The sequence below is a fragment of the Scleropages formosus genome, chromosome 11 (assembly GCF_900964775.1).
Source record: "Scleropages formosus chromosome 11, fSclFor1.1, whole genome shotgun sequence".
In the NCBI taxonomy this organism is placed as follows: Eukaryota; Metazoa; Chordata; class Actinopteri; order Osteoglossiformes; family Osteoglossidae; genus Scleropages; species Scleropages formosus.
Window position 1 is genome coordinate 25,972,234 of NC_041816.1, and position 62,763 is coordinate 26,034,996.

The 62,763-nt window shown below is 42.8% G+C and overlaps 5 protein-coding genes across 6 annotated transcripts; 3 read left to right on the forward strand and 2 right to left on the reverse strand.

The window, feature by feature from the left end:
• The first annotated feature begins 277 nt into the window (after positions 1–277).
• On the forward strand, positions 278–6,286 carry LOC108940941 (E3 ubiquitin-protein ligase TRIM39). 2 transcript variants are annotated; one of them, XM_029256124.1, is made up of 7 exons: positions 278–479; positions 1,689–2,296; positions 2,447–2,542; positions 4,206–4,439; positions 4,546–4,693; positions 5,091–5,117; positions 5,235–6,286. In XM_029256124.1, exons 1-7 carry the CDS (start codon positions 296–298, stop codon positions 5,786–5,788), a joined length of 1,851 nt encoding a protein of 616 aa, XP_029111957.1. In that variant the 5' UTR covers positions 278–295; the 3' UTR covers positions 5,789–6,286. The 2 variants fall into 2 exon arrangements, with proteins under 2 accessions (XP_029111957.1, XP_029111958.1); XM_029256125.1 differs by having other exon boundaries at positions 1,704–2,296.
• A 1,743-nt stretch (positions 6,287–8,029) lies between these two features.
• Positions 8,030–12,141, forward strand: LOC108940942 (zinc finger protein RFP-like). Its single transcript, XM_029256127.1, has 6 exons — positions 8,030–8,611; positions 9,030–9,125; positions 9,335–9,568; positions 9,648–9,795; positions 11,090–11,116; positions 11,329–12,141. Exons 1-6 carry the CDS (start codon positions 8,030–8,032, stop codon positions 11,913–11,915), a joined length of 1,674 nt encoding a protein of 557 aa, XP_029111960.1. The 3' UTR covers positions 11,916–12,141.
• Positions 12,142–14,031: 1,890 nt separating this feature from the next.
• On the forward strand, positions 14,032–26,781 carry LOC108940943 (zinc finger protein RFP-like). The gene is made up of 12 exons (XM_029256379.1): positions 14,032–14,694; positions 16,071–16,166; positions 17,561–17,788; positions 17,885–17,967; positions 20,181–20,231; positions 20,867–21,054; positions 23,633–24,213; positions 24,569–24,664; positions 25,081–25,314; positions 25,539–25,686; positions 26,118–26,144; positions 26,231–26,781. The coding sequence occupies exons 1-12, from the start codon at positions 14,131–14,133 to the stop codon at positions 26,776–26,778; spliced, it is 2,844 nt and encodes a 947-aa protein (XP_029112212.1). The 5' UTR covers positions 14,032–14,130; the 3' UTR covers positions 26,779–26,781.
• An 8,729-nt stretch (positions 26,782–35,510) lies between these two features.
• LOC108941078 (keratin, type I cytoskeletal 13-like) lies at positions 35,511–39,642 on the reverse strand. The gene is made up of 8 exons (XM_018763535.2): positions 39,564–39,642; positions 38,848–39,302; positions 38,313–38,395; positions 37,778–37,934; positions 37,224–37,385; positions 36,726–36,851; positions 36,164–36,387; positions 35,511–35,645 (listed from the first exon to the last, which is right to left on the reverse strand). The coding sequence occupies exons 1-8, from the start codon at positions 39,568–39,570 to the stop codon at positions 35,531–35,533; spliced, it is 1,329 nt and encodes a 442-aa protein (XP_018619051.1). The 5' UTR covers positions 39,571–39,642; the 3' UTR covers positions 35,511–35,530.
• Positions 39,643–49,287: 9,645 nt separating this feature from the next.
• LOC108941076 (keratin, type I cytoskeletal 13-like) lies at positions 49,288–52,091 on the reverse strand. The gene is made up of 7 exons (XM_018763532.2): positions 51,512–52,091; positions 51,083–51,165; positions 50,770–50,926; positions 50,518–50,679; positions 49,985–50,110; positions 49,645–49,868; positions 49,288–49,486 (listed from the first exon to the last, which is right to left on the reverse strand). The coding sequence occupies exons 1-7, from the start codon at positions 52,001–52,003 to the stop codon at positions 49,396–49,398; spliced, it is 1,335 nt and encodes a 444-aa protein (XP_018619048.2). The 5' UTR covers positions 52,004–52,091; the 3' UTR covers positions 49,288–49,395.
• Positions 52,092–62,763: the final 10,672 nt, after the last annotated feature.

The window sequence follows — 62,763 nt, forward strand, 5'->3', positions numbered from 1 at the left end:
CTTGTATTTCACGAGAAACAAGTCAACCTCGTTGGAATTAGGGGGTTAACAGATCATTTAAGAGGAGATAGGCAGCTATATGGTGTGTGAAGAGTTAAAAATGTAACTTTGGAGTAACTTAAGAGTGAGTGAGAGAGGGAGCTCACAGTTGAATATAAAGGGTTAACATTGTCCCTTGATGAAGCGATAAAATACCCTTAGGGTACATCATGGTACACCCAAGGATATTGGTGTTCTTCTAACTGGACTCACAGTCCAGTATGGCGTAAGGAGTTAAGGCTGTACTTTTAAGGGGATGTGGAGTAGAGCGTTTAAAGGACTAACGCTGTCCATTTACCATGGGATAGAGTCCTCCGTGGAGTGTAAAGGGTTAACAGCAGGCAGGTTTAAATTAGACTCCTGTGATGGTCAGAGAGTCAGCTGTGGAGCGTCACTCAGACGCAGACTGCTCAGTATCTCACCGCTGAAGCTGCTGACTGGTAAGGCTCTCCGGAAACTTCTCCATGCAGCATTACACAATTATTCTTATTATTTCTTCGCCTCTGCTCTCCTAAACGCTTAAAAAGAATGAACGGTCCTGCCTGTGCATGGATCAGCATAATGAAATCATAATTCGGGCTTGGCTGTCACTCACTGGGAAACTCGACATTTTTGCTACTATAGTAAATTCTATTATTTCTCTTACTGGGACATGAAACTGACAACTGGAAATTAGTAACAATATAAAATGCCATTTTCTTTATGTTGTTCCTGTCTGTGGGGCAACTGGGGCAGTAGAAGGTGGCAAGTCTGGTATTTTTGGAAACATGTTAATCTTTGATGCTATGTATAGCCAAGCTTCTATATTCCTGACTCTTCTACTCAAATTATAACTCACTTGCACATATCTGAGAAACTTTGCTGACAGCAGGTCTGCTTACAAACTAATATTTGCTCAGTGTGTTTTATGAAAAAGTTTGCCTTGGGTTTTGGGTATAGATTTTTATAATCAAAAATGCCACATGCCCCTTTTTGATTTTTATACAAAGCATCTCTGCTGAAATGCAACTGTCTCATGTTCGCATTTGTTGTATTTTTGTAAAAATTTTGTTAAGCTTTTAAGGCTGTGCTATTACTGCCATCTAAAATTACAACCAAACAACGAAAAGACATTTTGCATAGATATATAAGTGTAAAATGAAAGGTTGAGAAAATAACAATGGATACAGATGTTTACTTTTACATATTTTTTTTTAACCAAAATTTCTGCTACACGCAAGTTATATCCATGTAAAAATTAATAAAAGATGATAAGAATATCTATTGTGTTCTTAATATTTTTTAACTCATATTTTTGAAAAACTGCACAGGTGATACCTCGGGGGAAGGGGTTAGATGATCCCAAGGATTGATTGTGTGTGTGTGTGTGTGTGTGTGTGTGTGTGTGTGTGAGAGAGGGAACTCCTTAGGTTATATATACTGTACATCACTTCTTCAAAAAACCTGAACAAGCCTACATACAAAATCTGAATTACAACAGAAAAGTCAAAATGAGTTTGACACCTAAGAAAGAAGTGGTAATGACAGAAGCACAGTGATTTAATATTATTTTTTTCCACTTTGCAATGAATACAATGATCAGGTTTACCTATAATAATACATCTGACTTGCCAGTTCTACCCCATCTGATTTAAATCATATCCATTAAGTTTCTCTTCCCTCAGGAATGGCTTCCCCCACTAGCCTCCTGTCTGAGGAGCAGTGCCACTGCTCCATCTGCCTAGATGTGTTCACCAACCCCGTCTCCCTTCCATGTGGCCACAACTTCTGCATGGCCTGCATTGTGGGCTACTGGCAGACCAGTGCTCTCTACCAGTGCCCCATGTGCAAGAAGACCTTCTACAAACAGCCAGACATCAGCATCAACACTGTTCTCAGGGAGATAGCCGAGCAGTTCAAGGAGATGCGAGCTGGAGCCAGCGGTCATCACCAGCTCGAGTTGTCTGAGCAGGAGGGCTGGCTGGAGGAGGTGCCCTGTGATGTCTGCACCGGGGAGAAGGTGAAGGCTGTCAAGTCCTGTCTGGTGTGCCTGACCTCCTACTGTGATGAGCACATGAGAACTCACAACGCCAGGTTCACCAAACACAAGCTGGTTGAGCCTGTGAAGAACTTGGAGGACAGAATGTGCAAGAGACACGAAAGACTCCTGGAACTGTTCTGCAAAAGAGACCAGACTTGTGTGTGTGTGTTGTGTACTGAAACCGACCACCGGGCCCACTACACTGTGCCTGTGGAGAGAGAGTGGACCGAGAAACGGGTGAGAGCAGCAAGATGTTTCAGGCTGTCGACAGTCTGGCCAGAGCGCTAACAGAAAAGAGTCCAAATCTAAGTCTAGGCTACAAAGCAACCAAATCATAGTCTAGGCTACAAAATAACCAAACCCCCTGTACTATATGTTTACCTACAGGCTCAGCTGAGGAAGACTGAGGCAGAAGTTCAGCAGATGATCCAGGATAGACTGAAGAAAGTAGAAGAGATCCAACAGTCGGTCAAGCTGAGCAAGGTGAAACTGGGCTGGTATAAATGCAACAAAGGAAGAAATTAATTGAAATCTTGACTTATTAAAACATTTATGTACAGGTGGTCCCCGACTTATGATGGTTTGACTTACGATTTTTTTCGACTTTACGATGGTGAGCTGGTGATAGACATTCAGTAGAAACCGTATTTTGAATTGAGATTTTTTTCCCGGGCAAGTGATATGCGGTGCCATATTCTCTCACGATGCTGGGCAGCAAAAGAGATCCACATCTCCCAGTCTGTCAGGCTGAGGTATGTATTTGGTGAATTACATGCATTTTGAACTTATGATATTTTTGTCTTACGATGAGTTTTGCGGAACGTAACCCCATTGTAAGTCGGGGACCACCTGTAGTCATGTGTCATAAATTACAGAAAATTACATCCAAACACTATTTTAATGTCAACTGTAGGTCATCGCAACCTAATTCTATAAAATTACATTAACCCTTTTGCAGGACTCCATTTACTAGAGTGAAAATGTTGAAAGTATTGAAAAGTCAAGTGAGAACACGTTATAACTACTATATTTATTAAATTAAAACTGTTGCGCAAATTAAATTTGATTTATTCAGTTAGACTAATCAGATTATTGCAGGACGAAGTCCACAATCTGCTAGGTGTAATAATTAAGCACAATATAGCTTTTGTCCAAGGTGACTTACAATTTTAGGTTTGCATACATACATTTCACTTCATGAGTTCACATCCTTGAACAGATAAATTAGGTTGTCGGCAAAGGCGGGATTAAACTCAACTCTGACTCTCATTGGTCAATATTAAAATCTGATTGGTCTGACTGCTAGCAAACGTGGCCAATGAAATCAACAGAAGAAGTCAGCTGACAGAGAAGTAATATTTTTAATGGTTCAAAATAAACATGACTGACTGACAGCCACAACTATAACCGGTGAAATCCAGAAGAAACATCACAATTCACAATAATACTAACTTGATTAGTTTTAAGGAGAGGAAGTAAGAAGATTAAATGTGAGAAATTCAAAAGTAACGAAAAGATGGTGACAGTAATGGAGTGAAAGTACATAAAAGTATTGACTGAATTTACTATGAAAAGTACAAATTCTGCACGAATTTACTTAGTAATAAACCAGCAAAATTTACTTTTCAACACGGTAAAAAATATTTGTTCTTTAATACTGACTGTAACACCTGTGATTAAGGACACAACAAAACTGGCCATTAGGATGGAATTTATTTATCAGACAATCAAGTGCAAGATTCCTCAGCATCTGGTCACTTTCAGTTTACAATCAAAGAAAGTGTACAAATAGACACAATACCTCTATTTATTTGCCAGCTTATTTCTGTGAAAGTCTAGGATATAGTTACAATAAATTTCATATATTTTCCTAAATTTGGTCCTGTACAGCTCCATTTCTATTCTATTTCAGTGAATATTGCTAGTGGTGTCACCCAGGAATGTAGGCTGTTTTCACTGTACAACAGTGAAAATGAAAAATAAATAAAGTAGGAAATCTATCTTTGAACACTAGTAAAGCAAATGCAATGTGAGATATGAATGTACTCAGTGTAAGAGTGGTAAACTGAGAAACATGATGTCAAACCTGTTTTTTTTGTAGCATAAAGGAATGAGTTTGACTGAGATGAGTATTTTGTATAACCAGAATAGTGCCCAGAAGGAGACTGAGGACAGCGTCCAGGTCTTCACCAATCTAATACGAGCCATTCAACAAACTCAAGCAGAGCTCATTGCCGTGATGGAGGAGAAACAAAGAGTGGCTGAGACAAGGGCTGAAGACCTCATTAAGGAGTTGGAGCAGGAAATTGCTGAGCTTCAGAGGAGAAATGTTGAGCTGGTACAGCTCTCTAACACTGAGGACCATATTCACTTCCTGCAGGTCAGTGAACTCTCCTTCTTGGAAAATAAGAACATCTCCACAGGTGATTATGCAAGACTTTCTGATCTTTCTGCACTGATGGATGTGTCCTTTCCTCCTGCTATAGAGTTTCCCATCCTTGTGCACCCCTCCACACACCAAAGACTGGTCCGATGTCACTGTCTACACCGACCTTCCTGTTGGGACAGTAAGAAGAGCTGTTGCACAGCTGGAGGAGAAGCTCAATGAAGAAATGGAGAAACTGACAGATATGGGTAAGGACTCAAGTGACTCCCGATCAGCATATGTCCATTTACATTTACATTTATTCATTTAGCAGACGCTTTTGTCCAAAGCGACGTACATCTCAGCAAAAGTACAATTTATGCATTACATTGAGAGAAGGTCAGCATATGTCACTCTTCTAAACTATCAAACTGTTAAGACACAGTAATTGGGCAAATTATTTGCTAATAGAATAAGCGATTTTAAAGAATTTAAACTTTTTAAAAGAATTTTCTTTACACTACAAATTAAACTTCTACTTTGAAATGCCGTTTGAATTATATTCTTCATTCAGGGTCACATGAAACATTCTTGTCTAAATGTGTCAAAACCTAAACTACTATGTGTTTTGTATAAAATTGCCCTTCATGTGATTTCTTTAAACAGAACTAAAGAAAATACAGAAGTACACAGGTGAGATATTCTTCTATATTCTTATTCGTATTCTGACAGGTGGCCTGAACTAATTTTTAGCTGGAGCTTTTTGTCTAGAAGTTACGGAGAAATGTGTAGATCTGACCTTCCCCATAGTCGACGTGACCTACGACCCCAGAACTGCAAACCCCTGGCTGTTGTTGTCCGAAGACGGAAAGCAAGTGAAGCATGCGGGAACATGGCAGGACCTCCCAGATGACCAGGAGCGCTTTGACACCGTGGTCATCGTCCTGGGGAAAGAGGCCATCTCTTCAGGACGCCACTACTGGGAGGTGCAGGTGGGCGAGAAGGACGACTGGTACCTGGGAGCGGCCAGGGCATCTGTCAACAGGAAGGGGCGGATCGCCGTCAGCATAGCCAATGGTTACTGGGCCCTGGCGATGAAGAAAGGGCAGGAGTACAAGGTGTCATCCACACCCCCCGTCATGCTCACCTTGGACTCCAGGCCCAGGAAGGTGGGTGTGTACGTGGACTTTGAAGAAGGACAGGTCTCCTTCTATAATGTCAAAGCCAGATCCCACATCTACACATTCATGGACAGCTTCACCGAGAAGCTGTATCCCTTCTTCTATCTGTACTGCTGCGACAAAGCATCTGACACCATGGTCATCTGCTCAGGAAGGGACAGAACGTTCATCAAGCAGTGTTAACTCCTGGGCCTAAACACATCAGTTTTGCCGGATTGTTGTTTTGCACTAAATCACATACATTATTATTAATTAACAGCTTTATTTGATGTTCCGTACATGTTCCAGTGTTGGCGAAATGAGGGATCTGTAAACAACAGAACAAATCCATCTTCTCGATTTCACACATACTTTACCACATTCGCTGCGAAAACAGGTGAACGAAGGATAAAAACAGAGTGATAGAGTATTTTACTATAGATATTAATAAAGTCTATTTTTCTGCCTGTCTGCTGTTTACGTTCATCATAATGGAAAAAGATACCAACAAACTGCAACGAAAACCTCAATCTGAAGATAGGGGCACACACACTTACACACACTTTGTATGTCATTGTCATACAGATACTGTATATGACTCCTTCAATAGAAAACACGTTTAAAATTCACACACACAGGAACACACATGGGCACACACACACGTGAGGTCACATAAGGTGGACCAAGGAAGTCTTTTTATAACAAAACATTTATATTTATTTAGCAGATGCTTTTCTCCAGAGCAACTTTCAATAAACTCTATGTAGTGTTATCAGTCCACACACCTTATTCACTGCAGTGACTTACACTGCGTCACTCATCCATAGCTCAGTGAAACAGACACACACTCTCTCTGACATCCACACACTTTTGGGGAACCTAAACAGCATGTCTTTGGACTGTGCGAGGAAACCAGAGCACCCAGAGGAAACCCACACAGACATGGGGAGAACATGCAAACTACACACAGACTGAACAGGGATTGAACCCCTGCCTTCTCACACCACCCAGGTGCTGTGAGACAGCAGCACTATTCATTGTGCCACCATACAACCGCTGGGCCACTTAGCTGACATTTCTCTGAAAAGCAAGTAAGAACAGGTCAACTAGTAATGTGGTGGTCAGAGCTGCTGCCTTTGGACCCAAAGGTTGCTGATTTGAATCCCACCTCCAGCACCCTTGAGAACGGTACTTACCTTAAATTGCTCACAGGGAGAACATGACATGGGGAGAACATGCAAACTCCACACAGACTGAGTGGGGATTGAACACATGTCCTCTCGCACCACCCAGGCTTTACAAAAACAAAACTGGCTTCACAGAAAGATGAAGTTAAGCCACAAAGAATTGCACTGTCCACTCCACAAATTCTATTAGGTAGGCTGGGGCTGCAGTAGCTGCACCTTGGATTTGTTTCCTCCTTAAGGTATAGCACATAACCCAGGAGATTGGGGGGGTGTGGACTCAACTTCTGTATATATTGCACACATACAGGCACTGTTCTCTGCTTATTTATTTCTGCAGAAATACACACACACACACACCCACCCACCCACCCACCCACACATACCGAGGAACGACATCTGAACTGTCTGTGGTAAAACCACCCCCATGTTACTGGGAACAGGTCCAGTAGAACCAGTCTGGGAGTGAGTGAATGCTGAATGGCTGGAGGGGTGGGATGGGGTGGCTTCTCTCTACTAACTCTTTAGAAGACTCTGCCACCACACCCTTGGTGGAAACCTCCAAAACACAGGAAGTTCTGCGTGACGTTAAATCCTTCCGACTGGGACTCTAGAAATGGAAACTTTCCTGGTATAAGAAAACTGGGCCAACACAATAAAACAGGTAAATCAAATGCAGCATTTGCTTTCATTTACTTTGGTCGGCTTCTTTCCTCTGTCTTTCACTCTTGCGTGACTGATCCTCTAGCATCGGTAACACTCTTTTCGTACCAGTTTCCTCAATCTCACAGTTTCACTTTTCAACTCAAGTATAAAAAATGCGTAATCATAAATCTGAGCAAAACATGCGTGAACTCACGTCACTGACTGATGTCAGGAATTCCCATCAGATTTGTTTTGGCGTCGGTTAGGTTTGCGCTCCAGGTTCGTTTAGACTTGCTTTTCTGGAAAAAAAAAATCAACAGCTGTTCTTAAGAAGCAAATACGTTGAAATCGGTGCTAAATTTGGAAATGCTTTATTTTAAATGTTGTGTTTTTCCAGTGACGGTATCCTTAGTCATGCAAGCGCACCATAACTTACTTTGCTGCTATGACTCACCATGTGGTGTGAGAAATTCTTCTCTCCTGAGGCTAAGGAGAGGAATTATTGTCAGAAACGCTGAAAAGAAGCAGTTTTATAGTTTCAGTAATGGCAAACAAACTATTTATGCATTTTAATTTCACTTGATTTTGTAAAGCTGCCACTCCTGTTTCATGACCGATGGATTCTCCAAGTTTGCCTGATGACCTTCTGTCTGAAGAACCACTCAAGTGTTCACTTTGTCTAGAGGTGTTCACCAACCCTGTTTCCACTCCATGTGGGCACAGTTTCTGCATGGCTTGTATAGATAGCTACTGGGGTAGCTGTGACATTTGTCAGTGTCCATCGTGCAGTAAAAGATTCCACATGAGACCCGAGGTGAACACAAACACAGTCCTCGAAGAGCTTGCTGTACAGGTGAAGAGGAGGAAGGTGGAAATAACAGAGCATGCTGCTAAAGCTTGGGAAGTGCCCTGTGATGTCTGCCCTGGGACGAAACTCAAGGCCCTGAAGTCCTGCCTGGTGTGTCTCATCTCCTACTGCGAGATCCACCTGGAGCCTCATCGAAGAGTTGAATCCTTGACACGGCACAAGCTTATTGACCCCATCGATGACCTCGAAAGGAGGATATGTAAAAAGCACCAGAAGCTGCTGGAACAGTTCTGTAGAAGTGACCAGACTTGTGTTTGTATGCTGTGCACTGAAACGGATCACAAGACACATGATATCGTCCATATTGAAGAACAGTATGTTGAGAAGAAGGTGAGAGTCTTTCAGAAATACAACCACCCAAACACAGCATGTAAAATGAATTTAGTCTACAATACTCTGTTTGAACAAATGTTATTGATCATTAGTGCAATTAAAATGAAATTGTTTTTATTTGTCAAATATTCTTGGTTTTTAAATATTATTTAGGGATGCTTAAATATTCTTTGCGGGTGTCGATAATTTTGAAACCTGTGGAAAAAATTACACTGCTTAGGCAACTTGTTAAAACATGTTAAAAATACATGGCTTTACCACATTTAAGTGAAAAAACACCCATTATACTGTATGTGTTGTTCATGTATAAATTGATTTTTGCTCATTTTCGTGAAGGGTGCCAATAATTATGGAGTTGACTGCACAGTTAGTCAACATAAATGATAGGAATTTGTGTTTTTGGTTTTGTCCACAGTCTCAACTAGATGGGACTAAAGCAAATATCCAGCAGATGATCCAGGACAGACTTAAGAAGGTGGAAGAAATAAAGCACACAATGGTGCTCACCAAGGTGCATACTAAAGAAAGTCTCACTTCCCTTTTTAGTGACTTTTTCATATTTCCTTCCATCGCTATACAACTTACTTCCAATTTCATATGTTTTGAACATAATTAATGACTGCTCTACAATCCACCTGTAAAATCTGATGCAATCTAAACTGCCGGATTCTTTCAGCCCAATGAGCCCAATTTGACCAAATTATAATATGGTTTCAACAGGAAAAAATGGAAAGACAGGGTAAATATTGTGCACACATCTTCACTGAGGTGGTGCACTCTCTTGAGGAGAGGAAGGCAAAACTCCTTGAAGTGACTGAGAACAAACAGAGGGCAGAAGAGGCTAGAGCCGAAGAGCTCATAATGGAGCTGGAGCAGGAAATCGGAGAACTCCAGAAGAGAGATACTTTGCTGGAGCGGCTTTGTCACACTGAGGATCACCTCCACTTCTTACAGGTCAGTCACTTTATAAATGCATCTGCATGCAACGATATGTTGTTCTTGATGCTGATGGATGTCTCCTGTCCTATGGCAGGACTATCTATACTTGTCCACCTTTCCAGAAATGAAGAAGTGGTGTGACCTCACTATCTACACTGACCTCTTCATAGGGACTATAAGAAGAGCTGTGTCTGGAGTCTTGGAAGACGTACAGAAAAAAGTCAAACTGCTAACAGAAGCTGGTAAGTTTTCAAAAGTTTTAAGATGGTTTAAAGCAGAATAAAAGCTATGAAAGTCAGGGGATATCTAAACTTTGCAGCAATAAAGCATTCAGACAAGTGTAAGTCCACACTCCACAATACTCATCCAGATCCAACGTTTGTTTCGCAACTGACATTCAAAAAGTCATTTCAAAACACTAAGAAATGTTTATTGTTTAAAGAATTATATTACTAAATTTAAAAAAAAAAAGATCTGAACCTATAAGTATTTGAAGAAGTGCATTGTTTTACTTTAGGGAAGATCCAGGTTCGTTTGATCTCAATCTCTAGAGTTGGAAAAAAATGTGTTTACATTAAAACCAGTTTTATAATGCAATCATTTATCTTCTTGCATGGCTACCATACTGTGCTGCCTTTTTACAACAATTCACATGGGTCTGGGTAATTCTGATGTGTCACTGTAATGAAATTAAATAAACTTTCTAGAAGTTGTTAGTACTGCTACACTTTTCCACATCTGCCCACTTAGTGATGCTACGCGCAAAAAGCAAAGCACAAAAGTTCCTGGTTCTTGCTCCATTGTGGTGGAACAACCTCCCCTCTCACTCAGAACTGCTGAATCTTTGTCCACATTTAAGAAGGGTCTTAAAACTCACCTCTTCCAGACTCACTTTGCCCATGATCTCTTAGGTTCTCACACACACACACACAGTATCTGAACCGCTTGGCCCATACGGGGTCACAGAGAACCAGAGCCTACCTGGCAACACAGGGCTAGAGGGGGAGGGGACACACGCAGGATGGGACGCCAGTCCCTCACAAGGCACCCCAAGCGGGACTTGAACCCTAGACCCACTAAAGAGCAGGACCTGGTCCAACCCACTGCACCACCACGCCCCCTTTGCTTAGGTTCATGTAAGACATAAATGTTCATGCACTACAACTTTAAGATCATGCTCCAATAAACCTTTTGCACAGCTACTTCTGTAATGTAACATAAATGTTTATAAGTATCTCCAAAAAAATAAAAAAAGAAAATTACCAGGAAGGTGATCAGGAATCAAGTTTTATACACTTGATCAGAATATACACTTTTATACACATCCCTTGTGTGATGAACTTTGGATCATATGGTGGAAAGAAACAAACTAACTGCACTTAAGGATCACACATCTGCATCTAAGTGTCTCTTTCTGCTAATATGATGAACGCATTATATTTTCTATGAGATGAACGTCACTTTGGAGAAAAGCATCTGCTAAATAAACACATATAAATGTACTGGATAGTTAACAGTCTTGCTGTTTCATTACAGAGCTTAAGCAACTGCAGAAGTACAAAGGTAATTCCTTATCCTTTTTTGGTAGTAATTTGGTAGCTGCCCTCATTGTACTCTAAGTACTCTTTATGAGGGCTGAGACTTTGGCCTTATGACGATTGCTTTTATTTTGCTCAGTTATAATCACTGTCATGATTGTGGCTGTTAGACTTCACTGGTGGCAATGATTTTAAGCAAAATTCTGTTCCCTTGTTTATTTGTCTTCTGCTGCTCAGCTAAAATTACGATGGACCCTAAAACGGCAAGCTCTTGGGTCATGATAACGGAGGGTGGGAAGCGCATGAAGAACAGCAAGACAGAGCAGGTGGTTCCAGACAATCCAGAGCGGTTTGAGACTTCCCCCATGGTCCTTGGGGAACAGGCCTTCAGCTCCGGCCGTCACTACTGGGAGGTGCAGGTGGGAATGAGACACAACTGGAAAATAGGGGTTGCCATGGAGACGGTCAAGCGGAAGGGTAGCATAGAGGTGTCCACCAAACACGGCTTCTTCGTGTTGTCAATGGAGGGTTTTGGAACGAAGTACAGTGCTGAAACCTCCCCTTCTACTGTGCTGTACCTCAACCCAAAACCACGGAAAGTGGGGATTTACCTGGACTATGAGGGCGGTCAGGTCTCTTTTTATGATGTGGAGGCCTGTTCTCTTATTTATACCTTTGCTGGTTATACCTTCACTGGAAATCTCTATCCGTACTTTTATCTGTACAGCAAAGCGAAGAAGTCCGAGGCACTGACCATTTGCGATGTTTATGAGTACAACTTGGCATTTTTCAGCTATTTGGGCTCTTCTTCGGCAAAATCCTGACATGTTAACGTCGATGCCGCAAGAAGGCACCTTTTAGGAGGAGGAGATCTGGGGGACATTTTTTTTTCTGTCTGCTTTTAATCTCAAGGGGGTGTGGTGGTGTAGCTGGTTTGCCTGGGTCCTGCTATCCGGTGGGTCTGGGGTTGAGTCACGCTTGGAGTGCCATGCAACGTACTGATAGCCTGTCCTGGGTGTCTTCCCTCACTCTCCAGCCTTGCACCCTGTGTTGCCCCGACCCCGCTTGGGACAAGCGGTTTCAGACTGTGTGTGCGTGTGCTTTTAATCTCTAAATCATTCACGCTCTTGAATAAGACTGGAAATGTGAAACTACGAAGTGCAAAGACTGACATAAAGTAAAGTCTATCTGATGTAAAGCAAAGTGTATCAGATGTAAAGTGAAGTCTGTCTGTACATGAAATGTATCAGTATGTCTTTTGCTGCATGGTTGCACAGCGAGTAGTGCTGCTATCATGCAGTGCTTGGGCGGTGTGAGAAGATGTGAGTTTAAATCCCACTCGGTATGTGTGGAATTTAAATGTTCTCTCCATGTCTGCATAGGTTTCCTCCAGGTGCTCTGGTTTCCACCCACAGTCCAAAACCATGCTGTTCAGGTTCACCCATAAAAGAACAGTTCTTCCCAAATGTCTTGCTCATAATAGTAATTCCAAGTGCATAAAATTATCTTTTTGCTGTTACTTAGCTCTACTTTAACACTCACATTTCATTTACCACTCTTGAGTATTCCATATCACCTGTAAAATGAGTTACCATTACAAAACCCCAGGCAATATAATTATTTGAAGATGAGATGTTTCATTTGTTCTGTCAGGGAACTTTACAGAAATAAAGTGATTTAGTTAATTATGTATGTGGTGCTTTTCATTATAACAGGTAATGTCTTTCAATATATCCATTCATACTATTCTATTCTCATAACATATTAATAAAACATATTAATATGTACCTCTGGTCTTGGTCAAACAGAAGGGTATTCATTTGGTACATTGTTATAATTTGAGCGGTGCCGTGTTGCGGTGGGTAGTGCCGGCAGCTCAGAGCTCCAAACCGAAAGAGCAGCTGCTGGAAAAGGATGTTATTAAAGTGCAAACATTTTATTCATTTCAAACGTTCGCACAAGAGCGACTTCGAAATTTTAGTTCAGTGCTGGCGAGTAACACGGTCCTTTGCGAGCGTGGAACTTGTGATTGAATGTGTTTCGTATGAATTCACTGAAAGACAACTTCGAATTTCCACGACTTCCATTCTATAGGTGTACGGTAAAGGGGCAGCAAGAAATTGGATGAGTCAGCTACGTACTTCCGAGTAAATTATATCGGTGCAGAATTGTGTCCCATTGGTCTGATAGCCACTCTTACGACGCCCTCCCCATTGATTAATAAATGACTGTGTTCTTTCAATTTATTTCCTGTTTGCACTAAATGGCTTGTTATGAAAGGAAGGAGATCACAGGACTATGTAGAATATATCTATATTTGGACTTCTATAAAGGACCATGGTAGGTGGAGAGGAGGCAAGGTACAAAGTCTGGGACTCCACCCCTTTATATGCCACGGCACCGCACGTTTCCGATTCGCACAGGGAAAGGGACCGATGTGGTCGTAATGCTGCATTGAATCATTAAACTCCGGTAAATAAAGAGAACCGCAGAAGTGAGTCACGGTGAGTTTTCTTTGTCCTCCACGGCCCACAGAGTCACCCTCTGATCCGATCTCTGAAACAGCTGATTTACACACACACACACACACACACACACACACACACACACATTTTCAGAACCGCTCATCCCTTACGGGGTCACGGGGAACCGGAGCCTACCCGGCAACACAGGGCGTAAGGCCGGAGGGGGAAGGGGACACACCCAGGACAGGACGCCAGTCCGTCACAAGGCACCCCAAGCGGGACTCGAACCCCAGACCCACCGGAGAGTAGGACTGCGGTCCAACCCACTGCGCCACCGCACCCCCCTGTCAGCTGATTTACATTTCCTGGAATTCCCGTGGTGGACACATGCCTCAGATGACGTAACGAGAAGTGACAGGTATTTGAAACCTGTCGCAACACTTGTGGGAGTATTTTCTTTTTACTGGAAGTGTAGACAAGTAACATCTTGTTTTGATGTGTACGCTTTTCTTTAAATAGACGAACGGGGTGAAGAGTGTATTTAGAGTCCGTGCCTTTGCCTTCCTCGTAAAACATGTGTGACAGACAGCGCCAGTGTTCCATTTGCCTGGACGCATACACCCGTCCCGCATCCATCCCCTGCGGACACACGTTCTGCCTGGCCTGCATCGGGGAGTGCTGGAGGCGTGCGGAGTCCTGCCTCTGTCCGCTGTGCTTCACCGTGTTCCCGCCAGAGTCAGAACTCCAGCCGCACCAGGACCCGGAAGACTCGTGCTTTGGTGGTGAGGAGTCTGTGAATGATCGCACACCCGAACCACATATGCTTCTAGAAACTGGAGACGTGCCCTGTGACGCGTGCCCCAAAGGTAGGGCATACAAGGCCCAGTGGTCCTGCCTGGAGTGTCTGTCCTCATACTGCTCTGGACACCTTGAACCTCACTACCAGAAGGCAGAGCTGAGGAGACACCACCTGGTTGCCGTGTGGAAGAACCGGGGCGACTCCTTCTGCCAGCAACACGGCCAACTGCTCGATCGCTTCTGCCGGACCGACCGGTCCTGCATCTGTGCCTCTTGTGCCCGCGATGAACACTGGGGCCATCGGATCATCCCAGCCGTCACAGAATGTAGGAAGAAGAAGGTATCGAAAACCGAACTATTCTCGATAAAAGCAGGAGAAAATTGGTTCTATCAAATAAAAAGAGAGACAAATGACGGTGGATGAAACATTTCTAGATAACAAAGGAAAAGTTGTCAAAATAAGGATTAGCATTTTATAGGATCTTAATTAGAGCTGATTAGTATAGTAGTATGAGTAGTAGCAATATACATCTTAAATCATTTTTAGCAAGGTAATTTACAGAATCTGTTAGTATTGAAGTATAGTAATGATCTCTAACAATGTGACACGGACAGCAAATTGTATCGTGAAAATCTGTAAATGTTTCAAATTGCGATAAACCAAGACCCTCATTACCTAGCAAATTTAAATTCACTCAGTAAGTGAACCATAGTCTGGCCAGCAACAGCTGACCAAAAGGTGTGGGTAATTGTTTTTATTTCGTTGTCTTAACACGGTTGAAAAATTCTACATCTGCTGCAATCTCTGGTTTCAGCGCAGCAGCAGAACAAGTCTTTATCCAAAAAAAACATTAAATAAGTGTAAAATAATGTCATCGCGCGGGGGTGCGGTGGCGCAGTGGGTTGGACCACAATCCTGCTCTCTAGTGGGTCTGGGGTTCGAGTCCCGCTTGGGGTGCCTTGCGACGGACTGGCGTCCCGTCCTGGGTGTGTCCCCTCCCCCTCCGGCCTTACGCCCTGTGTTACCGGGTGGGCTCCGGTTCCCCGCGACCCCATATGGGACAAGCGGTTCTGAAAATGGATGGATGGATAATGTCATCGCTTTATGCTACATTGGATAAAAGTTATCAGCTAAATACTACATATTATTCATTTTAAGCTGCTTTGGAAAATAGACTTTTACTCACAAAAGGTGTGAGTAATTGTTATAATTTCATTGTTTTAACACTTTTAAAAAATTCTACATCTGCTGCAATCTATGGCTATGGTTTCAGTGCTGCAGCAGAACAAGTCTTCATAAAAAAAAAAAATTAAATAAATCTAAAATATTGTTATCACTTTATTCTACATTGGGTAAATCAGCTAAATACTACATAATATTCATTTTAAGTTGCTTTGGAGCATACACTTAAAATAAATGTAAATACTAAGAATTAAAAAACTAAATTATCTATTAATTAGTTCTACGGTAAATGATGGACTCAAAACCCGAACGTCATTTCTACGTCATTCCTTTGTACTGATCTGTGATCTGTGATATGTCACAGCAGCTTGCGTTGGAATGTTGAACGTTAATTATAGTGAACTGAAAACCGCCCCGAAGTCTTAGTCTGCAATATATATGACATTGTAGGAACAGCTGAACATATTGTTTAAAAAATATATGCATTAACTATCAAAAATGACATACATTAAAAGAACATATTTGATCTTTAGATACAGCTGAGGAAAAGTATGCAGAAGTTGCAGAGGATGATCCAAGACAAACTTACGATGCTGGAGGAGGTGAAACTACCATCAGCACGCGGCAAGGTATGAGTGGCCAATCTTCACACAGGGATACGATTCGCCTTTACGTTCACAGGGAGCCTTGAAACTTAGTGCTGAAGTGAAATTAACAAAAGGGAGGCACTGGACTATGGAAGTTGTGTGTTCAGTGCAATTTTTCTTACGTTTTTTATACATAATTCCAAAACAGAAGCCAATGAATTATGCATGAGACATAACTGCAAGAATCAACAGTCATAAACAGGCAGATAATTTTGCAAGCGGATCAGTTATTTGGTTTTATAAATGCTCTTCAAAATTGATTTTTATACACCTGTACTTAAATTTACAAAAGAATTTCTTTTCACACTTGCACCGCAAATAGAACTGGGATCGGAGGTCTGTTCGTAACTCAAATTATGTTTAAATCCTATGACTCCATCTTAAATAATAAAATATTAGTAATCTGTCTTAATCCCTTAAGTGGTACACATGTTAAGTTCTGTAAGACTATTCTGTTTTCATAAGCAGTTCATAAGATGCAGAACCTATGAGCCTCTCTCCTGGAAACACGGAGCATGAGGTGGTTGATTTTATTATATTTTCCTAAGATAAAACAATTTTTTTTTTTTTTTTAAATGGCTGGAAAAAAATTAATGCCCACAACCTTGAATGAATCAGTGGAGTACAGACAGCAGTAAAATGCAGTGTAATGGAACATGTAATGGAACATTGCGCATTAAAAAGCGTTTCACCGTGAACGCTGATTATGTGTCTCATTTGTGTTTGAGGACATGACAGAACTGGCCATGAGGACGTGCCAAGTTCATTACATAAACGCGTTTTCAATATCTGGCCACTTGACGACAAAATTTAGTAATAGATAAGCGCCTTTATTCACTGGGTACTTTTTGTAAAAGTCTGGGATGTACCTATAATAGAAAATATCCAGAATGAAATTGTTTCCCTCCCACCCCACCCCACTCCACTAAGTCCAAGTGTGTTTTTCTGCCATCTAACAGCGGGAGGTGGGAACACAAGACATTTTGTTCTGCAACAAGAAATTTTAGAAAAATACAATGAAGAAAATGCAATTAAAAATACACAGCTAAACTGGGAAATGTCTGTATCCGTGAAAATTCTGTACTGCAGTGTACAAGTGTACATTCTTTTGCTGTTGTACGAAAACTTGGGGGTCTCAAAAAAAAAAAATCCAGGGGCAGCCAGTAGCGTAGTGGTTGCGATTAGTGCCTTTAGATCTAAACGTCAGGGGTTTGATCTACACCTTGAACAAGGTGCTTATCCTCAATTGCTCTGAAGATGTTACCCAGCTGTGCAAATAACTGTACCTTTATCACTGTTAAGAGGCTTTGGAGAAAAAGTCAGCTAAAGGATGACATGTAAATCCAATAATCCTTTTTTTTGTTCCTCTGAAACAGCAGGGTAATGTAGGATGCGGTGTGCAAGGCTCCTCCAGTGAGCTGGAGAGGTCTGTTGAGAGAAGCCAAGCAGAACTTATTGACGTGACGGTGGAGGAGCAGAAAGCAGCTGAAAAGAGGGCTGAAGAGCACATTAGGGAGCTGGAGGAGGACATTGCAGACCTTCAGAGAAGAAATGCTGAGTTGGAGCGACTCTCTCATTCTGAGGACCACATACACTTCTTACAGGTGTGTAACTTTTGCTGCTCCTCCTTGGTCAGAAATAAATGCAAGAAAATTTTGAGAGGCACCCATGTAAATAATGTCTCCTGTTCCTTGCTGTAGAACTTCCCTTTCCTGCGCTTTCCTCCACATACCAAACTGTACTCTGAGTTCTTCAAGGGTGAGAAGAGAGACGCAGAGAAGTAGTGGACACTGAAATCGACTGAATCCGAAAGCCCATGGAGGACAGAGGCCATGTTCAGTTCATGCTTGGCCTTTGACTACTTGCCAAAAAATAAGGTCATTGAACAACCATGCGCACCTTGAAAGTTAAACTGTGAATATAGAATATAATATAAATTATTAATTCGTTATCGTTTCATATTTACTAATACACAGGTGGTTCCCGATTTACAATGGTTCGACTTACGTTATTTTCGATTTACGATGTGTTTCGTGAAACATAACCCCGTCGTAAATTGGGGATCACCTGTATTAATTAGAGGACTACTATGAATGGCAAAATTAATGAATTTAAATCTCTTCCTTGTTCAGTACTTCCTTTCACTGGCATCACTGGGGGGTGCTGACCGCATTGGGTGACACCATCAGAGGGGGTGACACCAAAATGACTGTCGAAGAAATTTTTGTGCAGTGTTTCAGCAGAAATGTGGAATTTGTTATAAAAACTACTCTGTGGTTAGTTAAAAGAACGAAAAACATTTTTCGTAATAAAGCCCAGCTTACATGTATTAATATACCTACAGGCATACAACTCTGTGCTCATTTACTTTATGAACCTTCCAATGTGCTCAGAGCACTCAGTGTTACCCAATTACAATTACCAATTACAACTACAATTACATTGGTGCTTTGGATCACGTGGTTTCGTCTGCAAGCGCTCTTGTTTTCGTCACCACTGCTGTTTTTACAGTCGCTGTTTTGTCACTTTTTCTGGTGTTTTAGCTACAATATTGTGGCAATTAGTGTTTGTGAACCTATATGGATAGCATAAAAATAAACATAAATTTTATGTAGTTCTTAAACATTTTTACTTTCAATTCTGTTTTCTTACCGAATTTTCAGTTTAACCACATGAAATGATGTAAATGTAAATACATTTAAGCTGTGCGTATGATATTGTAATTTAAAGGTGTACTTTTAGTTCTGCTCGTTGGTTATGTCACTACTATTGCCATTACATTCAGTGACATACGGGAATTAGGATTTACGAGTAACATTAGTACAAAAAACATTAATACGGAGTTTGTATGGTCTGGTACAGGAGGAGGTCCATGGGGAAGTGACACCATGAGTTACCGCACTGGGAGACACAAACCCTAGTGACGCCACTGATTCCTTTACCTTTTTTTCCATATTTTGTTTCTAATTTGCATTGCAAAATATTGTTCAGACTCTTCTCCAAAATCACTTACAGGTTAAGGGTCTGAAGGAACATGAGTGCATTACAAAAAAAAAAAGACAAGAAAACGGTTATAAATGTAAAAAGAAATGGCAAGTGCAATAAAATAATTACATTCTGCCTAAAAACGACCAAAAGTATCACAGCAAAACCTCAGGGTCATTTTTCTCCTACCTTCTCTCAGGAAGGATTTAGCAAACTATTAGCACTCGCACCAAAAGATTCAGAGACACCTTCAACCTACAAGCTCTCAGGTTTCTCAGCATACACTCAAACATTTTTTGACAACTCCACATTGTCTTGACTATTGTGCATAATGTATCAATGCTATGTAGTTATTGCTTGTTCTATTATCTGTATTTTTCTACTATCTGCATCTATTGTATGAGTTTGTATTTACACTACTCTATTTATTTTCTGAATTTATTCTTGTATTTATTGCTGGGGGCTGTCTGTGTTTACTAAGTACGTGTTGTGGAGGAACCTCATTGTGCTGTGCACAGGTGCTGAATACATGATAATACATGACTCTGTAAACAATAAATTAAATTAAACATATTGTGTGCCGCTGCACCTGGATTTCTTCAGCATGGATGAGCCCTCTGTGCCTCTGTGATATTGTGAATGAGCAGGAACACTTTACTGCTTAAGAACAAGCATCAAGAAAGAGACTTGATCTACACGACTATCTGCAAAACTTGATCATCTGCTACACTTCAACCAGACTGCTACGCTCTTCCACATCTTCCCGCTTGGTGGTCCCACGCACAAAAGGTAAAGCACGAAGGTTCTCGGTTCTGGCTCCGTTGTGGTGGAACGACCTCCCCCTCTCACTCTGAATCTCTGTCCACATTTAAAAAGAGTCTTAGAACTCACCTCTTCCAGATTCACTTTGCTCATCATCTCTTAAGTTCATGTAAGGTGTAAATGTTCATGCACCATAACATCATAAACTTTTATGCAGCTACTCCTGTAATGTAAATGTTTACCAACCAGCATCAACAGCTGCTTGTTCCTGCAAGCCAGAGTCTTGGCTCGCAACAGAGAGTGCAGGGGACACACCCAGGACAGAATGCCAGTCCATCGCAAGGCACCCCAAGCAGGGCTTGAATCCCAACCCCACCACCAGTAGGCACCAGCGAAGCCTACTGCAGCACCACACTCCCCCAAAGGTATATGTATATTTTTAAAAAAATTATTTCTAGGAAGGTAATTAGAAATCGTCGACATTCTGATAAAGTTTTATGCAGCTACTCATGTGATGAACGTTGATTCATATAGTGGAAAGAAAAACTAACTGTACTTAAGAATCACACGTCTGCATCTAAGTGTCTCTTCCTGCTAATATAATGGACACATTGTGTTTTCTATGAGATGTGTGTCGCTTTACAGAAAAGCATCTGGGGCGAATCATGGAGTGTGGCAACATGTGCTGCTGGAAATTTTATCTCAGGACTCAAAAGTTTCACTGCAGACGTCATTGGGATATTAAGCTACCTCACCCAGTGTTTGTCTTCTACCTGGTCTTGGAAGCAGTACAGAGCTGTGGAACACTGGAGATCCCAGGAAACTCTCTGCAGACCATTAGAAACTCCCCATAAAAAGAAAAAAAAGAAAAAAAAAAAAAAACTGCCAAACCAGTTAAGTTTGCGCAAGTTTCCAGAGGGTGGATGATAACAAAGACGAAGAGGATCAGCACAGAACACCACAGTCACAACAGAAGGAAGTTACCTCCCACAAACCATCCGAGAATCGAAACTTAGAAACACTGAAATTTACTGGAAAGTAGGGGGAGATGGAGACAAGAGACAGAAACACAGAGAGAGACACGCAGCAAAGCATAGATTTAAAAGCAGGGCAACGGCAGAAGGTAATAGCTGATTATAAATTTCTTTTGAAAAATCCAGACTTTTATTATAATATATAACATATATAATGTATATATGTATAACTGTAATGCTCTCATTGAATGTTAATGTAACAGTATTTAATTTATTCTCCACTTACAGAATGACATTAAGCAGTCAGTGTCAAGATACCACTGTAGTTTTTAGACCTAACTCAAGCTTTTAGAGCATGTTTTTTTTTTTTTTTCTTTTTTTTCTCGTGGTACACGAAGATAAAATGCAAGACAACGGATAGTTTTTGTATAAATGCTTAAAAGAGTTTAAGCTGATTAAAAGTTGATTAATGCTTTACAGGTACTGTTGAATTCTACAGCAACTATACATATCCTTTCACAGCTACGCACATAAAAAGGGCTATTTAAAATGTTTCCTTCTTTACCTTTCGGATACTTTAGTATGATTGTCACATGGAAGATGTGTTTGGTTTCAGGTGTATTCAGTGATGTTTATTTCAGATTGCTGGAGGGTGCATGTGGTGTCTCTTGTAATGATTGCTTTCAGAATATTAGATTCCTCTTAGATTGTATTTTCCTGTTAGTGTGATGGATATATTTCTGAAATTTCAATTCCTTTGTAGCTACGAAGGAGAGCTGGTAGTGTAGGGGTTAAAGCTATTGCCTTTGGATCCAAAGGATATATGTTCCATCCCCATCTTTGGCTGCAGTATGCTTGAGCAAGATACTTGCCCCAAACTGTACCAGTAAAATTACTCAGCTACCTAAATGGGCAAATAATTAACCTTAATTTTGTAAGTTGCCTTGGAGAAAAGCATCAGCTGAACGTAATACTGACATTTTCATTAAGCAGACACTTTTCGCCAAAGCAACATGCATTTCAAAGAACAATGCAATGCTATTATTGTTTGCTGACATTATTGCAATTTCCAGGAAGTCTGAGAAACTACCTTTATTTCAAATGGAACAAATAATTAGATAGATGAAGAGGTCTATTTCGAAAAAAATAGATTGTAATTAGTACATACAGTATGTGAAACCTTTCTATTGACCAGTGACTAAGACCCCATAGATAAAATAGGACAGAAAACAAATCAGAATATCAAAGTGTTGTTGGTTATTGACCAAAGAGATTCTTGGCACTCATTGCTCTCCGAAGGCAAAAAAAAGCATATAACAATGTGCCAACACAGAAAGAAAAATAATTAAAAGATGAAGTATTATTATGAGGGGGGCGCGGTGGTGCAGTGGGTTGGACCAGGTCCTGCTCTCCAGTGGATCTGGGGTTCGAATCCTGCTTGGGGTGCCTTACGACGGGCTGGCGTCCCGTCCTGGGTGTGTCCCCTCCAGCCTTACACCCTGAGTTGCTGGTTTAGGCTCCGGTTCCCCGCGACCCCGTATGGGACAAGCGGTTCAGAAAATGTGTGTGTGCTATTATGAAAACCAAATTTTAATTTGCCAAAAAAATTATATTTTCGCATTGATTGCTTAAATTTTCTGAAAAAAAAGGTGTGACATCCATAACCTCCTATTTAATGTGCTGTGTTCTATTTAATAGATTAAACAAAACAGTGCTGTGTTCTTCCTGTACACAAGGAAGCAAAAATGAATTAAAAAGCAGAATGGGATAAAGTATAATGGAGGATAGTGTTGGGAGTTACCCTGCTTTGAAATAATGTCATCACTTTATGCTACATTAGGTAAAAGGAGGATTTCAGAGCAGGGTAACTCCCAAGAGTTACTAAAAGTTTTTAATCTTATGTACTAAAAGTATACTAAAGCCTAAAAGTTTTTAATCTTATATACCAGCCGTGTATCCCACTTAGAACCAAGGACAAAAAAAAATTGTGACAGACTGATTCATCGTGTAAGCACATGCAATGTCAGCCAGAATCTGGGCACTTTACTTTATCATCTTATACAATTAAAAACAATAATAGACACATCCCTTTATTTTTTTCCATGGTGGTTTCTGTAAAAGTCCCTGATAACACAACTGGTTCTATGCTGAGTGAAACTTTACAATCTTCAAAAACTCTTAATTGAAATGTTCATAACATGAAGTGCCAGTTTATGTTAAAGTCCCTCAAGGGAAATTGTATTTGTTAAAAGAAAATTACTGTGGCCAACACACTCACCCCCTTATATTTACATTACATTTATTTACTTAGCAGACACTTTTCCAAAGGGACTTCCAATGAACTCTATGTAGTGTTATCAGCCCACACACCTTATTCATCAAGGTGACTTACACTGCTAGATACACTACTTACACTGCATCACTCATCCATACATCAGTGGAACACACACTCTTTGTCAGTCACACATATGGGTGAACCTAAATAGCATATCTTTGAACTATATTATACTATATTCCCTGTGAGTCCCCACAGCGGTTGAACACAATTCCATTGCACCCACAATGCAATACTCTTTACTCTTTAAATGCTCTTTACAATATCCAACATTCCCACTGAAACTCCTAGTAACGTGATTCAATACATTACAGTTTCTTTAAAAATGTGACGCAGAGGAACCTTAGTACTCTCACTTGTTTATTCAGCTCCTGCACTTCTCCTTCCTCCAGGCATGGCGAGTCCTACACCAGCTTCAGAAATGTCGGAAGATTTCCTCAAAGACCATCTGAAGTGCTCCATCTGTCTGGACATGTTCGATGATCCAGTCACCACATATTGCGGTCATAGTTTCTGTAAATCCTGCCTGGATCGCCATCTTCAGTACAATGACTCTGTTTGTCCACTGTGCAAAGCCTTCTGTGTCCGGAACCCCAAGGTTAGCGTGGGACTGAGGGAGATAGTCCTGGAGCTTAAAAGCCCCCGGAAGAGGAAAATACAGGAGTGGCAAGCAAAGGAGGGAGACGTGCCATGTGATGCCTGCCTTGAAGGGAGGAAACTCAGAGCTGTCAAGTCCTGCCTGGTGTGTCTGGTGTCTTACTGCAAGGAGCACATTAAGATGCACTTGAGCTGCAGGAGGCTGCGTGGCCACAAACTGGTGGCACCCATGAGGGATCTGGATGCAAAGGCGTGCCCATCCCACGGGCGACCCTTGGAGCTATACTCTCATGAAGAACAGAGATGTGTGTGTGCCCTGTGTGTGCGAGATGGACATGATGTAATCCCTGCTGAGGAGGAATGGGAGAGGAAGAAGGTAAGGAGACTTTGTTTTCTGGAACACTGGTAGCAAAGATGCCCATCGTGATAGGAGGGAACAGAAAGTCTGAAAGTTTGACAGTAACGGGGTGGAAGTTTCAGAAAGCTGATACTAGATGGGTACAGAGTCAAATTTTCCAACCGGGAAAATGATCAGAGGATAAAGCTTCTCTCCTCATGAGAAAGATTCCATGACCTCTGTATTTCTACGGCAAAGAAAGACTTAAAAAAGCTGAAAGCTGGAAAAAAAATTAGATGATTAGGTAATGAATTCAACTGCTTTAGTGACATGTAATACAATGAGTTCCGTTTTACACTTCAGACCATAGCAACCTGTGGCTTGTTTTCTTCAGAAAAAACTAGAGGAGTTGAAAGACGAGATACTGCTGAAGATCTGGGAGAGGGAGAAGAAGGTGGATGAAATCGAACAGGAAGTGGAGCTTAGCAGGGTAAGAACTTTTACGTGACTATCATGTTATTTGCGATCGGTAATAAATCCAGATAAGCTACAGTTTATTTCAATTTTTTTTTAGCTGATACTTTTCTTGTAGAAATTCACAATGTTACTCTACTTATAAATAATTAACCATTTATACAGCTGGATAATTTCACTGGAGGAATTAAAGGTAAGTACCTCACTCAAAGGTACTACAGCTGGAATTTAATCTAGAAGCTTCAGATCTAAAGGCAGTAGCTCTAACCAGTACATACCAGCTTTATTGTGAAAGGCAATACAAGTGGATAAATTTCATGGGTCAGGGGTCTCATCACGCATGTCTTCCTAGATCCTGGAAATGGTAAGTCATAAATTAAGTGTCTACTAGACTGTTGTCAACTGTGCATTTGTGGCCTCATTGCTTTTCAGACCCATATTGACAAGGAAATGAAGAAGATCCACGAGGTTTTTGAGGTAGTGCAGACCATTGTGCAAGAGACCCAAGATGGTCTTCTCAGGCCACTTCAGAAGAAGCTGAAAACAATGGAACGGGATGTGCAAAACCTCACAGCGGAAATCTGGAAAGAGATTAAGGATCTGAGAAAAAAGATTGCCCAATTGGATAACATCTCAGAAGACCAAGATCACATCAACTTCCTGCAGGTGAGATTTCAGAGAGGATAGTGACCAGATTGCTTTGAACCAATCTTCTATACCTTTCACCTGATATTATGGTCACTCTTGTTGGTGGTGTTATGTGCCATCGAGTCGATGTGGACTCGTTCTGACTCTATGGATAGTTGACCTGAAGAGCGTCCAGTTTTCTGCCAACCGGCTAAGACTTCAATAGTCACTCTTATCCGCTTTATTTCTCATCCTCCTTCCAGAGCTTCCCATTGATGGCTAATAGAGAGGAGGACAAAGACTGGACTTCTGTTTCTGTAGATACTCAACTGTCCCTGGGAACTATGAGGACAACACTCTCTTTCATGATGGAAGAAATCCACCAGATGCTGGATAGCCTTTCTGGCATTGGTAAGCACTCATGCAACGATAACTAGAAATCAGTTTACTGTGGTGAATTCACAAAGACACAAAGTATGTGAAGGAAAAGAAGTTTAGTTTGAGGAACCACACATCAGTTTTCTTTCCACAACACAGCCATGTAAAAGACACAACTCAGACACCATTTTTTAAATTTCCAGCCTAGCGCCCTGTGTTGCCAGGTTAGGCTTCATCTTGCCGCTACCCCACATGGGACGAGCGGGTTCTGGCAGTGTGTGTGTTGTGTATTTCTGCTCACTAGAGGGCAATATTAATATACTGCAAGCAATCGAGATTCCACAGTGCTGAGTAAATTTTACAATTAGACATATTTAATTCAATGTACTTTTACAGAGTGCCCTTCTCACACAGTGACGGATTTAACCCTTTTATTGTGTAACTGCGTCTGTTTTGTCCCACAGAACTGGGAAGAATCCAGAAGTTTTCAGGTATGTACCACATCAGCTGCACACTTTTAATGATATAGCCCCAAATGTTCACGTCTTGGCGGAGGCCTTACCTCTTTCTCCAACAGTTGACGTGACGCTGGACCCCAGCACAGCGAACCCGCTGCTTATCCTGTCCGAGGACAGGAGAGAAGTGAGATGTGGGGACATCCAGCAGGACCTTCCTGACAGTCCAGGGAGGTTCGATGTTTTCGGGAGTATCCTGGGATGTAATGAGCTCACTTCCGGAAGACACTACTGGGAGGTTAATGTTGGGGACAAAAGCGGCTGGGATTTGGGGGTGGCTGGAGAGTCCATCAGCAGGAAGGGACTCATTACTGTCAACCCCCAGAATAGTTACTGGGCTTTGGTTCTTTTCAATGACAACCAGTATACCGCCCTGGATGACAACCCACTCCACCTGTCTCTGAGGTCTAAACCCACATATGTGGGAGTGTATGTGGATTATGAGCAGGGTGAGGTTTCCTTCTATGATGTGGAAGCAAGGTCTCACATCCACACTTTCACCGGTTGTGAATTCACTGAGAAGCTCTATCCGTACTTCAGTCCACATCTTAAGCAGGGAGGCAAAAATGATGCGCCACTCATCATCACCCCTGTAATGTCATCTTTCTGACCAGTCCTGCTTATAGCAGTCGGCAAGAATTGTTCACAAAGTTCGTAGAAGGATCGTTGACTCGACACAACCAGTGGATCTTTGTAGGGGATGGTTGCGGAATTTGTAAATGTAATGTAACTTGTTTTAAACCCATACTGACGTGCCGATTCCATTTCTTTGTGCTAAGAAAAGTAAACAAAATCAGCAGCAGAAATTTTACTCAAAATACAATGATACATGTGAAATTTTTACTTCTGTTGGTATGATGATGCATAGATGGAAGTGCATACAAAGCAAGTATACGCACACCCACAATGTCTACAACCGCTTGTCCCAAGCAGGGTTGCGGTGAGCCAGAGCCGAACCCGGCAACACAGGGCACAAGGCTGAAGGAGTAGGGGACACGACCAGGACGGGACACCAGTCCGCCGCAATGCACCCCATGCGGGACTCGAACCCCAGACCCACCAGAGAGCACGACCAAATTCACTGCATCATCGTGCCCCCAAATTTTAAACATATAAACCAAAAGTCAGCCAATTTACCACAAAGCTATGTTGCTTTCATACAGAAATAAATGATAAAACTTGTTTATATTAGAAGCTAACGTTCATGAATAGTAAATTACTACTAAATGGATATGTCAGTGTTTACTGGTGCCCCTTAAATGACAGATGTAGTATATATACAAGTCCTTGCAAATATATGTTGATGTGCTTTTTTATATATGTATATCTATGTAGTCTTATCCACATTGCACATTGATCATTGTAGGATACTATTAATCAGTTTGCTTTTAATTCTATTTTTTTTCTCATTTTTCATTGGACTGTAATTCATAATTTGCACAATTATCCTTCATCTTTATACTACAGCTATGATGTGAACCCTGATTGCTCTAGTTTGTCAGTTTATGCTACAATGTGTTAAGTAGATTCTGATCTTTACAGATAATATTACTCCTGTTTGATTGTAGATGTTCTTGTTCTTAATAAAAAAAATAAATTGCAATAAAGCTGTATCAACCACAAAAAAAGGACCACAACTAATATGGGGCGCGGTGATTTGGTAAAAATGTCAGACAACTTTCCTCCACAAGATGGGGCAAACATTTCAGCTGCAGGAACATCAGGAACAGATTTTGGACTCTTTCGCGTGAAAGAATTTCTGTCGTTGATGAGAGGCTGATAAGCAATATGCAGAAGAACTCAGAACTGACACAAGTCCAGCTGAGATTTCCAGAACTCTGTTTCTGTATTTGAATACATTACTTTGAAAGGTTCCCTACAGAAATATAATAATAATAATAATAATAATAATAATAAATTTAAATGTAAATATGTAATGTATTTAACCACAGCTCCGTGAGAGGAAACAAGACCCAAGACCTGAATATTTTATTATATATCACCTTACCAGAGATCCCTCCTTCAACTCTGCAAAGTGAAGGGTAATGCAAAAACAACAAGAAAAAAAGTAGACCTCCTTGCAACTAGTTCTAAGCATTCTGCTAATTACATTTATTATTCTTCATAAACACACACACATTGTCTGAAACTGCTTGTCCCAAGTGGGGGTCGCAGCAAACCGGAGCCTAACCAGACAATGGAGGGCACAGAGGGCACAGAGCTGGAGGGGACACACCCAGGAGAGGACACCAATCCATCACAGGGCACCACAAGCAGGACTCGAACCCCAAACCCACCAGAAAGCAGGCACATGCCAAACCCACTGCGCCACCACACCCCCAGTTTTTCATTTAAAAATAAAAATGATTTTTTATTAGAACTGCTTTGATTAATAATTAAAACAACATCATGAAGTCAACATTGTAAGCTACTTCTGGAGAGAAATAAATTCACTTTGGGCAATAAGCGAGATGCCCCTAGAGCACTCATTAAATGATATACTGTATTTCCAACCGTTATATTGTGTTCACTACTGAACCAGAGTAAAAAATCTGTTCCTGTTGGTAGTTAGTCACATTGACTCAGGTCCTGCTCACCTACAGCTAGTAATTACAAAAAAATGCACTGCATTGTTCACAATTATATACAAGTGTCAGCAGTTATGATTTATCAGCATTTTACCATGTTGTCACTGTCCCAAAGCCCTTACACCTTCATTAAAAACTGGTTAGATTAAATTATTTGCTTCTATACCTGTGAATGTCATGGGAAATTAACTTTAATGTGCTGTATTGTTGAGTTTTATTGTTGAAGCCCAACAAGTGTCTTGATGTGCTGGGTTTAAAAAACAGGCTGTAAACAGAGTGCACAACTAATGTACCACCTCCACCCGAGCACTATTTAGTAAAGTTCACAAAGTGTTACACTAGCACCTAGTCCTTCTCTCTCTCTCTCTCTCTCTCACACACACACACACACACACATTTTCTGAGCCATTTGTCCCATACAGGGTTGTGGGGAACTGGAGCCTAGCCCAGCAACACAGGGTGTAAGGCTAGAGGGGGAGTGGACACACCCAGGACGGGATGCCAGTCCGTCACAAGGCACCCCCAGCAGGACTCGAACCCCAGACCCACTGGAGAGCAGGACCCGGTCCAACCCACCACACACACACACACACACACACACACACACACACACACACACACACACACACACACACACACACACACACACACACACACACAATGTAAATAGCTTAACATTGTAAGTTGCTTTGGAGAAAAGTGTATATAAAATGACAAGGGGGCGTGGTGGTGCAGTGGGTTGGGTTGCAGTCCTGCTCTCCAGTGGGTCTGGGGTTCGAGTCCCGCTTGGGGTGCCTTGCGGCGGACTGGCGTCCCGTCCTGGGTATGTCCCCTCCCCTTCCGGCCTTACGCCCTGTGTTACCGGGTAGGCTCCGGTTCCCCGCGACCCTGTATGGAACAAGCGGTTCTGAAAGTGTGTGTGTGTGTATTAAATGTAAAACAGATTGTGAAAACTGGGTATGAGTTCTGGGTCTCCTGTTATTTTTTTTTGCTTTTCATATAGAGGGTGGAGCGGTGCCTGGCAGTGTGACAGGTCTGGGGTTCGAGTCCTACTTGGCATGCCTTGCTGCGGACTGGAGTCCCATCCTGGACGTGTCCCCTCCTCCCCTTGGCCCTGTGCCCTGTGTTGCCGGGTTAGGCTTTGGTTCACCATGACCCCACTCAGGACAAGCGGTTGTTGACGTTGGTTGGTTGATTTTCACTGACCTCAGTAAGTAAGGTAAAAATCTGTTTTCTATTCTCCGAACAGGAAAATCATTTTCTTTTCCTTAGTTATATAGATACTGTTAATATGTATTTTGTTGATTTTGTACTATAGTATATCGAACTCGGGGGACAGCGGTGGTGCAGTAATTTTGGTCGGTCCTACTCTCTGGCAGGTCTGGGGTTCGACTCCTGCTTGGGGTGCCTTGGGACGGACTGGCGTCCCGTCCTGGGTGTGTCCCCTCCCCCTCCAGTCTTGTGCCCTGTGTTGCCGGGATAGGCTCCGGTTCACCGCGACCCCACTTGGGACAAGTGGCTTCAGACAGTCCGTGTGTGTGCGTGTGTGTGTGTATTGAACTCATAAGTTTGCTGCCACACACTTGAGAAGGTCCTGGACCAGAGACACTCCCTGGATTATTGGCCGTACCTGATTGAGACAAGTGCTGGGTGCAGCCACAGTATCTGAAACCTGTTTTTTAAAAATGTCAGTAATGAAGGAGAGCCGTTCGCAGCGCTGCGGAAATGCGCCTGGAGCGAGTGTGGTTGCTCTGGCTCATCGAAGTTCCTCTTTTGTGTTTGAGAATGTTTTGATCTTGTGTTTGTTTTACGTTTTTAATAAAAACTTTGTAAGTTCACCCCGCAAAACCTCACAGCCGGTCCCTCCCTGAACCCGGCACACCCAGCATGCCGCTAGTGTAAAAACCACTGAACGTTTACAGCCCACAATCACTCTTTGGAAAAGTAAACAATTCAAATGAAAGCAGTCGAGTCTCAATTTATTATAATATATGTGGGTGTGGATGATTGCAGGAAATGATCTATTGAGCTCAATGAGCACTGGCTCTTCACACAAAAGAGACAGTATTGCAACATCTGCTTACATGTCCTTTGAAGTTGTTTAAATCTGATGTGAAGTGTTTTACTACATGTGCATGGTAAAACTGTAAGAACAGGAGGACAAAGCAGGGATCATTGCGCGTACTGGCCAGTCAGTTAAAACCTGCTGTCCTGGCATGTATCCATACACACACAGGCTGAAACCGCTTGTCCCGAGGGGGGTCGCAGCAAACCAGAGCCTAACCTGGCAACACAGAGCGCAAGGCCGAAGGGGGAGGCGACGCATCCTGAACACGACGCCAAATTGTTGCAAAGCACCCCGAAGAGGACTCGAACCCCAGACTCACCAGACAACAGGACCTGGCCAAGCCCTCTGCGCCCCCATGTCCCCTCGTCACACATATATGGAAATATAATAATTTATTGTTATATAATCAATATAATATTAGGCAGGTGGTTTTAATGTTGCAGCTGATCACTGTATATGCATCTCTCTTTCTCTCTCTCTATATATATACAGTATACATATATATATATATATATATGTATATAAAGTTTTATGAGGGAGTGCGGTGGGTTGGACCGGGTCCTGCTCTCCAGTGGGTCTGGGGTTTGAGTCCCACTTTGGGTGCCTTGTGACAGACTGGCCTCCCGCCCTGGGTGTGTCCGTTACACCCTGAGTTGCTGGCTTAGGCTCCGGTTCCACGTGACCCTGTATGGGACAAGTGGTTCAGAAAGTGTGTGTGTGCGTGTGCGTGTGTGTGTGTGTGTGTGTGTGTGTGTGTGTGTGTGTGTGTGTGTGTGTGTGTGTGTGTGTGTGTGTGCTATTATAGAGATTCATGCCAGTATATAGCACAATGTATGCAGGGTAAACATGAATATATATAGATGTCCATGTGTTTATGTATATAACACACACACACACACGTGGACATTCATATACATACATAAATAGATATATAGAAAGACATGCAAGATTTTACTAAATTTATACAAGTTCACAAGGTGCTTTTTATGTATTTTGTCTTTAGGTTAATCTGTGTGAGGGGGCGTGGTGGTGCAGTGGGTTGGATCAGGTCCTGCTCTCTGGTGGGTCTGGGGTTTGAGTCCCGCTTGGGGTGCCTTGCGACAGACTAGCGTCCCGTCCTGGGTGGATTCCCTCCCTCCCGGTGGGTTCCCTCCCCCTCCAGCCTTACGCCCTGTGTTGCCGGGTTAGGCTCCGGTTCACCGCCACCCCACTTGGGACAAGCGGCTTCAGACAGTCCGTGTGTGTGTGTGTTAATATGTGCTGGAATTCATGACAATATAGTACCTTAAAATTATTTTTTTTACTGTTGCTCTGCTCTAGCTGATGCATATTTAAAGTTATAATCGCATGTACGTTTTGCTCTATAAATTCCAATTTATTCCTAAAATTGGGATTTATAGAGAATTGCCTCTCTTACAAGGGAGATGGTAGTGTAGTGGTTAAAGTCCTTGTCTTCATCTGTGAAAGCTACAAGTTCAAACACCACTTCTGCCTGTAGTATCCTTAATCAAGGTTCTTACACTGAAATGCAGTAAAAGTTACCCAGCTATAAGTACAAGATGCTTTACAGAAATGCTTCTGTTAAGTCTAAGTAAAACTTTGAAAACTGAACACCCCAGGTGGTCTTTCTTGGTATCTGCAAGCTGGACTTTTCAACTAACAATTAAACAATGTTGTGAATTATGTTCCCAGAACAACTCATTTTATATTGCTTTGAGCCGCTGTAGATTTTCAAGATTGCTGGACTGTTTATTAATTTTGTTTACTGAGACCCTTAACACACAATCTGTCACACATAAATATTCACGATTGGGTTTTGCACTGAAGGAATTCTTGTCATAACTGTTGACAAGCCAATAAACAGCTGCAAGACCTTTGCTTTCACACCTCTGACTGTCTTGCTAATCTGATCTGAGTTTGATCTGATATGAGACTTTGTTGAAAACATGCGGAGGAACTGGTTGCATGGTGCTTGATCTCGACACGAGTAGCAACAAGAAAGATGGTTAAGAAGACATAGATGAGGGCAAGGCAGTGTGGAGAGGTTTCTCCATGTTGGTGGTTCGCTGTGAGCTGTAGAGACTTGGTTTACTTATATATATATATTCATTTAACTGATAACTTTATCCAAAGCAACTTCCCTTGTTAAGTTATTTACAATTTTTTACCCATTTACACAGCTGAGTAATTTTACTGGAGCAATTTACATTTACATTTATTAATTTAGCAGACTCTTTTGTCCAAAGCGACGTACATCTCAGCAAAAGTACAAATTAATTACTAATTAATACATTAAGAGAAAGCGACATTGCTGCAGACGTGAAAGTCTCAAGCAAACCTAGTTTGTTCCCTACCATTTGCTGCACCGAGGTTCATCGTTCGAGTAGGTGCATAAAACACAGGATAGACACATCGAGATACCCTCGCACCATTTTTTTTTTTTTAGATATTACAAGATACACAGAGGGGGTGCGGTGGCGCAGTGGGTTGGACCGCAGTCCTACTCTCCAGTGGGTCTGGGGTTCGAATCCCGCTTGGGGTGCCTTGCGGCGGACTGGCGTCCCGTCCTGGGTGTGTCCCCTCCCCCTCCGGCCTTACGCCCTGTGTTGCCGGGTTAGGCTCCGGTTCCCCGTGACCCCGTAAGGGACAAGCGGTTCTGAAAATGTGTGTGTGTGTGTACAAGATACACAAATAAGCAAGTACAATGCCAGAGCAGTGGCTGAATAAAGTTTGTATCTGGGGATGCTTCTGGAATTATGATGCGTGGACAGTTACATCAGAGATGATCAGGAGAGATCTTGGGCGAAGCGGATCTGGAAAAGGTAGATTTTCAGACCCTTCTTGAATATAGACAGAGTTTCTGCAGTTCTGAGTGACAGGAGAAGGTCATTCCACCACAACGGACCCGGAACCGAGAACCTCCGAGCTTTACCTTTCGTGCTCGAGACCTCCAAGCGAGCAGAAGTAGACGAGCGAAGGGCCTGGCTGGGGTAAGAATTTAGGGTAAGAACTTTGTTTAAGGCTACTACAGCCGGAGGTAGGACTCAGACCTGTGACCTTTTGGTCCTACGGCAGCCACCCCAACCACTACACTAAAAAACTGCACCTACTTATGCCTTTAATAACTAACACATGTATTGTAGCAATTTAATATATAGGCAATTTATTTATAACTGTGTCTTCTGATGCTTTGTTCAGCACCTTGTGTTACTGTGTGAGAAGGTAGAAACAAATAGAACTAACAGTGGTGTTTCAATGATCATCGCAGAGGAACAGTGACACTGAATGAGTGTGTTGAAACAGACGAACAGGGGAAATTATAGTGGATGGAAGCCTTCTGGTAGAGTAGTAATTAGAGCTACTACAGCTGGACCCAAAGGTTGCAGGTTTGAGCTCCCCTGTCTGGCTGTAGTGACTTTGAGCAAGGTGCTCAAGTGAGTAAGTTGTTGTAGGCAGACTAACACTCTAAGTCACTTTTGAGAAAACAATAAACACAGAATGCACATTGATGTTGTGGTCAGGAAAAGAGACCTTCTGTCCAGTCAGGTTGCAAAGTCGGCTGCGGAAGGGAGATGCGAACAAAGCAGCCGTGTTCGTCAATGAATGAGGGTGTGAACCAAATACCGCAGTGTGGAAAAGAAGTGCATAATGACATAAGTAGCAATGCTAGTGAGGGCCAGATGGAGGTTGGTTGGAATGAAAGCAATTTAACCACTACAGGGTTTAGTGGGTGTTTATATACACTATTGCAAATGTTGGTTCTTTTTTATATGCAAGTGTAAAGGATGCGCCGGGATAGGTAAGAATTTTTGTCTTAAAGGGGGGTGTTTATTCAGGGTCGTGTGGGGAAGGAGACAAAGGGGGGAATGGGGGGACGGGGAACGGATAGACCGTGAGGGGGCTTCGAGCGTGGGGTTGCAATCGGGGTCGGGGGTCGGCGTCGTGATCGGGGTCGTGGCTGTGGTTGTCTCGGGTCGTTCTGTCTCAGCGGCTCCTCTGAGTCTCTCTCTCGTTCACTGGCGGGTCCGGGGGAAGAAATAGAGGTTGTGATCAGTCCCAGCTGCTGCTGGCCCATCCCCAACTCCGCCCCCTCTTCCAACCGCCCCGGCATGCTGCAGCAAGTTATAATTTGCACTGATGTGTTGGTACAAGTGTGTACAATGTCTCCATTTCCTCCCATTTTAGAGAAATGTTCCTGACATATAATAAAATGCAGAAAATTATGTTTTTGATTAAATGGGGATGCAGTGGCGCAGTGGGTTGGACTGGGTCCTGCTTTCTGGTGGGTCTGGGGTTCGAGTCCTGCTTGTGGCGGACTGGCGTCCTGTCCTGGGTGTGTCCCCTCCCCCTCCGGCCTTACGCCCTGTGTTGCTGGGTAGGTTCCGGTTCCCTGTGACCCCGTATGGGGTGTGTGTGTGTGTGTGTGTGTGTGTGTGTGTGTGTGTGTGTGTGTGTGTGTGTGTGTGTGTGTGTGTGTGTGTGTGTGTTTTTGATTTTAAAAAAAAAAAAAAAATCTGGCATGCTTATGTTTCATGGCAGATTTGTAAAGTGGTTTCCATGGATTTGTATTTTTCATTACTTGGTCCTGAAATCTAAGAAGAACAAGAACCACACAGTTTGAATTCCAGCATTTCAGGACATGTTTATTCCACTAACTTTTAGATTTTGATGCATCCATAGGGGGATTTAGTGATGTCTTTGTCTTCTCATGAACATATCTGCTGATTGAGCTCTTTGCTAGTGCTGGTGACCACCTTCCCGTCGACCACCTCCTCCACGACAGTGACCACCTTACGGGTCGTGGTTATGGTTTGTGATGTCCTGCAAATCACACAACATCATCTTTAACAGGAGCATCTTGGGAAATCTTATCATATCGAAACAATTTTCAACGAAAAGCATCGGTAAATGTTTAACAATATTCTGAACTCAAGACTGGGATGTAGGGAAATGTAATCACTGGTATGTCTCCTTTCCCTGTCACTGGTCCCTCTATATAGCTCAGTATACATAGTGATATTTACATATTTAGCGTTTGCATTTCTTTAAAGCAAGGAGTTTAACAATATCAAGCTACTTATAATTATTTAGCCATTTAAAGAGCTGGGTAACTTTACTGGAGCAATTTAGAGTAAGTACCTTGCTCAAGGGTAAAAAAGCCAGAAAAGAGATTCAGACCTGTAGGTCCAAAGGCAGCAGCCCTAACCATTACATGACCACCAGTCCCAAACAATGCATAATGTGTTCAACTGAAAGTCTTTGAATGATTTTGAAAAATCAAACCAACAATTTAGCATAATATAAAGCAAAGTTTAATGTTTTGGCTATGAAAGATTTACCCGCTTCCCTGGTCTCCATCCAGCAGCCTCCTGTACTCAACAATCTCCATCTCCAGCCGTGTCTTAACATCCAGCAGGATCTGATACTCATGGCCCTGACGTTCCAAGTTGGCACGAAGCTGTGTCAGTTGTTCCTCCAAGGCTGTTACTTGCATCTGGTAGCCAGCCAGCTGCCTATAGTAGCTGGCTTCTGTTTCAGCCAGTTGGTTTTCCAGGGATGCTTTCTACAGGTCAGAGGAGAGCGAGAAGAAATTATGCAGAAGGTACAAGTTTCCAGAACTGTGCCATGGATGGGCCCACGCCTCGCTGAGAAAGGAGGAGGGTTGGGCATGGGGTAACTCACCCCACACCATGAAAACCTTGCCAGCTACAGAAAGAAGGAAACGTTTTGACATCTCAGCTCTTAGGGACACCTGGAAGACCCTCTTTGGCAGCCAATGCCCCAGGAGGGGTGGAAGGCATAAGAAGAAGAAGAAGAAGAAGAAGTTTCCAGGTCTACAGTAACCAAAAACATGGAAAAAACTTGCTTACAGATTTTATACAATACTATGCACTGCTTTACCAGGTTTTGCTGTGACTGCAGCTCAACTTCAAGGGTTTGCAGGGTACGCTTTAAGTCGGTGATCTTTGAGTTGGATGTCTGCAGATGCTCTGTATGAGAAACCAGCTGTTTGCTCAATATTTCTGTCTGTTGAAACAAAGCACATTGTTGGAGAAATAACATACAAGACAGAGAAGACATTGAGAATCACATAAAGAAGAACTTTACAAAGTACTCTGCATTAAAAATATTTCAGATTTTCACTCTCACATAACAGAGAATAACTTTCAATTCAATTCATTTTTATGGAGCGCTCTTCTCATGTAGTGACACAGAGCACTTTAACACAGACATAAGGCACTATCATGACATAGGAAATACTTCATTTTCAAATTTGACTGGATAGTTTGGAAAAAGATCACAATGCACTACAATTAGCACTGGTAATAACGACACAAAAAACACATTTTTTGGGAATTTAATATGAATTCGCTTTTCATTGTGTGTTTCTTTTTGTACCTTAGAATGAAACCAGGCCTCCGCATCTTTTCGGTTTTTGGCTATAATGGCCTCATATTGTTCACGGAGCTGAGCCAGAACTGCGCTTAGGTCCTCTTGCGGTGCAGCATCCACCTCCACATGGACTTGGCCAGTCATCTGGTTCTTCATGGCCAGGAGGTTCTGGTTGAACACGGGAAAATAACAGAACAAGTTCATTTTGTATTTCGTACTTTTGTCACCATGCAGTTACATTTATTAATTAGCTGATGCTTTTCTCCAAAGCAACTTATAATGTTAGGATACCTACAACTATTTCCCTATTTGTGCAGCTGGGTTATTTTACAGGAGCAATTCAGAGTAAGTACCTTGCTCAAGGGTACTACAGCTCTAAGTAACATTTGGATCGGTAACCTGTGGATCCAAAAGCAGTGGTCCTAACCACTACGCTACAAGCTGCCCCAACTAAAGACAGCCACCTTACCAACCCAACCATAGCCAAGCACCTGAAATACTAGGTCACACAGCTATGAGAACGTTTGATTCTAAAAAAAAAAAAATATTCTCAGACCAACCTCCTCATGGTTCTTCTTGAGCAAGACAAGATCTTCCTTCAGATCTTCAAACTGTACCTCCACATCAGATTTGGCCAATGTCAAGTCATCCAAGACCTTCCTAAGAGCTGCAATTTCTCCTTCTACTGAATGCCGCATGCCCAGTTCGTTCTCATACCTGAGCAAGCAGGTAACAAGTATTTTAATCTAACTCTCAGACATACCCAAAATGTGCATTAAAGAAATTAGCCTTTTGTGGGATCATCACAATTTAAAGGTATATTCCATAATGTTTTACACACACACACACACATTTTCAGAACCGCTCATCCCATACGGGGTCACGGGGGAACCGGAGCCTACCCGGTAACACAGGGCGTAAGGCCAGAGGAGCAGGGGACACACCCAGGACGGGACGCCAGTCCGTCGCAAGGCACCCCAAGCGGGACTCGAACCCCAGACCCACCGGAGAGCAGGACTGCGGTCCAACCCACTGCGCCACCGCACCCCTCTCCATAATGTTTTATTAAGAATCAAATGATAGGTTGAAACTCACTTGAGTCTGAAGTCATCTGCAGTGAGCTTGGCATTTTCGATGCTGAGACGGATGTTTCCATTGCTTCGAAAAGCATCCTGGATCTGGAACAAATGGAATCTGATGTAATGGCATCATTTACATTTACATTTATTTACTTAGCAGATGCTTTTCTCCAAAGTGACTTCTAATGAACTCTGTGTAGTGCTTGCAGATAACTAGATGTTGGTGCATATAGGAAAATAAAAATAAAGATGAAGGAAGGGTTTGTGTTCTTTTGTGTGGCATGCAGTTTCTCTGCTTCACTTTTTAACTTCTTCCTTAAATAACTGCATTCCTGCAGGCACTGTTTCAATGGTCATTGATCACTAACGGCAGTTCATCCAACCTTTTGTGCTCCAGTGGTACTTCACTGAGTTATTAAAAAACAGTCATTGAAGGAAAATGATAATCATTTCAGTTATGTCATAATTAAACATTATGCAACATGTAGTTTTATGACGAGGGCATTTCAAGGGATGTATTAAACAATGGGTTCTTGATGAACATTGCTCACCTTTTCCTGAAGGTGTTTGATGGTGGCCTCATAGGCGCTAGTGTCACAAGCAGTAGGGGATGTCTTGCTCTCCAGGAGCTTGCGGATCTTCAGATCCAGCTCAGCATTGGCCTTCTCCAGGGAGTGCACCTTCTCCAGGTATGAGGCCAGACGGTCGTTCAGGATTTGCATGGTCATCTTCTCATTGCCAATCAGCATGTCCAGGTCTTGGGAAAGGCTGAAGCCTCCAGATCCACTGCCAAAGCCATAGCCTGTGGAGGAGCCCGCAATACCAGAGATATGCACCCCATAACCACCTGCACCAGCATACACGCTGGGGGCTCTTCTGCTGTTGATTCCAATGCTTCTTCCAGAAGAAGAACTCATCTGGACTCCACTGGAAGACATGAAGCTGCTGTTGGAGAAAGAGGCCATGCTGACAGCGACTACTGACGTGGTGTCTTGTTCGTCTCTGGCTGGAGAGGCATATGAAGAGGACAGTCATCTGAGTCCTTTTAATTAGTGAGCGATGAGGAGTGGTTAGGGGCAGAGGGTGCAACTAGGGGTGAAGGGAACATCTCAGGTCAAGAAACTTACTTCTTCATCTGATATAAGTCTTTCAAGCAAGACAGATGAAAGGCAGCAGATCTGTCATGCGAGGAATGTAAAAATAATTGACAGATCTACACCTGTACTGGGCAACAGTTTTAGTTGAGTAAAAATGGCCAGTAATTTACCTGACATGTCATCTGACTGGAAAAGTGTGCTGTCCAACTCTCATTCCAAAATGTCAGGTACATTGTGCAATCCAAAAACTGTACAGACAAAACTTGCTTAAAGACAGAGAGATCAAAATTTAGTTTAAAGGTTCATGCTTTTATTTAAGTTGTGAAATGTTTTCCTTTCATCATGCACTATGCACTGTTAACATACAGTATTTCTTGAGACGTTTCTTCTTGCTGTTGTGCGCTGCTATTCCTACTGCTTTGTAACTCATCAGCACTGGAACCTGGAGAAACCTGCTCGTTCTTTACTTGGACCTTACTGGTAGATTTCCGCTGAGGCCGAGGACTGTCTGTCAATGTGCAGTTTCAGTCATGTAAAGAATTTGGAAAAATATGTTTAAAAGAAAAAGCTGCTACAAAGGCCTATAAGCTTTTTTTATTCTAGTATCCTCCTGTGACAGCAGTACTATGGTAAAAAATTGTTTTTGCTTTCTTTATCATTTTTTTAAACTTGTGGTAAGGTTTAAAATCTTCAGTTAAGGCAGCCATTATGAATGTTACAGTATTAGAATATAGTCTATGGACATATTTCATACACAGATCATCGATTGCACGGTTGTACAATGATACATACACGTTGTCAGAAACCGCTTGTCCCAAGCGTGGTCGTGGTAAACTGGAGCCTAACCTGACAAAACGGCACAAAGCTGGAGGGGGAGGGGACACACCCACACACCAGTCCGACCCAAGGCACCCCAAGAAGAACTCGAACCACAGACCCATCCCAGAGCAGGACCCCGGTCAAACCTGCTGCGACACCACACCCCCTTATTGTGCAATTACACACGCGCACACACACACACACACACACGCAGTCTGAACTGCTTGTCCCATATGGGGTCGCGGGGAGCCGGAGCCTACCCAGCAACACAGGGCATGAGGCTGGAGGGGTAGGGGACACACCCAGGACAGGATGCCAGTCTGTCGCAAGGCACCCCAAGCGGGACTCAAACCGCAGGCCCACCGGAGATCAAAACCCGGTTAAACCTGCTGCGACACCGCACCCCCCGATTGTGCAATTATAAATGATGAATTTAATAACCACCTCCTTATGGAACTGGTCCAAACTTAGGCTGTCTTTACCCGAGTACTCAGCAGGTTCACAGTAGAAAACAATGTTTTTTTTCTTTTTCAAAGAAATTACTAAAACTAAAAATGAATCATTATGAAAATCAGTTTTGACCCAAGCCAATGTGTTTTTATTACGGGTTATCATACGCGAAATATTTTGAATATGGCTGTCATAAATTTTGACATAGAACACTAGAAATATTTAATCCTCTTTTTTTTGTTTGTCAGAGTCTTGTAAAAAGGCAAGGTCATACCTATTTTACCACATGATAACTCACCCTACTGGTTTTGCCAGCCTGTCCAACACAGCATAATGTGATATGGATATGGAAGCAAAGAAAGTTTCCATATAACACGACAATACACACGTTTGATAAGGGAACACTTTTGGTCATTAATGGCCAGTATATTCCAAGGTATGTACCTTCTATGACCCTTACAAAAGTATGGTCATGGTGCAAACTCGCATAGGGTCTGAGGTCAACCCTGTTTTGGAGCAAGTCATTGAACAGCTCTACTATTCCTGTTCCTGGACTTTATTGCAGGGCAAACAAGGAGTAACAGATAACAGAGAAACAAACCGGTATTTAATATTTGAAATAGATTTCTTGTTTGCCCATCTGGCAGTTGTCTCTAACAAACGCTTATTGTCAAGGGGAGTCAGGTGAGTAGTTAAGGTGAGTACTGTGATATCTGAGGACATTTTTGTAAGAGAAAACCAGTGTCACTGAACCAGTCTCTATGTAGTGCAGTGGCTAAAATGTGAACTTTTAATCTGAAGGCTTCTGGTCCAGCTCAGATTAGGGGTCCTTGCGCCGTACCAGTGTCTAAGCAGTGTCCTACCTTACATATTTTTCATTTAATTGACACACATTTGCCCATTTATATGGCTGGGTAATTTTTACTCTACCAAATCAGGGTAAGTTTGTCGCTCAAAGGCACTAGAACAGGAAGGTGGGATTCAATCCTGTGGTCTTTGAGCCCAAAAGTGGCTGATCTAACCACCTGCTGCTCCCTGGAACAAACCTTAATTAGTCAAACTATATCATAAATATGTGGAGCTGTAACTCATACACACAAACACACCCACACACATCATCTGAACCGCTTGTCTCATGCAGGGTCACGGGGAGCTGGAGCCTAACTTGGCAATACAGGGCATAAGGCCAGAGGGGGAGGGGACACACCCAGAACAGGATGCCAGCCCATCACAAGGCACCCCAAGCAAGACTCGAGCCCTAGACCCACCAGAGAGCAGGACCCAGTCCAGGAGCTGTAACTTGCATTGGCTATTCAGCAGTAATAGCAGTTTGTTCTCAGCACATGGACTTTTCTGGAACTGCCACCATGGAGTATTTAAAAAACAAGAGGGAAGTATTAGCTTCGGCCCTCATCATTCCTATTCAAGGTATTCATCACCCACTAAACACTCCGATCGCACTATTTTCTGCAATCAGAATGCGCCTACCCCCACCTGTCTCCACCTTGTCCAAAGGTGTCCTAATGAATGGGACTCAGTAACGTCACTTGACAGCAGAAATGAGCTCTCCACCAGAATGTAAGTGAAGACAGAAAGTGCATTAAGTGTTATTCAGAACACACAAGCACTGTCTAATAATTCAATTTCCCTTAAGTCTCGAAGTATCCAAGTGCATTGCGTTGGACCAGGTCCTGCTCTCCAGTGGGTCTGGGGTTCAAGTCCCACTTGGGGTGCCTTGCGGCAGACTGGCGTCCTGTCCTGGGTGTGTTCCCTCCCCCTCTGGCCTTACGCCCTGTGTTGCCGGGTAGGCTCCGGTTCCCCGCGACCCTGTCTGGGACACACGGTTCAGAAAATGTGTATGTGTGTGTATTCAAGTGCTTCATGTACTTGGGGAACTCGTAGTGTTGTGATTAGAGCTATCACCTTTGGATGTAAAGGTTGAAGGTTTGAATCACTTGTCTCACTGTAATACGTTGAGCGAGATTTTTATTTTAAAATTGCTTGGGTAACGTTACCCTACTGTATAAATGAGTAAGTATTTGCAAGTAGCTTAACATTGTAATTTGTTCCAGGTAAATAATATAGAACAAAATAATTATATAATGCCTTTATTGAGGATGTCAGTGTTATGTAGCACCATGGTCCTGGAGGAATGTTGTTTAATTTCACTGTATACTGTACCAGCTGTATATGGTTATGATTTACATTTGCATTTATTCAGTTAGCAGACACTTTTCTCCAAAGCACGTAAATGTCAGAGAAAATACAGTTTTTACATTAGGGGAAACAGAGACTTAGTTGAAGACATGTGATTAAGTAAACCTAGTTTGTTTCCTTCCACTTTATGCAGCGATTTTCATTGCACAAGTAGGTGCACAAAACTCAGGATAGACTAATCCTCATCACCTTCCTACAATTTTTTTTTAATTTTTATTTTTAAAAGGTAGACAAACATTTACATACAATACAGGAGTAGCTAATAATAATATAATAAAATATAGACTCAGACTTAGGTCAGCATTAAAACTCAAAATTATTTTTTGATCCTTTGGAAAGAGTAGATTGAGGAGTTATAGAGAACCCTTTTACACATTAGTTATACAATAAAGTACTGAACGTGTGTGAACAAGTCATAAATAACAATTTTCTAAGCACAGAGACCAGTGGATTGGGCTGAATAACTTGCTGGAGGCAGCGCTCTGGGACAGGGACAGGGACACAAACCATAAAAGTAAAAGCTTTGTTTTTTACCTTCTCTCGTTTCAGAGACACACCCAGAAACCGACTTCTTGACATTTTCTCACATGAAACTATTTCAGATGTCAATCAATCAACCACATTGTTTCAAAGAAAAAATCTGAGTATTTACCAGCTGTACTTTGAAATAAAATCATACAGCTTATTGAGAACTGAAATATGAACAATTAGGACTTGTTTTCTTTTTTATTCATAGTAAATATTTAGCAAAAGAAAGATTTCAGTGATTTATGGATACATTGGAGGGTTACATTCATTACGACATACCAGGGCACCCAGGTTAGATGAGCATTGTTTAATTTTTTGGACTAGTTCGGTTCGCTGTCTTTTTAAGCTGCAGAAATCTTTCTTATAACGGAATATCATGTTACACCCTAAACATGAAGGTTACATTTACTCATTTAGCTGGTGCTTTTCTAGAGAAATAGACTTGCACTGTAAACCACTTACTATTACCCATTTATTCCACTAGGTAATTTTACTGGTGCAATTTAGGGTAAGTACCTTGCTGAAGAGTATGAGAGCTGGAATTTCAATCTGTGGCATTTGGGTCCAAAGGCAGCAGCACTAAGCTCTATGCTACTTGTCATCACCCTTAAACAGTCCCTCATGCTGTTCATAATTGACACGTAGATTCCATGCATTGAAATTTGCTGATTCATCGTTCGGAATTGTGCATATGCAACTACCAGAACCCTTGGATATAATTCAAAATCAAAATGAAGTTTATTGTCACTCCCGCAGTATTTTTTGGAATATACATTGGAGTGAAATAGTGTTTCTCCTGGACCACGGCGCAACACAGAGGACAACATAGACAACATATACTATTAATACTACAGTACAGTTCACAATAATTAACTATTAAACTAAAAACACAGGAATAAAGTGCAGTGGTGTGATCGGTTCAAGGAACAGAAGTGCAAACTGATTTAAAAGTGGTAGTGCAAGAAAAGTGAGTTTTTTTGTGCAATAATTCTTCGTGGAAGTGAGGGGAATAGTGACCTAATGTAGGTCGAAATGTATTAAAGAAATAGAGCAGCTATACTTGGATGGACACCAATTTAAGTGAGGTTTCAGCAGAGACTGTAAGGGACTTGAGAGGACAATCTTTGCAGACCGTGTGAAAGTGGCTAGTGTCCTTCTGGATGGGGAAGGGCGGTTTGGTTCCGGTGGTCAGAGTTCAGGATCTGCTATGTAACTCGTGGTTAAGGGTACAGAGATTTCAAGATCCTGACAGCTTGAAGGAAGAAGCTGTTGCACAGAGTGGTGGAGCCATCTCATATGCTCCTGTATCTTTTCCCAGACGGCAGGAGACTGAAGAGGCTGTGGGAGGGGTGCGTGGAGTCGCCCACAATTTTGGAGGCTTTGCAGGCACCGTGGGGTTGATAGATGTCCTGTAGGGAGTGGGGTACCAGTGATCTTCTCAGCTGTAGTCACTATGAAATGGATGGTTTTGCGGTCAGAGATGTTGCAGTGCCCATACCATGCAGCGATACAGCTAGTGAGGATGATTTCAATGGTGCCCCTGTAGAAATTCCAGACTTTTATTTAAGGGGTTAAAGTATTTTTCATATGAATTTTGGATGTCACCCAACATAGGACAATTTATGCCCTGTTTACAGTTTTTGGACGGTATTTCTTGAGCCTAGACAACAATGCACACAAGAACGATATCTATGAACCACAGCATGTCCTGTGCTTTTGCACCCATTATATTTTGTAAAATAAGCATGTCTGTTTGTATTTTGACACGGCAGAAAACAAGAGGGAACAGGATCCTGAAAAAAGGGTTGAATATTTTGTGGGCGGGTCTTGGGTTTGAGTCCTGCTTGGGGTGCCTTGCAATGGACTGGTGTCCCATCCTGGGTGTTTCCCCTCCCCCTCCAGCCTTGTGACTCATGTTGCCGGGTTAGGCTCCGGCTCCCCGCGACCCCGTATGCGACAAGCGGTTTCAGATGGTGTGTGTGTGTGTTTTGTGAGGGAAAAAAAAAAAGATGAAGCAGCATGTTTGGGTCAGACATCTCTCAGTAACAACCTATGTCACGTGTCTTTGTTCTAAGAGACATAATTGTAAAGGGGCAAACACTTAAATGAAATCATAAGGCATGCAAATGATTTATTAATGAATTTATTGCATCCTTATGTTCACAGAATTTGAAAAAAAGACTTTGTTAGTGTGACGTTCAATTTGGCTTTTTTATTTTTTCTTTCATCTGTAAGATGTAATAACATCCCTTGAGCAAACTATCTTCAAGGAACTCTAAAAAACTGTAATCATCCATCCATGTCTCCTCTTGCTGTGCTCAGTCTTCTTATTAAACATGAACATACTGTAGAATGCAAGCTAATTATAAACCCATAAATAGGCTGAATACTTAGTCAGCTTTAATGCAGGGCATTGAAGTTCTATTAACTGGTCAGATATGAGGATTTGTAAAGCAATAGTGATAGTTGGTTTTCCTTTTCCCCATGTTTTTTGATAATGGGTTCATAGGAACTGGTGTCACGAGCAGCAGGGGATTCCTTGCTCTCCAGGAACTTGTGAACCATCACTGGCCTTCTCCAGGGAGCGCACCTTCTTCAGGTATGAAGCCAGGTGGTTGTTCAGGTTTTGCATGGTGGTCTTCTCATTGGCAGTCGCTTCCACGTCGAGGGCTTGGGAATGGTCAAATGGTCAAAGTGCCCAGGTCTTCTACCAAAGCCATAGCCTGTAGAGGTGCTAGCAGCACTGGAAATGCGCACCCCTTGACCTCCTGCACCAGCATACACATCTGCTGCTGTTCCTGGTGCCTCCTCCAGACAAAGAGAAACCAGAGAGGCCAAAGGAGGTATTGCTTTGCAATGTGCTGCAGGCCATAAAGTTGCTGTTGACAAAGATATCATTTTTACAGTGCTTTCTTGCTCTTCTTTGTTTTGAGAGAATAGGGTGTGGAGTGGTCAGCCAGCAGACTCCCTTTTAACCAGTAAACCATGAGAAGTGTCTTATAGCAGATGGTGGGATTTTGGGGTGGGGGGAGTAAATAAGTTCAGGCAAAATCTCATTTCCTACCTGGTAACCATCTTTCAGGCAAGAGAGCCACAGGGCAGAGCATTTGTCAGGTGTGGAATGTAAAAGTCCAATCAAGCACACATACCTGCGAGTCCATACAGGCCCCACACTTATGCAGAGATTATAGGTTAGGATCATTATCTGAAAGGAGATCTGCAGACAGTCTCTGGACCAGGCCATCATGTCAACACTATTAATTGGAAAGTGCCAAAAATGTGTATATAAAACAAGATCAATATTTTATTAAACCATTATCTAATACACTCACCGGCCACTTTATTAGGTACACCTGTTCAACTGCTCGTGAACGCAAACATCTAATCAGCCAATCACATGGAAGAATCTGCACTGCATTTCGACATGTAGACATGGTCAAGACGATCTGCTGAAGTTCAAACCGAGCATCATAATGGGGAAGAAAGGTGATTTAAGTGACTTTGAATGTGGCACGGTTGTTGGTGCCAGACGGGCTGGTCTGAGTATTCCAGAAACTGCTGATCTACTGGGATTTTCACGCAAAACCATCTCTAGGGTTTACAGAGAATGGTCAGAAAAAGAGAAAATATCCAGTGAGCAGCAGTTCTGTCGGCGAAAATGCCTTGTTGATACCAGTGGTTAGAGGAGAATGGCCAGAAAAATCTGCAGCAACTGCATAACGCTATCATGTCAATATGGACCAAAATCTCTGAGGAATGTTTCCAGCACCTTGCTGAATCTATGCCATGAAGAATCAAGGCAGTTCTGAAGGCAAAAGGGAGCCCAACCCGGTATTACCAAGGTGTACCTAATAAAGTGGCCAGTGAGTCTATATTTAATGTCTCACATGTTCTTATTTGCGTGTTCTTCATTATAGAGCTCAGGGACTTTTGCTATTGTCTCCTCATTGTTGTGACCTGTCCTCAGACAGTGTAAGAATAACCTGCATGAACAGTTCATTGAAGACAGAGTATTCTTAAGAAAAGCATTATTACTGTAAAGGGGAATTAGTCATAATTGATACTTTTTTAATCACTGACAATTCAATGAATGTTGAGTCTGAGAAATAAAGAATAACGAATACTGATTTGATTTTTAAAAAATACGTAGATTTCATGCATTCTTTTGCCATGACACATTAAGGGCTTGGTGTGACTTTGGAAAAGTAAATATACTAAAATATTTTATTTACTCTGTTTTGTCAGTGGCTCATGAGGTGTCCATACATACCTGTTCCACAACACTATATGGACCTCACCATACTGGTTTAAAAGGCATCTAAAATGTATTTCGTACACACAAGGGCCCAAAGTCTCCCTACTGCATTTTTCTTCATTAGAACATGGCATCATGCTACTTGACAAGGGTCGATATGAATATCCAGTAAATTATTGGTCACAGTGGATGATGACTATACCATGAACTGATTGCTTCAGTTGTCTTTGGATACAAATGTACATAATGACATGTGATCTGACAGGTGTAATGCCTATACAATACAGGCAGTCCCCGGGTTACGAATGTCCGGCATACGGACAACCCATAATTATGAACCACCCCCCCCGTAAACCCTATTACATTAAAAATTCAAGTTACATACATTGCTTTGTAATAACAAACAGTCGCTACTTTGTGACATGCATCAAAACATTGAGTGCCTACAGCGGTTTGTCAGCTCGTGGGCAGGGCACGGAAGCCCGAGGTAGGACAAAGATGTCGTTCTTTTCAGGCAGACCACGTTGCTGTTAACAATGTCTCGGGTGTGTTACTGTATTTGGATTTGTTTTTACCCCATAACCATGGCAACAAAGCGTAAATGTGTTGCAAGTGATGGTGATGCATCAAAGAAAAGGAAAACAACTGAAACTAAAGTGGAAATAACAAAGAGATCAGAAATAGGTGAAATGCTAGCAAACACTGGAAAAACGTTTGTCAACGATTAGGACAATTTTAAAGAACAAAGAGAAAATAATGGAGCATCCATAAGGCTCTGTCCCAATGAAATCTACAAATTCGACTTAAAGACAGACTTAAAATCCTGGGACTGCCTGTGGATATGAATTTCTGTCATAAAGATTGCAGGGGTCCTGCTACTGTACAAAGTAACATGTTATTCAAAGTGCTAAGGTGGATGAAACGACTTCACAATAACTGAACAGCAAATGTAATTGCATAATTTTCATTCAACGGTCATGAATGAATTTTAATGTCAGTTTTTGAGGTTTGACGTAAAGCTGAGAGTAATTTCCTGATGATTATCAATTTTACTGTAACTGCGGACATCATGGTGGAAATACAGGACAGTAAGTGAGGAGGAAAGAGTGACAATGGGATTGGCGCAGTCCTGGATCATGGACATTGTGGGGTGGACACAATGGCACTGGGAATGGATTTTCTAGACACCGAGTGAGTCCTTCTCTCGCTATTGGTTTTTTCTGACCTTTTTTGTGGTTGCTGTTCTAAATTATTACTTGTAAAGCTAGGGTTTGGGCTTTTACTGTTCGTAAAAAATAAAGCGTGAAGCCTAATGATCCCTGTGTTGCTCGGTCAGTCTGGGGAATCCATAATTGTTCATTGTAAATTATTACGTGTCTCATTTTGGGGGTGACAGTTCTCATACTTTTCAATTCAAAGTGACTGTTTTTGCCACCTTCTTGTGTGTATCAGGACAAACAGGCTATTTTTCTATTGTTTTGTATTTATTTTAAAGGTGTTAACATTAATATATCATTTGCTTAACATTAATGAGTGCCATTTGTTTTTTTTTTGCTGATATTTCCAGGCTTTTTGTGAATTAGATCCAAAGTGCAAAGACAAGAGAACCACACAGCACACAGGCAAACATCTCAGCATTTTATTGCATTAATTGCTGTATTTAGGTGAAGCCAGATGGGAAGCAGGAGATGTTTCTTGTACTGTGATGAGCATCTCCGTTGCTTGTGCTCAGTTCACTTTGTAGTGGTGCTGACCACCTTCCCGTCGACCACCTCCTCTACTACAGTCACCACCTTACGGGTTGTGGTTTTACTTGTTGATGACCTGTAGATCACATAATATCATAAGAGCATGGTAGGAAACCTTATCCATTCTTATGTGTATAGCAAAATTTTATTAGTTTTATGCTGTAAAAAACACACACACAAATACTGTATTGTTATCTGAAAGAAAGTGTAAGGTTTCGGCCATGAGAGTCTTACTTGCTTGCAGCCTCTCCATCCAGCAGCCTCCTGTACTCAGCAATCTCCATCTCCAAGCGTGTCTTCACATCAAGTAGCATCTTATACTCGTGGCCCTGACGCTCCAAGTCGGCACGAAGCTGTACCAGCTGCTCCTCCAAGGAGGTCACTTGCATCTGGAAGCCAGCCAGCTTCCTGGAGTAGCTGGCCTCTGTTTCGGCCAGTTGGTTTTCCAGGGATGCTTTCTACAGATCCGAGGAAAGCAAGAAGAAATTATGAAGAAGAAGGGAAGTCCACAGTGGCCAAAGAACAGGGCATGAAGATGCTTATGGATTTTACAATATATTGTACACTGCTTTACCATGCTCAGCTGTGACTGCAGCTCAATTTCAAGATTTTGTAGGGTGCGCTTTAATTCGGTGATCTCTGATCGGGATGTTTGAAGAGTCTCTGTGTGTGAAGCCACTTCCTTGTTCAGGTCTTCTGTCTGTGAACACAATAAAATGTTGTTGCAACGCACACTAACTGAAACCACTTGTCCCAAGTGGGGTTGCAGCCTAACCTGGCAACAAGGCTAGAGAAGGAGGGGACACACCCAGGATGAGACACCAGTCCATCACAAGGCACCCCAAGCGGGACTTGAACCCAAGACCCACCAGAAAGCAGAACCCTGTCAAACCCACTGCTCCACCACACCCCTGTTGTTATGTTGCAACAGTCATGCATAATTTGTAGGACAGAGAAAGAGCTGAGTAACGGAGAGTAAAGAGAAATACTGAGAACATATATTACTTTAGTAAATTGTCATAAACATTTATTACACATATTATATATATATATATATATATAAATCATACATTTACAACTCCGTTTTCAAAACTTTTCTGTGTGTACCTTAGAATGGAACCAGGCCTCCAGGTCTCGTTTGTTCTTTGCTGCGATGGCCTCATATTGCTCCCGGATCTCAGTCAGAACTCTGGTGAGATCCTCTTGTGGTGCAGCATCCACCTCTACATGAACTTGACCACTCATCTGGTTCTTCATGGCAAGCAAATCCTGGATAAACATCCCAAAGTGTCATGGCAAATTCAACGGAAGTTGTGAATAATTGCAGTACATAAATATTCTTGCTGTACTCAATCCCACCTCCTCATGGTTCTTCTTGAGGAATGCAATTTCTTCCTTCAGACCCTCAATCTGCATCTCCAGATCAGATCTGCTCAAAGTCAACTCATCCAGGACCTTTCTGAGACCAGCAATGTCAGCCTCCACCGACTGCCGCATTGCTAGCTCGTTCTCGTACCTGAGTGATGGGAGATGACAATATTGCTTTAATCCAATCTAATTTTAATGTTAGATGTGCAGACAGAAAAAATACACATATTTTAAACTGGATTGTCACAACTCAGTGGTATTTTAAAGTTTTGTATAAAAAACACCATGATTGAAAGAAACTCACTTGTTTCTGAAGTCATCAGCAGCCAGTTTGGCATTGTCAATGCTGAGGTAAATGCCTCCGTTGACTTTAGTGGCATCCTGGATCTGAAAGAAGTCCAATTTTGTATTTGATAATAATTAATTTTATAGTTTCATAGTTTATATTACGACTCATTTATAGGTTTAAGAAAACAGAAACTGAAGGCAGCACCATTGCTGAATTAAAACATGCTTTCTATCTTCATATTGTTATATTGTGGCATTCAGTGCAGCTTTTATAAAATCTTTTTTATCAGTAATTTTCCCCAGGCTAGATTAGAAGGCTGGAAGATCATGCACATCACAATGGCACATCTTTACTGTAGTGGTGTCATCTGAACTCATTTTTGAAAATTATAAAGCAAGTCACTTGCCATAGTGCAACTTAGTTTACCTAAAAAAAAAATTTTACCTTTGATTGTAGGTCTTGGATTGTAGCAATGTAGGCACTGTAATCTCGAGCAGTAGGGGAAGTCTTGCTGTCATAGAACTGACGGATCTTAAGCTCCAGTTCAGCGTTCGCCTTCTCCAGCATGCGCACCTTCTCCAGATATGAAGCCAGACGGTCGTTCAGATTTTGCATGGTGGCCTTCTCATTGGCAGAGAGCTGAGATTCCATGCCTTGGGCAAAACCAAAGCCCAGACCACCAGCTCCAGCTCCACCTCCAGCTCCAAATCCTCCAGCTCCAAATCCTCCAGCTCCAGCTCCACCTCCAGCTCCAAATCCAAAACCAGAAGCACTGGAGACCCTCACCCCAAGGCCACCTGCACCACCATGCACGCTGGGGGCTCGTCTAGCGCTGATTCTGGTGCTTCCTCCAGAGACGGAAGACCCAGAAAGGCCAAAGATGGAAGCTCTCTGGCCTCCACTGGAGGACAGAAAGCTGCTGCTGGAGAAGGCCATGTTTACAACAGTTGTTGAGGTGGTGTCTCACTTGTCTCTGGCTTCAGAGAAGTGTGGAATGGGCAACCAACGGATCCCCTTTTAACAAGTGAACCTTGAGGAGTGGTTAGGGGCAAAGGCTTGGGCGTAACTAAGCTTGGCAAAAGCTTCATTCTCCTTCTGACAATGATCTTTCATTAAGACAGCCGCAGGGCAGCACATCTGTCATGTGAGGTATGTGATAGAACAGTTACAGGCACATCCCTACAGGCCCATGCTAGTCTAACTCTAATTGTAAGAGAATACGCTTATACTTTTTGTTGACTTTATCAATCCATCATGTGTTGGCTGTCATACAACTAAGACGTGCCAAAAAATAGGAACCTGAAAGGAGGTCCAAAATTTTATTTGAAAGCTTACCAATGTTTTATAAAACTTCAAATGGTCCCTCTTGCTTGTATATTAAACACATTTTCTCTAACTAATTTCTTTAGGCATCCGAAAGCAAGCTAAAAACATATCCATAGCAGCATGCTTAAAACATATTTAAATAATCATCTGAACAGGCATACTGCACAAGTCCACAAATAATGAGAAGGTTTAAAGCAAAAAACATCATATTTGTTTTGAAAGAAATCTCTACTATTGCAGAAATATATGCACGGTATAATTAAAATTAATTTAAAGCAATAAATTATAATGCAGCCTCTTATTGTAGGGAAGATAGTGTTAGAAACAAAACCAATATTATGTTTGTATCAACTTTGCACTGTGGCTTTAGTGAAGTTACAGCACTGCACTAGTACACTATTCTGTCTCCTTGTATATTTTATATATGAGTTTTAAGGTGTTCATACAAGAATATTCTAGAACAATGCAGCCACCTCACCATACAGGTTTCACTAAGGCTGCCCCACCCAGTGTGGTTACAATAAGCTGTGAAACAAATGCAAAGGTCTGTATTTTCCAGATTTCTTTATAGATTTATCACAGTTTGCATGTTTAGTAAGGGGTCAGTTCTGAGCCTTGTGCATGGTGATTTGAAAACATTTACATTTACATGTATCCATCTAGCAGAGGTTTTTCTCCAAAGCGACGTACATCTCATAGAAAATACAATGTGTGCATTACATTAGTAGGAAGAAACACTTAGATGCAGATGTGTGATAATAATAATAATAATAATAATAATAATAATAATAATAATAATAAAGTGCAGTTAGTTTGCTTCTTTCCACCATATGAACCAATGTTCATCAGATGAGTAGCTGTAAAAAACTTGATCTGTATATCGATGATTCCTAATCACCTCCCTAGCAATATTTTCTTTTTATAAACAATTTTTTTACATTACAGGTATAGCTGCATGAAGGGTTATCCGTTGTTTAACACGCATGATCTTGAAGTTATAGTACATGACAGTAGGACAGTGAGTAGCGCTGCTCTCTCACAGTGCCTGGGTGGTGCAAGAGAATGTGGGTTTGATCCCCGCTCAGTCTGTGTGGAGTTTGCATGTTCTCCCCGTGTCTGTGTGGGTTTCCTCTGGGTGCTCTGGTTTCTTCCCACAGTCCAAAGACATGCTATTTGGGTTCCCCCATAGTGTGTGAGTGTGTTTCACTGATGCATGGATGAGTAACCCCTTGTAAGTAGTGTGTCTAGAAATGTATTCACCTTGGTGAATAAGGTGTGTGGGCTAGTAACACTACGTAGTATCTGTTGTAAGTTGCTTTGGACAAAAGTGTCTGCTAAGTAAATAAATGTCAACATGAACATTTATACCTTACATGAACTTAAGAGATCATGGAAGAGGTGAGTTTCAGGACATTTTTAAATGTGCACAGAGGTTCAGCAGTTCTGAGTGAGGGGGGATTTCGTTCCACCACAACGGAGCCAGAATCTTCGTGCTTCTAAAATGAGAAGTTTGCTAAGCAAAACTGAACATGTGCACTCTTTTGAAATATGGGATTCATTGGCTTACACAGCTATATAACTACTTATGAAGGTTTGTCACTCCACTCAACTGGGCTACAGGGAGTGCACTGGCTAAACATGTGAACTTGTACCCTGATGGCTGCTGGTCTAATTCAGACTCGGACTAAGGCACCAGTATCACAGAAATGTCCTGCCAGGGTGCAGAGTGATGTAGATTATTTAGTCAGCAATATCAACGGACAAAACATTACTAGCTAAGAAACGACTTATAAATGACTACGAAATGAGATAGTAATAATAACTACTGACTAGTTCTCATTATCAGTCATCAATTTTTAAATTGATTTTAAAATCTAAATTCAATTGAATCATATTTTCATTAAACATCTACTTGTTTACTTTGTGCGTATTTGAAGTTGAGGATTTAGGTTAAATTTAGATACATCATAAAGCAATCCGTTTCTTTAAATGCAACGTTAAAATGCGGAATGAATATGAACATAATTGTGATTTGTGTAAGTTTATATGAATGGATTACAAGTACAAGATCAAGGTCGGGCACTGGGTGAACGGCTCGCTGGAGGCAATGCTCTGGAAAGGGAATGTGTACGAGTGAAAATAAAAAAGGTCTGTCTTTGATATTCTCCAGTTTGAGGGGCACACCCAGGCAACAAGAGCAGCAGGTAATTATCCTGTCAAATGTAACTGCTCAAATGCAAAAGTATAACTTATGCCAGCCTGAATAAATACATTTTTTTTTCAGCACAAACAAGTTAAAGTACCATCCAAGAAAATTATGCATCTTACCTACGAAATGTCCTTCAAATGCAGAACAGAAACGGCTTGAAGACCTCAAAATATTGTAGTTGGTCTCAATCTAATCCATTAGGACCAGATGATTTACTGTGTGGGGCATCAAGATTTGTATTATCTTTTAATTGACCAAGACTACTCTTTGGTACTATGTTTTACCTGTCTTACTTCACAGGAAAACTGTTTTAAAATTAAAGATTGCATTACTGAGGAAATAAATCATTTAGATTGACCAATACTTAGTAGAAGGCCAATTTCTACATTTGGTTGTAAATTTCAAATTAATCTAAGCCCACATTACTCATGTGTAAAGCTAATTTGTACAAACACATAGCAAACCTAGTGAAAACCTACCAGGAGGTATCCAACTGGCCAAATACACCTGATTTATGAGTGAATTAAACTATGTAGCTGTCAAAAATGAATAGTGAAATACACTGTGAGTAAACCACATATAGACTTCAATGAACATTGAATTTTAATGAGAACTAATCAAAATATAATTTCAGTTGTTTTCTGTATTGAGCATGATCGGTGACATAAGTTCAGTCAGTGAAAAATATTGGAGTAGCCGTTTCACAAGCAGAGGGCAGAACTGTGCAACACATAGTGGAAACATTGTGATTTAGTGCCACTCCGAGGCCTTTCTGTAACAACACAGTGGCACAATAAACAGGGAGAGTCGGTAGTGTAGTGGTTAGAGCTGCTCCATTTAGCCCTGTAGGTTGTAGGGTTGAGCCTCTGCTCCAGCTCTTGTGTCCTTGAGAAGGTACTTACCCTCAATTACTCCAATAAAATTATCTTTCTGGGTAAGTAATTGTGTGTGTGTGTAATTGTAAGTACCAATAACATTGTAAGTTGCTTTGGAGAACAGCATTGGCTAAATGAATAAAACTAAATATAGAGATAAACAGGCAGTTGCATGAGAATCTTCTGCAAGATAAGGCAGAGGTTTATTTGTCATTCACTTTATTTACCATTCATTCTTTTGTTATTATTTATTCAGCATCCTTTGTTATGGAAATTAGCAGTAATGATCTCAACACCACTATTAATGGACTGTAATCATTTGCCATATTATGGTGAAAATGTTGCCCTGTCATGTGTTGAAATTACACACATAAGAAAAGAAAATGATTGAAAATTCTCACTAGTTATTCTTGGTTTTCTGTATAATTTTACTTTATTATGTCTATACTGAGCACATAGTTCAAACGTTCTCTGGCATGACCCGTAGGGTCAATACCCCCAGTGACCACAGGAAGCTCCACTTGGTTCCAATAAACTGCCACACCTGTTCACGATGTGGCAATCAATGAATTATGAAAGGAACGACAGAGGAAGGCTTGCAGACCTTGATCAGCCCTCTACTACTTTCTTGTGATTTCCTAGTAGCACTTTGCTTGCGCACCAGTTTCCCCAAGTCCCGTTCCGTCGCTCTTTATGTTCCAGTCCTGAGTTCCTGCCTTGTCTGCACCAGCCTTTTGTGCTCCTGTCCATGTTCTATGTTCCAGTCTGTTATTTTGTCTCATGTACGTGTTCAATTTCCAGTCATATTTCCCTGTTCTACTTGTTGTCTTTGTAAGGATACTGTGTGTCTCTCTGTTCCAGTTTGCATAATGCACTTGTAAATACATGCCGCACATGAGATCACCATGCATTACATCTGCGTCCGACGTCACAGTAAAACACGTCCTTGTCCCTCTTACGTCTGTATGTTACACTGTCTATGCTGGTAAATGTACGTGACCCTTGTTTAGCGGCAATAATCTCCACCCTGGGGATGCAGTGATACAGTTTGTTTTGCCGAGTCCTGCTCTCTGGTGGGTCTGGGGTTTGAGTCCCGCTTGGGGTGCCTTGCGACGGACTAGCGTCCCGTCCTGGGTGTGTCCCCCACCCCTCCGGCCATATGCCGTGTTACCGGGTTGGGCTCCAGCTTGCCGCACTTTGAACAGCTGGTTATCACTCCAGCTCATTGCTTTGGAAATGGAATATTTTGGCCAGAGCTCGTTCATGTCATTGACATTTTTGGCATGTCTCAGACTGTTTGCTCCAGCTCATACCACACTGTCACAGCTGGGTTAAGGTCAAGACTCTTAATGAGCCACTCCAATATGCACTTTTTTTTCTTTTCAAGTCCTGACACTGTCATGTAGAACTTTATGTTATAATATGCAGTTCATTGTTCTCTTGGTGTTTACAAGCTGTCTAGGCTTGGAAGGAGCAAAACATCCCCAAACCACAATTCTTCCTCTACTATGCTTCTCAGCCTTACTGAAATTTAATGGTTCATACTTACGCCAAAAAATGAATTTTGTTGTCTCACATATCCGCAGGATTATTTTCCCTCCAATAACACTAAACATACGGGAAATGTTTTACAAACGTGAGATGGGTCATGTTTTTGTTTCCTCAAAGATATCTTCCCGTAAGTATGCAAATTTTTATGTGTTGTCTTTATTGTGGACTCATGAATGCAGCCATTAGCCAGTGCAAGTGTACACAACAAAAGTTTGGTTTTATTGCTTTTTCAGGTTATAACTCCCAGAGATGGCAATGATTTACAGATTTTATTTTCATTTGTGCAGTATCTGCCTGACTGAGGATTAATGGAGGTCTTTATAATTGCTTATGCAATCATTGGTGACCTTCTAGTCATTAAAAATCTTCTTTTGAGGTCCTCTGAAACCTTTTTTTGGCACACACAGACACGGATGTGAAGGGTTGTGAAGTCAGGTGCGAAGTTTATTTACAAGTTCTCTGGGTTAGTGGTGCCGAATAGAGAAGCGGTACTGGGGTAACACAGGGAATAATGAGCAAAGGTGCACATGATGTCACACAAAACGATCAGGAGACCGAGGTATGTGGAGGATCTTGGAGGGTAAAGGATGTGGAAGGATGGGTAGGTTCTATGGGTCAATTCAAAAGTGCAGGGAAGACTGTGCTCTCAAGGAGATTCCGCAACCGGGAGTTCAGGTGCGGGTTCTCTTACACCCCACTGCTCTGATTTTGGGCGGGTGCAGGTATCCGGGGCAAGGTTGTTGGCATGACTTATGAGAAGTCTCTCTGCCCACCATTGACACTTCATACAAAAACTGCTGTATCCACAAAGCCACCAGCATTGTGGACAACCCCTCTCACCCCTCTTATGGACTCTTCGCCCTTCTGCCATCTGGCAGAAGGTACAGGAGCATCCGTGACACTCCCAGCAGACTCTGCAACAGTTTCTTCCCTGAGGCAGTCAGGTTACTCAACATCCTGCTGCCTCCCAGTACTCACCTGGCACAATCAAACAGCTAACCCAGCATGACCCCATACACTACAAGTTGACTGCAGTTCACAGCCCATGCCTGCATCGGCATCCACATCCTGTCCTGTGTATTTATTTATTTCCTTATACTCCTGTTCTGTGTTCTGTGAGGAATGACATTTTGTTCAACTGTATACAAGCTATATAGAGGAATGACAATAAAAACAACCTGAACTTGATCAGAGTTTTGACAGGAGACAATGGGAGAATTTGACAGAACAGGAAACATGGAGATCTCATGAGGATTGAACTGGCAAATGAGGGTGGTAAAGAAATATGGAGATGTGGCACGGATGGGAACTGGAGAGCAAGACTCATAAGACAATTGATGGGAGCATGCTGGGAATAACAAAAACCCCTTATGACGGAAAAATCGAGGCTTTCGTTTACCCCGCCCGGTATGGGGTCACCGGGGCCCCACCCTGGAGCCAGGCCTGGGGGGGGGGGGCTCGCATGCGAGCGCCTGGTGGCCAGGTCTATGCCCACGGGGCCTGGCCGGGCTCAGCCCGAAGCCACAACGTGGAGCCGCTCTTCGGTGGGCTCACCACCTGCCGGAGAAACCATAAGGGGCCGGTGCGTTGTGATTTGGGCGGTGGTCGGGGCCGAGTGCCCGGCCGACCCAAACCTCGGGCGCCAACTCTGGTTTTTGGGACTTGGAATGTCACCTCACTGGCGGGGAAGGAGCCTGAGCTGGTGCGGGAAGTTGAGAGATACCGTCTAGATATAGTCGGGCTCACTTCCACTCACAGCTTGGGTTCTGGAACCATTCTACTCGATCGAGGGTGGACTCTCCACTATTCTGGCGTTGCCCAAGGTGAGAGGCGGCGGGCTGGTGTGGGCTTATTAATAACTCCCCAGTTCAGCCGCCATGTGTTGGAGTCTACCCCGGTGAATGAGAGGGTCATCTCCCTACGCCTTCGGGTCAGGGAACGGTCTCTCACTGTCGTTTGTGCTTATGCGCCTAGCGGCAGTGTAGAGTACCCGGCCTTTTTAGAGTCCCTGGGGGGCGTGCTGGAAAGCGCTCCCACTGGGGACTCTGTCGTTCTACTGGGGGACTTTAACGCCCACGTGGGCAGCGACAGTGATACCTGGAGGGGCGTGATTGGGAGGAACGGCCTCCCTGATCTGAACCCGAGCGGTGAGTTGTTATTGGATTTCTGTGCTAGTCGCGGTTTATCCATAACGAACACCATGTTCATGCATAAGGGTGTCCACCAGTGCACTTGGCACCAGGACACCCTAGGTCGGAGGTCGATGATCGACTTTGTAGTCGTTTCTTCTGACCTTCGGCCATATGTCTTGGACACTCGGGTGAAGAGAGGGGCTGAGCTGTCAACTGATCACCACCTGGTGGTGAGTTGGATCCGATGGCGGGGGAAAAAGCTGGACAGACCTGGCAGGCCCAAACGCATAGTGAGGGTCTGTTGGGAACGTTTGGCGGAGGCCCCTGTCAGAGAGGTCTTCAACTCCCACCTCCGACAGAGCTTCAACCAGGTCCCGAGGGAGGTGGGGGACATTGAGTCTGAATGGACTATGTTCCGCTCCTCCATTGTCGGTGCGGCTGTTCGGAGCTGCGGCCATAAGGTCTCCGGTGCCTGTCGCGGCGGCAATCCCCGAACACGGTGGTGGACACCGGAAGTAAGGGATGCCGTCAAGCTGAAGAAGGAGTTCTATCGGGCCTGGCTGGCTCATGGGACTCCTGAAGCAGCTGACAGGTACCGACGGGCCAAACGGAGCGCGGCTCTGGCAGTCGCCGCGGCAAAAACTCGGGCTTGGGAGGAGTTCGGTGAGGCCATGGAGGAAGACTTTCGGTCGGCCTCAAAGAGATTCTGGCAAACCGTCCGGCGACTCAGAGGGGGGAAGCGGTGTTCCACGAACACTGTTTACAGTGGAAGTGGTGCGCTGCTGACCTCAGCTGAGGATGTTCTCGGGCGGTGGAAGGAGTACTTTGAGGATCTCCTCAATCCCTCCGACACGCCTTCCGTAGAGGAAGCTGAGGCTGGGGACTCGGAGGGGGACTCGTCCATTACCCTGGCTGAAGTTGCTGAGGTAGTCAAAAAACTCCTCGGTGGCAAGGCTCCGGGGGTGGATGAGATCCGCCCCGAGTTTCTCAAGTCTCTGGATGTTGTGGGGCTGTCTTGGCTGACACGCCTCTGCAGCATCGCGTGGAGTTCGGGAACGGTGCCTCTGGACTGGCAGACCGGGGTGGTGGTCCCTCTTTTTAAGAAGGGGGACCGGAGATTGTGTTCCAACTACAGGGGGATCACACTCCTTAGCCTCCCTGGGAAAGTCTATGCCAGGGTACTGGAAAGGAGAATCCGACCGATAGTCGAACCTCGGATCCAGGAGGAGCAATGCGGTTTTCGCCCTGGCCGTGGAACACTGGACCAGCTCTATACCCTCACTAGGGTGTTGGAGGGTTCGTGGGAGTTTGCCCAACCAGTCCATATGTGTTTTGTGGACCTGGAGAAGGCATTCGACCGTGTCCCTCGTGGCATCCTGTGGGGGGTGCTTCGGGATTATGGGGTTCGGGGCTCGTTGCTACGGGCTGTTCGTTCCCTGTATGACCGGAGCAGGAGCTTGGTTCGCATTGCCGGCAGTAAGTCAGACCTGTTCCCGGTGCATGTTGGACTCCGCCAGGGCTGCCCTTTGTCACCGATTCTGTTCATTATTTTTATGGACAGAATTTCTAGGCGCAGTCAGGGAACGGAGGGTGTCTGTTTTGGTGGCCGCGAGATCTCGTCTCTGCTTTTTGCGGACGATGTGGTCCTGTTGGCTTCATCAAGTCAAGACTTGCAGCGTGCACTGGGGAGGTTTGCAGCCGAGTGCGAAGCGGCGGGGATGAGAATCAGCACCTCCAAATCCGAGGCCATGGTGCTCAGTCGGAAAAAGGTGGATTGCTCCCTCCGGGTTAGGGGGGAGTTGCTCCCTCAAGTGGAGGAGTTTAAGTATCTCGGGGTCTTGTTCACGAGTGAGGGAAAAATGGAGCGGCAGGTCGACAGACGGATCGGTGCGGCGTCTGCAGTAATGCGGTCATTGTACCGGTCTGTTGTGGTGAAGAGGGAGCTGAGTCGTAAGGCGAAGCTCTCAATTTACCGGTCGATCTACGTTCCTACCCTCACCTATGGTCATGAACTCTGGATCATGACCGAAAGAATGAGATCGCGGATACAAGCGGCAGAAATGAGTTTCCTCCGCAGAGTGGCTGGGCGCACCCTTAGGGATAGGGTGAGGAGCTCAGTCACCCGGGAGGAGCTCGGAGTAGAGCCGCTGCTCCTCCGCATCGAGAGGAGCCAGTTGAGGTGGCTCGGGCATCTGTTCCGGATGCCTCCTGGACGCCTCCCTGGGGAGGTGCTCCGGGCTTGTCCCACTGGGAGGAGGCCTCGGGGCAGACCCAGGACACGTTGGAGAGACTATGTCTCCCGGCTGGCCTGGGAACGCCTTGGGGTTCCCCCAGAGGAACTGGAGGAGGTGTGCGGGGAGAGGGAGGTCTGGAGTACTCTGCTCGGACTGCTGCCCCCGCAACCCGGCCCCGGATAAAAGCGGAGGAAGATGGATGGATGGATGGATGCTGGGAATAGGACTTGGAACATGTAAGCACACAAAGAGTAAAGATCACTAAGGCAAACCACATTGCTGGTGAAGTAGTAGAGGGCTGGTTAAAAATTTGCAATATTATGTTCATTCGTCAACCCTTCTACTGTCCTGAGAATTAAGCATTTGTTCATAGATGGCAGGTGGGACAACTAGTAGCATATTGATTGGCCCTACTGCTTTTGGATCCAAAGGTCACAGGTTTGATTCCAACCTCTGGCTGTAGTACCCTTGAGCATGGTATTTACCATAAATTGCTCCAGCAAGATTACCCAGCTGTATAAATGAGTAAATTATTGTAACCTTAACATTGTAAGTTCTTTTGGAAAAAAGCATCAACTAAATGAGTAAATGTACTGTAGGTGTGCTGATTCAACAAGGTGCAGCCAGACCGGTGCCCCCTGTGGCCAGCCTTGGTATTACGCCCAGAGATCATGACACTTAGGATACTGTGACAAATTTGTGTTGTGAACAATAAACATGCTGGTAGTAAAACTAGGTTCTACATTTTTTTCCTTTGCTAAATTAGATTTTGGATATGTCTCATGTCAGCAAAAAAGGTAACACTCAATGTACTCTGTATTCTGATCTGCACTCACATTTAGAAAAGGGGTGTAAAAACAGAAATTGTTCATGTATATTACTAAGTGTGTTTTCTGTTCTGATTATTTTCTGATTGTAACATTAAAGGAACCTATTTTACTGTTACAGTGGAGCAATGGGTGCCACTGCTGTCTCGTAGCATCTAGGCTGTTTTGACATGGGTTCAAATCCAGCTTGGTGTGTATGGATTTTACATGATATTTCATTTATTTTATTTAATGATATCTCAAACTCACAAATGGATGTTACCTTAGTCACTGAAGTTAAGGATTCCGTGTATCCCGTGTGACACAGCACATTATCCTGAAGTTTTTACAGAATGCAGACTGAATGATTAAATACGAATTCACAACATGTGAAAAACTGGCGAAGGAAGTTGCTTATCAAGGGAATTTTGTGTATTTTCCGATCTCTTCGTTATTCAATTGTTACCGATTTCTTCAAAATTTTCCTGCTTAAAGGCTTATTATTATTAGATGATGATAAAAGAGGCACAGGATTTCTGAAATGTTCCCCAGCAGGCACGCTA

Excerpts from the sequence above, each read along its gene's own strand:
- LOC108940941 (XM_029256124.1), top strand. The coding sequence starts at position 296 with ATGTGGAGTAGAGCGTTTAAAGGACTAACGCTGTCCATTTACCATGGG. Across the intron at positions 480-1,688 it reads ACCGCTGAAGCTGCTGACTG|TTTCTCTTCCCTCAGGAATG; the intron begins GTAAGGCTCTCC and ends ATATCCATTAAG. Across the intron at positions 2,543-4,205 it reads AGTCGGTCAAGCTGAGCAAG|AATAGTGCCCAGAAGGAGAC; the intron begins GTGAAACTGGGC and ends TTGTATAACCAG.
- LOC108940942 (XM_029256127.1), top strand. The coding sequence starts at position 8,030 with ATGGATTCTCCAAGTTTGCCTGATGACCTTCTGTCTGAAGAACCACTC. Across the intron at positions 8,612-9,029 it reads AACAGTATGTTGAGAAGAAG|TCTCAACTAGATGGGACTAA; the intron begins GTGAGAGTCTTT and ends TTTTGTCCACAG. Across the intron at positions 11,117-11,328 it reads GCAACTGCAGAAGTACAAAG|CTAAAATTACGATGGACCCT; the intron begins GTAATTCCTTAT and ends TCTGCTGCTCAG.
- LOC108940943 (XM_029256379.1), top strand. The coding sequence starts at position 14,131 with ATGTGTGACAGACAGCGCCAGTGTTCCATTTGCCTGGACGCATACACC. Across the intron at positions 16,167-17,560 it reads TACCATCAGCACGCGGCAAG|CAGGGTAATGTAGGATGCGG; the intron begins GTATGAGTGGCC and ends CCTCTGAAACAG. Across the intron at positions 17,789-17,884 it reads ACCACATACACTTCTTACAG|AACTTCCCTTTCCTGCGCTT; the intron begins GTGTGTAACTTT and ends TCCTTGCTGTAG.
- LOC108941078 (XM_018763535.2), bottom strand. Across the intron at positions 37,386-37,777 it reads TCAAGAAGAACCATGAGGAG|AACCTCCTGGCCATGAAGAA; the intron begins GTTGGTCTGAGA and ends GTGTTCAACCAG. Across the intron at positions 35,646-36,163 it reads GATGGAGACCAGGGAAGCGG|GACATCACAAACCATAACCA; the intron begins GTAAATCTTTCA and ends TGTGATTTGCAG.
- LOC108941076 (XM_018763532.2), bottom strand. The coding sequence starts at position 52,003 with ATGGCCTTCTCCAGCAGCAGCTTTCTGTCCTCCAGTGGAGGCCAGAGA. Across the intron at positions 51,166-51,511 it reads TCCAAGACCTACAATCAAAG|ATCCAGGATGCCACTAAAGT; the intron begins GTAAAATTTTTT and ends GACTTCTTTCAG. Across the intron at positions 49,869-49,984 it reads TGCAGTCACAGCTGAGCATG|AAAGCATCCCTGGAAAACCA; the intron begins GTAAAGCAGTGT and ends TCGGATCTGTAG.